Source organism: Manacus vitellinus, unplaced genomic scaffold, assembly GCF_001715985.3.
Source record: "Manacus vitellinus isolate BGI_N305 unplaced genomic scaffold, ASM171598v3 scaffold_66_pilon, whole genome shotgun sequence".
NCBI classification, from domain to species: Eukaryota; Metazoa; Chordata; class Aves; order Passeriformes; family Pipridae; genus Manacus; species Manacus vitellinus.
In genome coordinates this window covers 935014-1007102 of record NW_021940729.1, presented here as the reverse complement: position 1 = coordinate 1007102, position 72089 = coordinate 935014, and the positions used below count along the sequence as shown (strand labels likewise).

The following is a 72089-nucleotide window of genomic DNA, read 5'->3' as shown; positions in this document are numbered from 1 at the left end:
CCTTTGTAACCTGGGTGCCAATACCAGTGACTCAGGTTCCATGGAGGCTGGAGCTATGGCCTGCAGTGGTCACAGACATCAGTTCCTGATCCTCTGAGAATGTTCAAATCCAGCCCCTGAATAACGAGCTGCACTGATTCTACAGAGGATCACAAGCTTACTCTTCAGATGTCATCTAGAGGGCAAAACCCCAATTTCTGAACAATGCAGTGAGAGACATAGTCCTTGTAAAGTGAGCTCAACCATTTTTACCTGAAGCCTGGAGCCTTTGATGAATGATCCATGTGTGTTTGCTCTCCTGATGCAGGGCTTTGAGTGTTGTAAAATTTTGACTATATCTCTGCAAAATGAGAGATCAGCCGAGGACAGCACTCACCATTAGAAAAACAGCATGCATCCACAGTCTATTTGAAAAAGTCTCCTTTCTATACATATTTTTCTTTATATTAAACAGAAAATTGTCTCTAATAACAGTACCTTTCTGAAAGGTCTGTTTGCCTTTTTTCTTTTCTCTTTGTTGTTTTCCCTTTGATACATGTGAGCTGATACCATTTAAAGTCACCAGAAAGAAAGAACAGCATCTTTTAAGTTATCCAAAAGCATCTTGTAAAAGATTCTATCAGAAGAGTTACCCGTGTATTTATTGCATAACCTGGATAAAATAAGAATTTAAAATAATTTGGGAGGGTGAGAACAATACATAATACAAATGTCTTGAGGCAAAGACGATCAAAGTAATACATTTCTTTTTTATACACAGTTAAGGGCATTATTAAAAAGGCTTTCCTTATGCACTGGAAATTAGCCTTTTCAGGCTCCTTCTGTTGCCTAAAGAGAAAACAGGAGTCTAATTTAAGCACTGTATCATTACCTTGAAGAGCTCCATTGACTCTAGAAGGATCCTAGAATACAAGAGCCTCCCCTACCCACAGTTACCCTTTGGAATACCCTGCATAATTAACACTTGAATTATACAGTGGACACTTGGAAGAAACTTGGCTCACCCCACACTGACCTGTCAAATTCAGGTGCATTGGTGGAAAAAGGAGCTAAAATCACAGCCACTGTACAACTAAATCTGTCAGAAATCATGAATGAAAGCCCTTGTTTACCTTAGCTTCATGCCTGGCATATGAATATAAATTGAAATCACTGGCTGCCTAACCTCAGCAGCCCAGGAGCAGTCACACTGTTTGTTCATCCCCTTGTGTTATTCTGAGGGTAACTTCCAGCTGGTAGTTCCCTGGGCCTCTTAAATTACCCTCTTAAATCATTCCTGTGTAAACTAGGAGCACTCTGGAATCAGAGCTGTTGCCATCACTGTCACTGCCTTCCTGAGCTGTTTAACCTTCCAGGATTTCCTTCATGCTCATAAAGCTTTGGAGCGTTCCTGGTTGAAAGCAGAAGGCTCCTGTCCCTCCATGCTGGGGACACATGGCATTCTCTGCACTCCACTGATTCCAAGTGGAATACTCCACTTCTATTTAGAAGACACACGAAAAAAAATACCTGTGGTTAAAAACCCACTTGTAACTGAACATATCCACTGCCTCCTATGCCTATGAGAGGAGAAAAGAAATCAAAGCTTTCACTTCTTCTGAGAAATCCAACCCACACCATATCTACTGCAGGGGAGAAAGTGTCAGGGGGGTGAGAGGGAGGGGAAAGAGTCTCCATTTTCTAGTGACTGTGAAGCTCTGCTTTGCTAAAACAAGTGTAGCCTTCACACAGAAAATGGCTGTGAACGCTACAGAGCAACATCTGCTTTGTGAGCCTAATCCATAAAAGGCTTCCAAATGCCCTTAAAAATTGTTCCCTCTTTTCCCCAGCCTGAATGTCATCTCCCAGGAAGCCATCTGGGACAGGCATGCCAGCTATTCTGCTGCAGCGACAGCAGTATTGTCCTCGAGTGCCTCCGGATGAGTCACATCAATGCAAAAGTCCAATTACAGTAGAAGCCCCCCAAAGCAGAAGTATCATTTCAAATAAATAAGACTGATGTAGCTGAACCACTGGAATTCAGAGTGTAATTCAGTCTTTTCATCACCTTTTGCTCAAAAGCCCTGCATCCCTTAAAGCCCCTGTGCTAAATCCCCAATCTGGTTATGACACTCCCAGCACAGATGTGAGAGTCCTAAGCCAGTGTGTGTGCATTTAGAGGAGTCAATTACCTTTTCCTTTCCTTTTTTTTTTCTTCTTATTATTTTAAAATACAGCCTCTTTAAACCTGGCATTTCTTACCACTTTAGAGCAGCGAATGAACAGTGCCATCCACTGTTTCTCTACATCATCCACAACGTTTTCCTGAGATGGTTTAAATAGGATTTAATATAAAAATTAATGCCACATTTGTAACAAAGAAATATAGATTGATAAAAGGCACAATCACAGTCAGGCTAAACCACAGAGTGACAACTCTAAGATTTTAGGGAATGTCTCCCATGGTTAAGCCATTCTAACCTAATTACCTATACCAAATATTTCTCCAATCAAATAGGCCATCTACTGCATTGTTGAGTATAGATTCTTTCTTTAAATTATCGTATGAAATACATTTCTTCTCCGGTGGGGTTATCAACTCCCCAGACCATAACCCTGATGAGTGATATTGCTAAGAACAGGTGCCTTAAGAAATATTTGTTACAGAAGAATTAACATGGTGTGAATGAGACCCTGCTTTCTAAACATGTCCCTGATTGTCCTTGACAATAGAATGCCAACCTTGTCTTTCAGATGTATGTTTTAGATGATGTTCTTCCTACAAAAGATGACAAACTCACCCCAGCAGTGGTGTTGCACCTCTTGATTTGCTAAACACAGACACCTGAACTTTTCACCAATGCTACAGTTCACTAATGCAAATATGCAGGTGGGCTCCATGTTCTGAAAGAATCTCTCAAAGATTCCATTCTCTAAAAGAATCTTAAAATTATTGTACCCTCATCCTCCTGTGCTTTGCTAGAACACAACCTCCGTGTTCAGTGTTCTGATCTCACACAGTTTATCTTGCTTCCTTTTAAAACAAAAGCTAAACAGCCACAGTGATGAATGAATTGAACCATAACAGTTTGCCTCTCTATACCTTACCCTATATTATTTTCTTATAGGCAGTGTTTAGAATTCTAAGTAAAGGCCACTTTTCAATTCAAAGTGGCTGTAATTCCTGACTTCTCTTACAGTACAGATCTCTCATTGACACAAATAATGGTAGAAACATTATTTAGAAAATTGTATAACTGTCGAGTCCCAGGTAATTCAAAGGATAATTACTTGTTCATGATCAATGACTAATTATATACCACACAACACAGAGCCATAAAACTGACAAATGGTGAAAGCATACAGTTATAGCACACTGTGCTGGGAACATGACTTTCATGAACCCAGTGCATAACACCCAAAGTTTGCTCTTAAGACATTCATAGAGAGGAAAAATGCACACGGTAGAATTGGCTTCACTGATCACACTCGTGCTCCTTCGCATTTCAGGATCAAAGATTATTTTCCAAAAGCCATTTCCCATTGATGCTGTTGTGTTTGCCCCTCACACACACAATGATCAGCAGGACACTGGGGTGTGGGGGTCAGGCTGGAAATGATTTCTTTGATTTTCCTGTTATGTTTTCAAAGGCAGCAAAGAATTCCCCGTCTTTCTGAAAGTCACTGGCTGTAAGCAGAGAAAATGGGAGCTCCTGAGAGAGTAGATTATACCTGATTATAAACTGACTGAAATGTTATTGCAATAAAATGCTTAACACAATTCCCTCTTCTTGGGGCATAGATATTTTGACCCCTTGCTCCCCATGCTTGTAGCTCTTTTGACTCCTCACTTTGGGGAGCCTGCTCATATTGAAAATTAGATTCCATGTTGACAGCATTAAATTTCAATTCCTTGTTCTTTACAGCAACTGTCTACTGAAGAAAGACATTAATTAGTTTTGATTTTATTGTGTTTGGAAATACTAAACAATGCTCAATAATGTCTTGGATCTGCAGCACAGATCTCCTTTGTTGAAAAGGCTTGTCTCACCTTTGAAATGCTAAAATAATGTCAAACTCACAAGAGTTTCCAACATTCTGAAACTAAATAAGACATTTAAAAGCTGATCACATGAGGAATGGGGCATCTCTCTTCCACTGATTTTTCTATATGCTTAAGGCAAACCAAAATATTTAATGCCTCCAGCCACAGATGTCATATTAAAAGACAAGAATAAAGTTATGGTAAGAAAAAGAATTGCATCAAATGTGTTACAACTCACCATCATCATGAATTATTGATCTGACAAAGAGGGGCGAGACAGCTGTAGGATTTCTGTTGACAGTGCCAGTACACTCAGAACCATGGGAATGCAAAGCCTTATGAAAATCTTTCCAATTTTCCATGATTTTATCTGAATGGATTTCCTCCACTTAACAATTGAATTAATTAACAGTGCTGGAAAGAAAAAAAAAAAAAGCATTACTGTGGTTAAATTATGATAGTGTTACCACATGGAAAATGTGGAAAAATGACAACCCTAACACTAACTGAGACTGTGTTATCACTTACAGTGTTATAAGCTAGAACAACAAAAGGCATAATTTGAAGACAATGGGTTTGCACAAGGGAAAATAATGACAATCTGGCTCACTGAACCTGCTTCAGGATCTGTCTGTAGCACTAACACTTAAAAGTGCTTTTCTTTCATGAATTGAGTGTATTAAAAACAGAAGGTTCTGAGAAGAAACAAAACCAGGATCACATTTTGACCAAAAAAAAATCTGAGCATAATGGCAGATCTGACCAAAACCTGTGCTATGCAAAGTTTCAGGTGAAAGGGAGGAGGTCGAGATGCCCTTTGGGTTGTCTCTGCTGGCTCGGGGCCTAGGCTGGTTCCAGGTTCTGGTTCTGCCCACTGCTGCTTTTAAGATTCCTCTGACTGGATTATTTCCTGTAAGAATGGTAAAATTGAAGAACTCCCTTGAGGAAGTTGTCCTTTTTTATTGGTACCACCTGTAACCCCTTGGGTACGGGGTGAGCCGTATTGGTGGAGTTGGCATCACCACTCAAGGCACAAACCAAAAGGATTCCCAGACACTGAGGCTTCCTGGCAGCTGCTTCTCACCAAGAGCTGGGTACAAACAGAGTCCAGAACAACCTACTCCTCCAGGCACAACCACTGTCTAACTGTGAAACCACAACTGCCAGGGTAATGAGTGCCTACTGTGCCATCCCTGCTGGTGTTTCATCCCAGGTGGCAATGGTCTGTGATGTTCAACATTTCCTTCACCTGCCTTTCCTCACAGTAGCATTTACTTCACTTGGGATGCTTATTTTAAGTGACAAATATAGAATTAGTCAGTGGACATACTAGTGCAAACCTAAAAGAGGGTTAATACTGAAAATTATGAGCAGCTTCTGAATATTAAGAAGTAGATTTGAAAACTGGAGCTTAGGTTATTTCTTCAAATAATTCAGTAAGGAAAATTACTGACTTGTTTCTGTCAATGGAAACAGGCATAAGACACGAAACATTGATTGTTTCAGCATAGAACCTCTCTGTACCTTCAGTGAATGGTGCTAAAGGACCAAAGACATCTGCAAACTGATGTTTCCAAAATAGAATCTAGACATGTTGCTTATGATTATTCCATTGCTGGAATGAATGGGGACATATTAACTTAGACACAAACTGTGTGCAGAACATAACATTTTACCAAAACACAATCCAGCATTTTACCACAGTCATTATAAAAGGGGATATAATTGCAAAATTAAAAATAAACACTACTGATTCTTTTTCAAAAAGTCATAAAACTTGTGGTAGTCAAGGTATCCACTCTGTTTTGGTTGAGTTATCTCAGTTAACTCCTGGAAGTCTTTATCTTTCATTTGAAATACTAGGTTATGTAAAACCCGACAAAAGTAATTTCTTGTGATCTTTCCATCACAAACATAAACAAGAACAAACATTTACTAAAGTGATGCTGATTTCAGCATGTCATTTTACACTGCCAGATCATCCTGACCTACAATAACTGCAAATGTTTCAACAGCCTGCATATACTCCAGTCACCAGTCAACCTACAGTTGGAATATTCCCTGGATGGAAGACAAAAACTATGGGAATGAAGCTACAATGCCCTTTCCATTACCTTGGAGTAGATTATTTAGTTTGCTGTGCCACAGACTGACGGACAGGCAAACTTGCTTTGCACAAACCAGCTCCCATTTGGAGCAGTTTATCAACAGCATTTCACTCCTCACCTGGTCTGGAATCAGGAAACAGGTTTTCCTGGCTAAGAACTAGACAAATATCTTTCTGTTCATAAAATTCACCCTAAGAAAATTCTGTTTCCCTTTAGTCCTCCACAGAGAGCCAGGGTGGCAGTAATAATATAGAGGATGAGCAATTATTTACTTCATCAGTTGGTCTGGGAAATACTTTAAAGTTTGGCATTCACACAAAATTGTGTCTGACTGAATGTTGCTGGATTTGAGAGAACTTGACTCAGTTGAGCCAAGCTGAGTTTAAATTGCTATCAGCTATTGCCTTAAATTCACACAAAAATCCATCAAGTGATATCTGTTATTAGTTCCTAATAGAACTCTCAGCACATTCACAGGTAGCACATGAGCCTAAATTTATCAGTGCTCAGTTCCTCTCTGGTGGGATTTGCTTCATGATCAACTTCAGAACAGCAACCAAAAACTCAACTAAACGTTCCATGTTTGAACACAGCTTTGTCTAAGGCTGCAGTTTTCAGACGTTGTCCATGACAGTCCAAAAGACCAGAGCAAATGCAAACAGAGGTTTCAGTCAAAGATGTAACATGGCAAGCCTTGAGGAATTTTGGCTGTTGACAGTGGTGTGTTGATCTGAAACATCTGAGACCTGCTGTTGTTGAACCCCCTCTTTCTTTCTCACTCTTCCTTTGCATGTTTTTTGCACCCCCTCAGCCAGCTGTGCTGCCAGGCTGGGTCTGATTGCACTGCTGACCTGGCTGCTGAGGGTCAATCAGCTCTCAGGGAGGATGCTTACCCACAGTGTGATGCCCAGTTGCATTCTCATGCCAGTGGATATTCATTTGGACTGCAAGGTAACAGGCAATGGATAACTTCATGCAGAAGAACCAGGATACTGTTATTTTGCTACATTTAAAGCATAGTGTTTATCTCAGTTCCCATGGCAAGTAATATCCATAATTTATGTAGGTGAGTTTTACATATGGGTTTGTTACAACTCTTTTCTGTGACTGCCTATTGCATTTTATAGTTTTTAATTTGTTCCTGAACTTTCCCTGTTTTTTTTTAATTGTTTCTTTATTTTCTCTAAAGAAACCTGAGGAAAGATAATGGGCGGAAAGAAGAAAAAAGAAGAATAAAGGCTTTGGAACAATAACAGAAAAATTAGGAGTAAATAGTTCCTTCAATGATTCAGTTTTCCTGGCTAAGCACTAGACAAATATCTTTCTGTTCATAAAATTCACCCTAAGAAAATTCTGTTTCCCTTTAGTCCTCCACAGAGAGCCAGGGTGGCAGTAATAATATAGAGGATGAGCAATTATTTACTTCATCAGTTGGTCTGGGAAATACTTTAAAGTTTGGCAATCAAAAGATAATGGTCTTGTGAAACTACTATCTGGTATTTGAATTTTCTTTAGAGACTGTTGTCACTGCATTAAATCATATGGAAGCAGAACCTGATAATATACCTACCTCCCCCAGTAAATAACTGAGGGAATCTGGTGCTGAAGCTACAAAACCAGCTTGTACTTCACAGGAAACAATTGTACACAATGACTGGGTCTTACCCATGAAGATGAAATATCTCTTATGATAAAAGTAAATCACATTTTGTTCAAACCTTATATAATATGGGAACGTTAAGGCCTACTACTTCAGGTTTTATTAAACAGTTGGTATTTGGCTGCCTTGCAAGTTCAACTTTATTTAGTCAAAAGGATTTAATTCTATTGCCCAGATCATTATCTCCCCCAATCCAGCATCAGTGCTGTGACTAGGGATGTACTGATCTATTCCAACAAAAAAAAAATCATAATGTTATGTATAAATATAAACCATTTTACATATATTTCTTTCGCAGTGGGAGCCTCCAGATGCTGGGGATTAAATAGCTCTTTCTTCAGCCTGTCTTTCCACCATCTCCAATATCTTTGCCTTTGTTAACAATTGCATTCAGTAATGCTGCAGATCAGTAAATGAATTAAAATCATGTAGTAAAGTGCCTTACTGAATCATGGCCTGAATGTTACAAGCATTATTATTATTATTATCTACTGCAATGTAGGAAACTGATTTCTTTTCCTATAAATTGCTAAGTGAATTCTTTCTTTCTGTGGTCATATATATGTGTATACAGATGAAATACTGCAGAGCTAAAAAGACCAGTTTTAATGTAATTATATTAGAAAGGAATTGTGATATATCATCTATATAAAATGACCCAATAAAAAATGCCAGTAGTACTTCTGAAGATATACCCAGTGCTTCTTTTGCTTGTGTCAACCAGACTGAGAGCTTTAATTTTTTTTCAGTCTATTATTTGCTCTCTCGATTTAGAAACACAGAGCCTCCAAGTTAAGGAGAGCAATATGTAGCAAATCAAAGTAATAAAAAAAAAAAAAGAAAAAAAATCCAGCTTGTCCACTAAAGGGATGATCCCACAGTCCAGTGTGTGGGACATAGATATCATGGCAGTCCATCAAAGCTGACAGGCACCTTGGCACAGCCCTGTGCATGGTGAGGGCCGTGGAAATGGGAAGGACAGTTCTTATCCAAAGAGCTAAACACAAAAAGGAATCTGGAAAAAAGAGTCAGATGAAGGTACTTTGAAATCAGGTGGCAAATTGCAAACATAAATTGCAAATACACCACAGCGCTGTGTTTATATCATATAATATGATCTTACCATAATTACCACGCAGTTCTGACTCCCATTAACTTCACCTCTCACACTGATTTTATCTCTCCATCCAAAGAGACTCCCCATGTCTGTAGTCTCTCCTGTGTGCCCAGGGACCACGGGGATGTGCATTCCTTACTAAGCACTTGGACTGGGATGCACACACTCGTGACACCTCCCCTTCTTTTCCAGAACGTCTCCTATTAAGGTGCAGCTTTATCCTGCACATGTTAATGCTTATCTTTCACTTAAATGTCAATCACAACCAACTAGTCTCTTTCAGTGTGTAACATTACACAGGAATTCATGCTCTGTGGCATTAAGATATAATATTAAACCCACCACGTTCCTTGAAACATTTTAGAACTCTCTGAACACTCTTAAGTTGACTCGATGCTGTATTTGAGCACAGGAGATAAACCAGTTTTATTCCTCTTATGAACCTGATCCATTTAAGAACTAGAGGTAGGAGACTTTCCAACACCACTTGAATTCCTTGTCCTGAGGTGAAGTATCTCCTCCTAAAAGATAATTTAAAAAAACCCCTAATAACGCAGCTGAAAGGTTACAAACTTGATGCTGCAATTCTAAGTTTCTAAATTGCAGGAGATACAACAATATGACTCTGAAAATCATTAAAAAAATGATGTCTCATCTTCAAATGACACAAATACCAGTGACCGGGACACCACACATTATCAACACAAGAACTATCAGAAATTAACTTCATATAATGGAATGTATAAAAATAACAGATAAAGCAATAATATTTTTAATTTTAAAAAGCAGAACTGTCCACTCAAGTTATTATAATTTTTTAATTTTATTTGTAAATTTTAATTTTTGTTTGTGTCTATATAAGGAGAAACTTCCTGAGAATATCACAGGAGATTAGAGAGGTTGTTTATTGCTATTTCTTTGGTGTTGAAACACTTGCATAACAATTTTTTTACTAGGATCTGAGCTTTAAAGTAAATCACAATCTCACAAGACTCACAACAGAATATCAAAGGGTGTTTCACTCATCCTTTTATAAAACATCAATCTAATTCAACATTTTAAAGTCAAATTTGCAGTATAGTTGAAAGGAATATTATATTTCTAGCTTGCACATTAGAAAGGTTGGAATTTTGCTTTCAGAATATGGATTAAAAAGGTAGGGACCAGGAGCATTTTGGACTCCAACACACTCAGAACCATTTAGAAAAAAAACATCAGCTGGAAGAAAAAGGGAGAAAACCATTCCTTGTGGGTTGGGCAGTGATGTGATGAAAAATAAGAATGATGCTGCATGAACCTATTAAAAACTTTTAGATAAGAACGTGAGTGGATTTAAGTCCTGGAACAGAAGATATTCAAGTTCAATTCTACTTCTATCTCCTGAAAAAAAAAAGAGCAAGGAACTTAAAATGTCTTGGTTTACATGGGTTTTCCACAATAGCTGAAAACCCACTCAGAGCTACATAAATATTTAATAATGTTACAAATTCACACATGTTTAGACATCAATAACCTGCTCACTGGGGCTCTGTTGAACGATCACATCCGGCAGCTGAGCAGGAGAACAGTATTTGCTAAGAAATCAATGTATCTTAATATTTGCTAAATGTTACTGTGCAGACCTTAGTGTGAGAAAAAACCACCAGATCCCAGACGACTTTCCTTGTGTTGCTCACATGGGTCTGAATGCTTTTCATAGCATTCCCTCTTCATTAAGTGTCAAAGCATTAGGTATCACATCTCCTTTTACCAACAAATTAATCAGTTTTTCTGGGAGCTGCCACACTTTATGGTGGGCAGACGAGAGGAGCTGATCCATTTGGGCCCAGAATCTTTCCTGAGAAGCAGAAGAGTGGGGAGAGGGAACACAGAGGCAGGCTTGGATGTGAACCCGCTATACCAGGTTACACTGAGAAAATCAGTGGTGCCAGTCATCATAGGGGTGCCAAGAGCTGCAAATTAACACAGCTGGATCCCTCTGTTGGACACGTCCAGGACGGGGGCAGATGCAAACCAGGATTTGGGATGGTCCCCATTTAACCAGCAACTCAGCCCCACACAGCCCCTCACTCACTGCTTCCCCTGAGGGGATGGGGGAGAGAATCAGGAGGGTGGAAGTGAGAAAACTCATGGTTAAGATGAAGAATAGGTGAAGGAAAAGCCATGCACACATGGAAAGCAAAACAATGGATCCATCCCCCACTTCCCAAGGGCAGGCAGGTGCTCAGCCATCCCCCCAAAAGCTGGGCCCCATCACGTGTGACAGCAGCTTGGAAAGACAGCACCACTCCAAACGTGCCCTTTTCCTCCTTCTCCCCCAGCTCTGTGTGCTGGGCATGACCCCCCGTGGGCTGGGATGTCCCTGTGGCCAGCTGGGATCAGCTGTCCTGTCCTGTCCCCTCCCAAGCCCCTGTGCCCCCCAGCCCCTCGCTGGTGGGGCGGGTGGGGAGCAGAAAAGGCCTTGGCTCAGCAAGAACTAAAACACCCCTGAATTATCAGTGACGATTCCAGCACAACTCAAAGCACAGCCCCTACCACCCACTGGGAAGAAAATGAACTTTAGCCCAGCCAAAACCAGCACAGGGGCCTTGCCTGTGCTGTCCTGGGACAATCTGCTGCCTGACACCCTACTTATATTCTGTGATTTTGGCTAAGAAATGACAACACTACAATATATGCACATGGCAGATATGAAACACGTGTGACAGGCAACAGAACCAGACAACAAACCCTTAAAGAGAACTGTAGATAATAACCCATTCTCAAGTGGGTTTGTTTCTAATGAGGTCTTGCAGGGGCTGATTTTTGGCCCTGTGCTATACATATTTTTTATGCACATATATGTGTCTGTGTGCGTGTGTGAGTGTGTAGAAACAGAGTAAACACATCTCCTTCTCTGTGTCTATATAAATATATACATACACATCTACAAATAGCCTGGACAAAACCCTCTCCAAAACTTTAAAACGTCGGATGACTGAAAAATAAATGGAATTGCAAAATGATGGTGAGAACAAACCACTGACACAGCCCGAGTGGGAAGAACAAGCACAAGGAAAGAATAAGCTTTCTAATGAAGTCCTGCAATGAGAAATGGAGAAAATAAGCTAGAGGAGAAGAGGAAGCTTAATTATAAGGAGCAGTTACTCTAAAAGATTTGCAGTTCATAATATATAATCAAAGCATAAATAAATTGCCTGTATGATGGGAGGCACAAGGGACTCAGGCAGTCCTTGACTGTAGAGACAGGGGAACACTTAGCAGTGTCTGAGAAGTTATATTATTTATTTTTCTGGTACCAGTGCAACTACCCTGAAAGCACCAATTCTCATTTCTGTCATAACATTTCGTGAATTACACTGAAAAACTACCAGGAGTTCAAAGGCAGCCATAGGGATGTTTAAAGAACTGGCCAACATGACTTGAAATGAAATTGTAGGAGGTCAATAATTTTTGGTTATCAGGGAGGTTTGTTACAGATTATTTAGTCCCCAGTTGCATATATCCATGTTAAAGAAACTTGACAAACACCCTCTGTGTGCTGCTGTAACAAAAACCAAAGTCTGGCAACCACCAGATTACTTTGAAGAAGATATGAGACAAATGCTTAATTTTAATAGTAATTTACTGAGGCAGTACCCAAAAATAATTGCTCCTATTTCATCAAGCATAAAGATGCTTTAAAGAGGGATAAACATCTTGGGTGCATCTGTGCAGCTTCTGAAGAAAAGTGTCACTGGAGAAAGCTTCATCTCCTTTAGCTGGATTTACTCTGCAAGAGGAAAAAAGGTAGTCTGCAATGCTTTCATGTCTCACCCTTTTTTGCTCAGTATGTTCTTCGGGGAGCAGGAAGAATAAATCACCTCATTAAGGCTTAGGGTTTGATAGGATTCAAAATAAGAGTGCACTTGGAGAAAGCATTGCCAAGAGAGTTTTTTTTAAGTGAATTTAAACAAGGGTGACCATTGAGTGGATACCCTTTTTTTTTCAATAAACAGGTAACCACAGGTCACACACATTAAATAAAAAAAAACCAACTTACTACTTACCGTTTTGGGTTTTTTTTTCTCATAGGAATTGTCTGTTTGTTTTCAAAGGTGCTCCCAGGATCCTCAAATTTTTCTCAAAATTGTCACCAAGCAATTTTACCTGTGGCTTCCACTCCAAACCTGGTTTTTAAGAAAGAAAAGTCTTTTTTAAAGACTTCCTTATAAAAGCACGCCACGTTCCAAGAAAAATTTTGAATTAGAACCTCACATCATCATTATAATGCCAATGTGTGCAACTCTCATAATTAGAGGAAGCTTGCATAGCTTTTCTTTGTTGCTAAGTGTGTAAACTGAGCCAACCTCTTTTCTGCATTCCAAATGTCTGGCTGTGGAATTCATGTCACCAAAATGCACATGCCTGCACCTGAGTGAGTCACTGTGAGTTCCCTTTAGAGTCATTGGGGAGAAACAGGCACTTCCAGGACAGGATTCATCTCATCCTAAAGTAGACATCTATAAAGGATTAGATGAATCCTGCCCGTTGTTTCTCTCCAGTGACTATAAAACTGAGTCCAAGAGGAGCAGTTCAGGCATAGACACTCACATTACAGATGTCTACAATGAGATAGTATTTAATGCATCCCTTCTCATTATTTACACATAACAGTACAGAAGCTAACGAAGGGGAATAGTATATTGTGCTATTTTTTTAATGTTATGATGTTCATTGTATCCAAATTTGAAAACTTCAAAAGTGCTGGAAATGTTTAACTATGTTAAAAATTCTGAGAAGTTAACTAGTATTGTATTCCATGACTAACTACTTTAAAATCAGTAAGGAGCTGACCCCATGGCCTCCCCAAACCACTGATAAATCTGTGCAGTTTCAATGGTACTACAGAAAGCTCCAGTGGTTAAATGCACTCCTACTTCACAGGGTGCTTCGTAGGCAACTACATCCCTCTTGTATTATCAGGAATTTGCTGACTTGCTACAACAGACACCTCAGAAAAGCTTTTAAAACTCCTAATGCTCCTTAAAACGGTGGCAGATGGTGTTTAGAGCATTTGCTAATCCAGGACAAAGAGGACAAAGCTAAAAAATTACCAAATGCGGTCAGAGGGATGCAAAGCTTCCAGGATCTTTTACAGGTTTTGGACTACCCAGTCACTTAAGCTCAGCCAACAAAGCTGAACAGCATAAGTTGTGAGAATCAGAGCATTCAGGCTTTGCTCAACTGCAATCTGATGTCATGGGGTGGGGAGGGAACTCGATTTTCTGCAGTGATCCTGCCTGTGAGCAGCTCACACACATCAGGGGCTCAAGGCTGAGCATCCCCCACTGCCCAAGCAGCACAACTGCACCTGAGCCCAGGACAGGGGCTGGGAAGCACCAAACTCAAGATAAAGGAAGGCAGAGGCAGTGCTGGCATTCAAATCTCACCAGGGGAGTCGTTTTGCTCCCTGCAGGGAAGGGCTTTGCCAACAATACTACTGAGGAAGGGGGTATTAAAAAAAAAAACAACTGTGGGAAGGATAGATATTTCATATCTGATTATTGTCTTGGAATGAAACAAACAGTATGAAATAACAGATTATTTTTAAAACTAAGGCCAAGACAACTGTTATTTTGAGCCCCCAGCTGAGATCTCTTCACACACAAATGTCTACGGTCTCCTAAATCACTCACATCACAGAGTAGAGAGAAATCCTGCACCGAAAATGAGCGACCACAGCCAGAGCTGTGTCAGTCAGGCCTCTCCCCTTCCACCTCCTCGCTCTACAGTTGCCTCTCAGACTTCAGCAGCGAGGATTTCCAAGATCCTGGCAGCTGAAGGGAGCTTGGGGAGCAGCACTGATGTGGGGTGTGAAGGTCTGGCCCCACTCACTGTGCTTTGTGGTGCCCTTGATCAGCCCCGTGGCTTCCCCTGCTCTGCAGGCTGAGCAGTGGCTTGTGGAGCTCTTCCAGCTCTGCCTGTGTCTGGCCCACACAGCACTTTTCTCCTCCAGGTTTTGCCAAGGAAAGGGATGAATCCAGCCCTTACCAGGGCCAGGGTGGGGGACACAGGAGGAACTGTTCTAAATCAGTTAGAATAAAAACCAAGAGAGGATTTCGGAGCATTTCTTTTTAATTTCAAAACATTTCCTCTTCACAGTTATAAAACTGGCCCTCAGATTTTGTGCTCTGCTAGAAAGGCAGTAAGTACAATATTTAGATACCATAGGTAGAGTAACTGTGGAATAGAAATGTTGTCCCACTGCAGGGCCAGAAGAAAATGTGCATCTTTCATAAGGGATAATCCAGCATTTTATCTACTAAATTTTTAAAGTAATGAAAAAGTAATTCTGCATGGTACGGCTTTTTGGAAATATGCCTATGGATATGTCCAAGTTCAGGAGAGTGTATTTCCAAAAGAATTGACTGATTAGAGCCAGAACAACACGGATAGCTGGTAAAACCCTGTGATACATCATCTCACGCTGGTCCTTTACAAAATACCATGCATTAGGAAATGTTTAATAATCAGTGCCTTAGCATCTGATACTTTTATACAAATCATAAATCAAAGAAATGAAGCACGAGGGCAACACAAAAAGTTTAAAACTAACTCTGAGCCTGAAAACCATCCTTGTGGTTTTGACTGATATTGGGAGCACTGCAGTCCTGAGCAGCTGAGCATAAATATTTACCTCATATCACAAATAAAAATCACCAGTTACAAATCCTGGCAGCCACTAGAAAAGAGTCTTAGAAGTGAGACCCTCTGTAGGCAAATTCTTCACACTGATCATGTAGGATTTGCTCCCAGCCATCAACAAGGACACCCCTCACTCCCACCCCTCTCCTGTGAATGGACAAAATCCACAGCAAAGCTCTAAAACAGAACCAGAATATTTCTCACCTGGGAATGCTGAAACTAATTTCTTCAGTTTATGCAGCTCTTTACATAACCTCAGGTGACATGTTTTATTTCTAAATGAAAGATATTTCAATGAAAACAAGTTGAAATAAAAGAATTTAGAGAGTAGAAGTGATAGAATTCAGGGCTCGGATGGCTGATGTTCTTTGAATGATGGTCTGCCTCTGATGTACTTATCATGCTGCAGTGGGGACAGACACTGAGAGATAAATGTGTGGGTAATCTGGTCCTAAACCAGTCAAGGATAAAACTCTAGCTGAATTCTCCAGGAAAACCTGCATCAAATTCAACAGGCCCTGAATTTTATGTCATTTTTTTATCATAAATAATATGATATAAGCCATAAAATTCTGTTGTGTATTATTTCTTATAAACAAGGTTCCTGGCACATCACATCATATTATTTAAATAAAATCTGAAAAACCTCGAAATCATGTCCCTTGCCCATCAATTACTATTATATTTATTATCAACCACATTGAAGTTACTTCATTATTAGAATGAGATGACTACCAGGAGCTTTTGCTGTTGTTCCATTCACCTGGTGGAGCTTTTGAATTGCATTATCTGAGAAATATCACCTAATAGATATGGAATGCATAGGCTTGAACATTTCTGTTTACAGCATCATTAAAATGTCACTATATTTTCCAAATGTTAGGAACAGCTCCAGTGGAAAAATATATGCAGAATCTTCCCATTATGCAACTGCCCTTGAGAGCAAGATTTAAGATTTAAACTAACGAGTGACATTAATAGAAAAAAAATTATAATAGCAATTTTTTGACAAAGCAATAGTTGATCATTGTTATATCACACTGTGAATGATTAGAAGCAAATCAGATTAATCTGCTGAATTCACAAAGCAATATGGTTACTGCAGATGACACCCTCCTGCAGCACCTGCTGCTGCAAAATGTATATTGCACTGAGCTCTTCACATCTAACTAAAGAAAAAATAACTCAGCTGATTATTTAAATGGACGATTCTGTTCTCCCCAACACTTCAAATGGACAAACTCTGAATTACGGAACCCTTAACCAGCAATTCATGATCTGGTTACTGACCTCCTCACACTGCATGATTTGGGTGCCTCGTCTGCTGGGTAAACTTAAGCAACATTTTGGACTAAAAATGCTGTGTAAGAGTTAAGTTGTTCTCCCTTTCTCCTTGACTGGCCATATGCCCTCAGCACTGTTGCCAACAACTATATTCTCTGTCAGTTTTCTCCTCACAGATTTTTGGTTTTGAGTACAAAAAGATTAATCATGAGAGATCCTGGACTGTATTTAACCAAAAGCCACAGAAAAGCTTCATTCCTATGACATTTTGGCTTTAAAAAGGAAAAATGGATATAGGAAGCTAGTCAGAGCATGCTGAAGTGATCCTGTTCAGGAAATCACATTCTGGAAGATGTCCTGTGGCCTAAAATCTGTCTGTTGAGAAACTTGAGGCTGGGATGGAAAGTGTTTTCTATCCCTTTATATTCCATACACCGTAGTGTCCATAAGATGATTTGAGTTTTGGTCATCATACCACAAAGGTGCCTGGCTAAAGTAAAACAGCACACTGGCTTGGATTCAGTAGTTGGTATGATTTCTCAGGCTTCACAGAAGTCTCAACAAAAAATATTGACAACTTCAACCCCTAAGGTCAAAAGATTTTTGCCTCATTTTGGTTTAAATCTAAATTTCCAGGTACAAAATTGCTTTATGATGCAGCACAGAAGTGCCCCTTCAGGTATGTTTTTAGTGACTGACAAGGAGCGGTGCAGAGTGAAAATTCACACCATTAGTTCATTCACTGACTTTAGTTTCAATCCTTCCTTTCTTTTCCTTGCCACACCATCATATTTAAAATGGGGAGGCTGTCACCATGCAAATATGGTGCTAACAGTTGTGAAGCTCTTCCAGCAAATTCACACCATCCCACATCACCAGTCATTTGAATGCAAGAAAGTAATGCTTCCCTTAGGGAATTAAACACAAATTAGTGAGCAAACAGAATTAAGAAAGCAGTAACTCAAAGTTTCTACTCCATTAAACCTATACACCTTCCTGCACAAAAAAATGGGTTTTTTTTTACTCAGCTGTATCAGCTTTTGCATCCTGTGCCTACACACTGCAGCACAGGCACGAGGAAGATGAATTAATGATGGCAGTCACAGGAAGCAATAATAAAGTTATAAGACAGCAGTGCTAAAAAATGTCCCCTAAGAAAATAACGTGACTCTTACCTATTCATTAGCTCTTGAAAAGTTTCATTTGGCAAAGGAAATATAAAGCCATTTAGGACTGACTTCAAGTAATCCAAAGACACAAATCCACTCCGACTGACATCAATTGCTCTGAAGGCTTTTTCAATGTCCTGATAGGCTGAGCACAGCTGTAATGAATACATTTTATAGTGTTTTGCTCAGAAAAACCAAGTTCATGAAGCTTTTAAAACAATAATGCATTTTTTACGAGACCTTTTCACATGCTCTTCTCTGTGAACTGATCAAATAGGTTACCCTGGCATGCTCTGATGGTCAGATGTTTAATTAATAAGCTCCCTACAAAACACTATTCCCAATCACACGCCCTCAAATGACAAGCCAGGCAAGTTTCTCAGATAATAACTCTGCCTCAAAATTCACTGCTAAAAATACTTTGTGGCTCAGCCTGCTGGATAACACCTGTCTCAGTGTAACTTTAAAACCACCCATGGCATAACCTTGGATCAAAGTTCCCCCTGCTAAATTGGGTCGTTTGCACAATGAATACTGGAGAACATTAGAAGCTGTGGAATAGTTAATTTAGCTGTTGTGTAAACATATCACTCTTTCTTTGCGGGGTTTTTTGTGGTTTTTTTTTTCTTTTTTAATTCATGGGCTGTTGCAAAGGAGCTATAGGATGTGTTTTTGCTTATGGGACTTATAAAATGCCTGAAAGTTGCTTTTCTGCAGATTTTGATAAGGTTCATGAAACAATAGGAGTACTGGTTTGTTTTTCTGAAGCTGAGAGCATCCCCCAGGCTTTTCTCCCCACACCAGTTTTTGACAAGTACCCCATCTGCTTCTAAGTTGATTATTGTTCATTCAAAACTGCTGAAATCACAGGGTAAAGGACAGAGAGACTTCAGGAAGCCCAAATTAAACATCCAGGATTGAGAGGGCTTGTAAGGTGAGATACACTGTGTTTCCAGTCCAGGCCTTGACCTCCCTATCAAAGATGTCACAGAATATTCTGAGCTGGAAGGGACCCACAAGGATTAGAGTCCAAACCCACAACCTTGGTGTTATTAACACCCTGTAAACACCAAGATATAGGAGAAGAAAAAGGGTCAAGATGCTGAATGTCCACGTAACCCTGTTTTCCCCTCCTCTAAGGCTGAGAAAGCAGAGTTACAGATCTGTATAACTGACATTCTTGTACAAAGTCCAGTCCTTATGCAGACTATCAGCTTCTCTGTCTTCAGACAGCCAGAATTTTCACGACATAAAGGCAAAAGATTGAATTTTGGAACATTTTGTTTGTTTTCACCTTCCCAGTGAAGCAGGTGGAACACAGGTATGTTCCACCACCCCACTCCCCAACCACCTTCAGCTCAGTTCACATCTGAGGGCCTGTGGAGACATCATCTCCCACGTCTGCTCCAGCTCCACCCTTTATTCTGAGCCTGCCACCACGTCTTAAAAATGAGTTTCTGCAGTAGCACCTCTCTGCTGGTAATTTACTTTGTGCAGGTCAGAAAATAATTGTCAGACCATGACAGCTAGTCATTACTCAGTGTAAGTCATTACTTAATTTGGGCTGACAGAGGGATCCAGCAATTCACGTTGGGAAACTCCTCAGCCATCAAGATTCCATGCACTCCCATTTTGTTTTAGCCAAAGGAATCTGGAGTTCTGACACACGTGTTTTAATGCTGTGAATCTAAGCAAGATTGAAACACGAAATAAAACAGAACTGCTGCTCTGCTGAGGGGCTGTGAAAGCAAACAAGAAACCCTGTGCGTGGAATTTGTCCATAAAAGAAGTTGGTATAATTAACAGGCATCAAAGCTTGGCAGTTTTCTTTTCCTGTGGTGCCTGGCTCAGCTTTGCCACCTGCCAAAGTATTGCAAAGTATTAATGGCACTCCCTTACCTCTCCTCTGAATGCCCTCTTGGGTTAACCAGGCTGAACTCTGGCACAGAACAGTCACCTGGTGGGGACTGCAGGAAAAGTCTTTTCTACCTCTGCTCCTTCTCTTGCAAAGGTCATTCCAGTGGGGCTACACAGGAAAAAAATTGCTGTTCCAGATGGAAAAGGATCCCAAAGTGTGGCTACTCTATGCTTAGGGCATGTTCTCCACTCTTCCCCTGACCTCTTAGTGGCCTGCTGAACACAGATTTTCCTTCCTGTTAAAATACAGCTTAATACTTAAAAAAGAAGCAGTTTGTTACTCAGACTTTTCTTTTGTATGTGTGTGTGTGTGTGAATGCTCCATTCCATTTAGAACCGACCTTCAATATTTCAATTTTGGTTGGCAATTGATTTTTTTTTAAATTATTTTTGTAATTCTCCTCATGAAGTGCTAAAGTAGAAATGAGAGAGACAATGTTTAAAGCTAATGCTCTTTGTCCTGCAAAGTACAGCTAAGTCTTTACTGGCTTTCTTCTAGGTTTAAATGTTTCTTTCTAAACAAAAATAAATGAAAAGTAATTAGCAGTTGGCCTCACACTCATTAAAAATCCTACTGCTGAAATATCATATATGTACATATGTGATGAGCAAAATTTGTTAAACATGCTAAATTAAATTTCAAGCTATGCAAACAGATTTACATATTTTTTCATTGTACTGGAAGGGCCTTTCTCACTGTTTTAACTTGAGCACCTTCTTAAACTCACATCCCCACATCCCTCTCATCCTCATTAGGGGCAGATCTGGCAGATTTTTTGCTGTATAACCTCTCAAAACCAGATTTTTTTCTTCCATGTACAGGTCTAAATCTCCTCACTGCCTCCATTCATCCAACAACTGAATTACTGAAACACACTTTTTTTGTCTTTGAGGCAAACAACTGTACCCTGCTCTTGTTATCAATGACTTTTCCTTCCCTATACAACAAACATAAGCTACTTCAGGCCACTGTCACAACAACAAAAATGTCTTGGTGTCACCTTGACCTCCCCAGCCCATCCAACTTCACCCTTTTGACACAATTTTCCAGTGTAAGCTGTCACAAAGATTCTCTGCAAAGTTCAGATTCAACACTGGGTGAAAACTGAGATTCCCAAGTTTTACAAGATTCCAAGTGGCAGCAACAAATTCTTCATCTGGGGTTTGGGAGCTTGTAATCATTATTTAATTTTTCACCCCACGTAACACGACACATTTTGATTTTAAAGGAAGTTTTCACACAAAGTTGTTAGAATTTCCCATGCCAAAGGAAACTGGCTTTCTTTTCCTCCCTGTCCTCGTTGCATCTGTCAAGAATCAGAGCCTATCAATGCCCTACAAAACTGCAAACCAGTTTTGTCAAGGCCAACAGAAATACTTCTTTTGATACAACTGGAAAGAGGAAAACTACCTGAATTTCCACTCCTTTTCTGAGCACATACATGGAACTTATGTTTTCTGTTCTTTCCTAAACTGTGTCTGTACTTACACCAAAATTCTTCAGAAATTATTTATAATCCATCACAGAGTCTCCAACAATTCCACAGCCTAAAGAAACAGAACTATTTCAAAACACAAATATTCTAGATCATACTCGTAGTGAATTGAAGAAACAGGAAATTTTTAGAAACACAATACATAAAAGATCATGAAAAACAAATAAGCACTGCATTTTTCCCTGCTCTCTTCCTTCTGCTTGAGATTGTCTGTAGTATACAACTTGCCTGCCTAATTACATTCAAATCCTGCATACAGTGCTATTTTCTTGGCCATCTACCTGAACATGAATTTTAATATATCAGCACACTTCCAATAATATTAGAATATTATGATTTTCTTAAATTCCAGTGTAACTTATGCTAAGTCATGCCTAAACTCTGTGGCAAGTTGTCTGGATTTTTTAGCAGGCTGGAAAATTTGCAGCAGCTTCGTCTGGATTAAATGGAAAAACTCTCCTGGCAATTAGAACTCATTTCCACATGGTATTGACTTCTCCAGCTTGATTGCAGCATTTCCTTTTCAGCTGTTTCCCTTGGCTGGCACTGAAGTTGCTGTGCACACCTTTCAGAATGACAGATTGCTCATGTTCTATGTGCCTAAGCATGAAACCCAGAAAGACGTGGTTTTAAAAATGAAACTCAAAATTCTCTTGCAATAAAGAGGATCCATAAAGTCTAAAGCTGAAGTGGTGCTGTTACCACAAGTTGTGTATCACAGGCAACTAACTTTCTCTTGGCTTCTTTTGCACTGAGCCCCATAATTAGCCTCTAAATACAATAAATCTTGTGTTTGATTAAAGCATGTCTGACAAAAATGCATCTAGTTAGTCCTGATGAATTTGTTCCTGAAACCAATAACAGAAGAAGTGATTGCCTTACTTTCTAATTTAAATTTGTGTTTCTAGAAGATACTACACCATATGATTTAGTTACCTCTCAAACTCCCTTTTCAAAGGTTAAACAGATTGTCTGCTAACATTAAGCTCTAAAGCATTCACACCATCCCCTGAATCATGATTATGGTATTCGGGGTTTTTTTGCACAGTTTTCCAACATCCTGGGAATGAGAGTAGCTGAAGTGAGGCTGGGTTCTTATTTTGACTTCTAACAAGATAGGAAACTAAGAGTTCTGCTTCTGCTCAGACTTTTTCTGGACATCTTTGGGACATTAAGCCTTCAGAAGATCGTCATAGTAGAGGCCAAGATCTTAGGGGAAAAAAAAGACAAATACCACCCATTTACAACCCTCTACTTGCATCAACATGGGGGGCAAAGCAGGGGAATTCCACTTGCATTTTATGGGACCATTTAAGTGACAATGAGAAGAGAACCTGATCAGCCAGTTGTCAAATTCCATTTGGGCCAAGAAACGAGAGCTGCACTGTGACATCCCATGTTTCCCTCTCTACACTTTGGGTTGTTTGGCAAAGTGTGAAGGTGTATTTAGCTGCTGAAATCATCATAATTCATTGTGGGATACTGAAAAATGAGAATTCCTGTTCACAATATTAAATTTACTTAATAATCTTGAGAAGTTATTGACTTACCTCTTGCCTCAGTTTCCGATTTGTAACAAATTACAATCCTGCCCAACCCACAGGGTTATTCTGTTTATCACAGTAAACCACACACCTGTTTCTGATCCAAGTAAGACGTGGCTTTGTGTATTATTCATCGACAACTTGACTTTTTTTCCCCCCACAAATTCCCCCACATCATGTTTCCCCTTCAGACTTCTCTTTGTGTCTTACCAGGGGGGTGAGAATCATCTGTGAACTTTTTTTAAGGAAATTTCAAGGGGCTTAAGATGATGTCAGCTGGGAGCTGTGCACAAGGAAATGCAGAATGAACACACAGGCAGCATTCTGATGGATGTGAAGTCTGGTAGAAACATATATAATAAAATGGATAGATTCAGTTCCACTTTGAACAAACTTTTCATGCATACATTCAAAATTCAAGGCACACTTCAAAAACACCCGTGATTATTCAGGGACTGAGAGTTCTATTTGACAAAAATGTCACAGGAAACGTCAGGTTAATGGCAAATCTCAGCATCAGGAATGATACTTTGGCACATTTTAGGGGTGCCTGACACTCTCCCTTGTTTACAGCTTATTTTTTGATCTACTAAACAACACCCAAGCAACAACAAAAAGCAGATACACAGATTACCATGGCCTTGCTAGAGAACAGGAATGCTCAGTCATAATCCCACATCAGTGGCTGTTTTCAGCAATCCATGGGATACTCTGTTCTGCTGCATGAAAACAGCAGCATTCCTTCCACTAGGAACTTCATATTGTAACACTCCTACAATTTCTGCTGTTTTGAACCAAGTGGCTGGAAGGTCAATCCCACTCAACGAACAAACAGAAGCACTGAAGGAATTACCAGTTCAAAATTGTACTTTCTCCCCCTCTGTTCTTTATACTCCAGGTTGTTACACAGGGTCCCCACGGAGAGGCAAGGATCACCATCCTGCTTTGCACACCATTAACCTCATCCTACAGGAGGGCAGGATACAACCTGGACACGTAACAAATAAAAACTGAGTTGATTTTTTTAAGCAGCCATTAAAATCAGGCCTCTTTTCATGATAAAAATCCATAGGAGGCTTGTTATTACCATCATCTAGACATATGAAGGGAACATATTTATGTGGCATCATTCTTGATTGATATATGTTAATATGCCTTAAACCCCCAAATTTTTTATTCTAATCATAACAACTTTTTTTTTTTTTTTTTACTTTCATAGATTTAGTGACCAAGGAATGTATTCCCAAAGAGTAGCTTTAAACACAGCAGTCTTTTCCATCCTTCTCCACACGTTTGAAAGTCTGGGTTCACTTTTCATTTCAATATATATTCCTTAAGCAACACTTCATCTGAAATTATTTTTTTATTAGCAATTTTCGAAAAAATTGAAGCTGACAACGCACATTTAATAAGCTTAGAAATGGCTTCTGGTTTTCTAAGTATCAAAATATGCTAATTACAAGTACAACTATTCATTCTTTTCCCACTTCCTATTTTTACACGCACACGGATACTCCTAATTGTTAAAACTGGAAAACAAACAAATGTACCCATTATACTTTTTATGAATCCAGCCCATTGTTCAAGGAAAAGAAATCATTCTTCACACAAAGATTTGCTCTGAAATTGCTGCCAAAGAAAATAACCTTGAGTTATTTGCTGCATAACTGCCACACGAGAACATTAGAGGAGCCTGGGGACAGCTTTGTCTGGAGCATGTGACTTTTAAGAGAGAGCTTTTAAGTTCAATATTTAAAAATTGCTGCCATATCCCTTTTCTTACCCCTGATCTTTAAATTAAACCCAGTTATCACATACAGGATGAAGTTGGATGTTTTTTGTTTCTGTGTTTTCGGTCACTTATCTGACAATGAAGGTTTGTGTCACCTGGTTGCCATGAATTCAGGATATTATTGGGATGTTAAGGAACTAGGTGTGTATAGATATATTTCATGGTGGGTTTTCCCCACAAAGCTGGAGAATGAGGCCCTGATGTGAAACCTGAATAACTTTCCTCAAGACTAAATGATCAAACTCAACTCAAAGCCTGAAATTTGATTAGCTCTTAGGGAGAGTTATATTTTTCACGTAATCAAGTAAATCTTTAGATGGGAGGTTCATTCAACAAGAGTTCACTACTTCCTAGCCAAGGTTGGGTTTCAGAACTGTTAAATTTCTGGGTTTGGGGTTTTTTTTTTCCCCCCAGAAATTTTCTAATAACATTTTGTTGAGGTAAAACAATTGCTCCATCTCTCTGGAGTTGCTCTGACCTACCTCAAAGAAATGCTGTGAGTGCAAATCAGGCTCTCTGGCCAGGTCTGTGGACCAAAAACACACTTATGAACATAAATATTTTCCCACACTACATAATAAGTTGCCTCAGCCCAAAAGATATGTATGTCAGGATCTTGACAGAAAAAAACCCTCTTAATAATTACAGGGCTGGTCCAAAGTCCATAAAAGTTAATTGAGAGACTCGACCCTGCGTCCCAGAACAACCATAACAGGATTATGGGAAAAAATACTTGTTGATCCATCCAATGCAAATATTTAGGAGGCTCTGGCTTGAATCAGAAACAGCTGTAGAGTCCAAAAGCAGAAATCAATTCAGGACACCACTCTATGAAGGGGCAGCAGGAAGAAAGCTGGTGACAGAACTTGGACCAAAGAACAATATTAGGTTTAAATTTTTTTGTTTGGTGGGGATTTTTTAATAACAGATCAATGCAGAAATAAGCATTTGAAGTGGATTATATTACACTCTAATTCAAAACTAGAAATGTCAGGAACAGCAGGAGCCCAGGCCCCATCAAATAAGAAGCATTTTTTCTAAAAGTCACAGCCACAGGTCCATGCCATGAAAGGCACTGTCCAGAGAAATGGGATAGACAATCATAGCAAAGAAACATGGCCTGGCAGCCAAATGAGTACATATTTTCTGCTGTTCCCATTGGATTTTTCCAGTTTCTCAGCCATTATCAGCTACTGTCAGCAGGGCAGCTTTTTCAGAGCAGTCAAGTGACTCCGTAAGGTTCCCAAGATGCAAAAAAAAAGTATTGTCCTTCCCCAATTTATCAGGAATTCAGAGGGAGACATGGATGTACTTGAAACAGCAAAAGCCACTTAGATTTAAAGTTCTTGACTTGCCTGTGCCTCTCCATCTATGATACAGACAAAATAATTCCAGACAACATGACCTGAAGTGCTCACTTGGACAATGTTCCTTTAGGGCATGATGATTGCAGAAAAAAAGAGCTTTTGTGCATTGATAAATATGCAGACAGAGGAGTAGAGCACACTCATCTGTTTTATCTTGACCTCGAGATTCAACTGGACTCGTGCAAAATTAGCAGTACAAGGGTGAATTTGATCCACCATTTTAAACACACTTTGAAAAAAAAACCTCCAACCAAACAAGAACAGACAAAAAAACCCAAACCAAACCAAACCAGCAAAAAAACCCCCAAAACCCCAACAACCCCCCCACATATTACTCCTTTAACTTGGGCATTAATATCCTATTAACTGCCTTGCAACTTGTACTTTGACAAGAGAATACATTTTGAGTTGCTTTAAGGTTCGTCCATAAGAAGAAATTCAGGTATAATTTGGGTATATTTAAACATTCTCAAACTTATATGGAATATTGGACTTTTGAAGAAGCCTATCAGTAAGAAAATAAGATAAATATTACATTTTATCTCTATATTATTTCTCATATTCTCTTGTATCATACAAAGGTGACTCAGGACCATTATTTTTATCTGATAAGTTTCAGAATTTTTTTCTGGTAAAACTTCATTATTCTAGAGCTTTAAATCCCCCAAATGAAAATTTATGCTCTTTTTTATTATTCAGCACTTACGAGACGTAGTAACATTTTTATAGATTTATTGCCTCTCAGATTGCAGTGCCAAACACAAGGTTTATTGTCAAATAAAGCATCTTTTTGGTTTTTTGATTGCCTGCTTTAGAATAGTATTGCTTCTGCTCTATAATTGCCTGTACCAAATTATTTAACTGGTTTTGTTGATATCTAATTCTGGGAAGTATCCCAACCAGAAAAAAAACCACACAAAGTGAAATAGTGTAGCCAGGCAATATGAAATGAGAAAAAAATATTTTGGAAGTCGCTCACAACTAAATAAATATCCAAATTTTAAAAAAAAGAACAAAAAAAAATTAAAGCAATAAAGTACCATCCTAATTTGCTTCATTTTCTTTGAGGTCCCTATCCAGAAATACTATCTCCAGTGGTATTTCCTGATGGATTTCATAGATTCCAAACCCCACAGAAAGTCAAAATCATAAGATACTAAACTAAACTCATCTTAGTGGCCTCCTCTGGACTTGCTGCAACACAACACAGAATCACAGAATGGTTTGGGTTGGAAGGAGCTTTAAAGATCATCTCTTTCCCTGCCATGGGCAGGGACACCTTCCACTATCCCCAGGTTGCTCAGAGCCCCATCCAACCTGGCCTGGGACACTCCCAGGGATGGGGCAGCCACAGCTTCTCTGGGCAACCTGTGCCAGGGCCTCCCCACCCTCCCAGGGAGGAATTTTTTCTTAATATCCAACCTAAACCTACTTTCTTTTAATTTGAACCCATTCCCCCTTGTCCTGTCACTCCAGGCCCTTGGAAATAGTCTCTTTCCATCTTTCCTGTGGCTGCCTTCAGGTGCTGGAAAACCACAATTAGGTCACCCCAGAGCCTTCTCTTCTCCAGGCTGAACAACCCCAATCCTCTCAGCCTTTCCTCATAGCTGTTCCCCATCTCAAAGTTCACAGGGAGTGAAGATGTGCAGTGGTCCCATTTTATTCCAAATAACAGCATTCCTCTACCCCATGGGGAAAAAAACAGCCATATTCCAACCACCATTCAGGAAAAGCACGAAACACAGCTGATAAGAGATGTTTCTTTTTTTCCAAAGGCAAGATTTCACTAATCATCTGGTTATCAGGACCTTTTTTTCCATGGAGAAGCAGTGGCTCTTGGCTTTCTCCACTCACTGATCTCAGCAGGAATGGGGAGCCACTTCCTCATTCAGAAACCACCAACTTCAAATCAGCTGTGAAGGGGACAGGACCCTGGCTCCTGGAGGTCTGTCCTACACACTCTGTCCTCTTGATGTATTGATTCTGCTCAAGAATATTTAAAAAAACACATCTTTTGTACATCCTGTGTCAGACAAAGAAACCAAAGGAGTGAAGCAAAAGGCTCTCCTTACTCCTCCTACAAACAGAATAAGGAAACTTTTCTTCTTTTCACTACTTCTTCCTCTGGAAGAGCCTCTGGGGTTCTCACTATCTCTTCTGTGCAGCTTTCAGGGTGGAGTAGGCACCAGCATTGCCACACAGACTTCCCAACCCTGTCCTGGATCTGAGGCCAAGCATATCCACCCTCAGTGCCACTCTGAGACTGCAGGCAAAGGGAATCACACACTGTCTCTCCAGAATCTTCACCCCCATCCTGAAAAAAAATCAGGATTTTTGGGATTAAATCTGATGCAGGACTCGTGTCTTTGGAATGAATTACCAACATGTTTATCCTTGCATACTCTTGCATCCATTAGAGAAAGGCTGAAGGCTGCAACCTGTATACAGAAGATAAACTGGAAAATTATCCTGCTGCAAGCAGCCTGCAGCCACTGTCACTCAGAAGATCACAAAGGCCCCATCATTTAGTGTTATTTTTACTTGCACAGAAAAAAAACCCCACCAAACCTATGGCTGTTTCTTTATTTACTTTCAAATTCTAAGTCCTTCATCCTAAAACAGGTCATGTGCCTCTGTATCCATCTTGCCTGGCTCCAGTCAAAACTGCAGCACCTGACCATATTTTCCACATTCTGTGCAACCTACAAATTACAGGTGATTTCAACGAACAAAAAATCCATATCACAACTGACAAATGCAAGCACTGGAAAGATTTGCTAACATATAATACAAAATGCCATTTTATATCTATTTTGATAATATAGGACAACCTTCTCTGGCACAGTAGAAAGTGTTGCAAAAACATTCCATGGGAAATGAGTGTTTTTCACTTACTCAGCGTCTAAGGTAAATTCCTCTTCAAATGGCACTGGTAAACATCTAGACTTTTAGACAAAACAATATATTTTAAACAGCAGGCAGAGGATGATCTTCCTTCAGTACTGAAATCTACAGATTTGCTGGAAACTAAAGATCAAGGTAGGAGTACAAATTCAAATTCTGCAGTACATTTCCAAAGTATCAGTGAGATACTTTAATCTCTATTCTAATATCTCCAGAATATTAGTGAATTATTTGTTCTACATATACCAAGGCATTTTTTTTTGCACTTCTTCAAAAATTACCAAAATCAAGAAGATCTAGAGGTTGAAAGGAAATGCATACACGGGACAAAATAAAAAATGCATTAACAACTCTGCCTGGCAAAACAGGGTGGAAGAGGATAAAGTTTTTTATCTGGGTAAAGACATGAAGACAGAAAAACAGCTTTTATTCATTAAAAAAGTCTTTTCCTAGAATCCTATAGGAATCTGTATCTATAGCTCCTGTAATTCTCTAGGAATCTGTCTCTGTAGTTCCTATAGATATGGACAACAAAGGACATTCAAATTCAAAGGAAGGATTAAGCTTCACCAGAGCAGGCCAGGATTTCTCCTTGCCACGACTGGCAAGACATTTCCACCACAAATCCAAGCTTTTCATGGAGAAACAAACACGGCAATCTCGATTCCTTTCTCCCTGTAATCAGATTTACCCCAGATGTGCTGTTTAATGAGGGAGGCACAGGGTTGCCCTCTGGGGTGCCTGGCACCAGGGCTACATTTTTCCACCAGCTTGATGCAACCACTTGTCCTCACAGGTCAGAAAAGCCACGTACCCACCGGTTCCTGCTTTGAGCAGGGACACTGGGAGCAGCTTTCCTGCTTGTTCCCTGGAGTGCCAGTGATATCCCAGCACTTCTAGCAAGCACAAGGCCCTGCCTCAGTGCCTTTGGCACGGCGTGCTCTGTTGTCGCTGGCACTGCCAGCTTGGCTGCTGCTCCCCGCCCCAGCAGCGACTGCATTTCAGCAGCATTTATGCACAGAAAGCACTCAGGGATCCCTCGGGAAGGGGGGGAGACAATTAATATTTTAAGTATTTTCTTGTTCTTTGGGAGCACGTTGGATATCCATGGGGAACACAGCCCCTGCAGGCACCTCAGCAGGAGGAGCTTCCAGACGCTCCCTCATGCCCCATGCCCCACTGCAGCTGGATGGGAGGTGATTCCCTGCCACAAATCACTGAAGTTCATCTTGCTACCCACCCAGGTATTTCTAATCACTGTATGCCACGGCATTTTCCTTAGCAACTGTCTCTCCAGTGGATCTGGGTGTGTTGCTTCCCTCTCCCTGCTTCCATGGAACTTTCTTGATGGCTCGGGGCATTTGGCAAGGAGATCTGGAAAGGGGCTTTCATGCATTCCCATCACCCAAACTCCCCATTTCTGCCTCCAGTAACATACCCAGCATGGCCAAGTCCACCACTAAACCATGTCTGTAAGTGCCTCATCTACATGGCTTTTAAATAAGGGGTGGGGATTCCACCACTTACCTGGACAGCCTGTGCCAGTGCTCGACAACAACCCTTTCAGCAGGTTTTTCCTAATATCCAATCCAAACCTCCCCTGGTGCAACTTGAGGCCATTTTCTGTTATCCTATTTCTTGTTACCTGGGAGAAGAGACCAACCCCCACTTGGAGCATAAATAGCTTGGTTTTGTCAAGATTTTTACAACAAAACTTTTCAACATAACTTAAAAACAAATCTTTATCATCTCAGTGGCTGTCTAGTTCTTATTTCTAATGTTGGATGAGTCTGAAAGGACTCATTTTAAGGAACCTCTGGGACAAAAAGGCCTTTAGCATCCTAGTCAGGATGAGAACTGTGGTTTGCAGAGAAGGATGGAGAGGCAAAGAAGTTTTGCAGATGCTCTTGTGATGTGCAGAGAGGAGACAGGACAGACCCACTGTTTCTTCTGAAGGGAACAAAAGCTGCTTGCCCTTGACACCAGGATCAGGAGCAAAAATCTGTGTTCAAACTTGTGGTTGCTGCCCCTCATTAAAGCCATGCAGCCACCCTAATAAACAACATATGGGCAATCTGGGGTTATTATCTGCCAAGAAAGCAAAAATAGCAAAATTCCAATGGCAGCTTCAAGAAATATGCTGCAAGGAATGAGCTGGGGACAGAGTGGTGGAACATGCTGCCTTCCTCCATTCTCGGGAAAACGTGTCAAAAATGCATAAATTAGTAAAGAAAAGCCCATACTACAACACCTGGCACTCTCTCTGGCAAAAGGACTGATGCTCAGATGTGCTCTCAAGGCAGAGCCTGCAAACAGGACAGCTTGGAAGCTCAGCATCCCATGAGCTGCCCCAGAAGGGACCCTGCAGTGGATCCACAGTGTCCAAAACACTCTTCCTGAGTGCAGGAGCTGGCCAGGGCAAGAGAAGGAAGGCCCTCAGTCACTCCCAGGATGCTCTGAGAGCAGTTTGTGGCAGTCTGTGGCTGACTGTCCCCTTCCCTTCAGCCAGGGATGGACACTTAGATTTCCTGCCCTTCACAGCACCTTTCTCCACTGGGGGTAGAAAAGTCCCCACCTCCAAATGCAAGATTTCAATCTGCAGAGACCTATCAATCCAGCACATCACACACAGGGAGATACACACATCAGATTCTGTTTGTTTTGTTTAAAAAAAGAAAGGAAGAAAATAAACGCCTGAAAAATATTCCTCCCTTGCTATAAACACATCAGTGCTCATTTTCTCTGTATTCTACTTTGGGCCATTCTGTGTAAAATCTTTAATTAAAGTTTTTCTTTGAAATTGTCATCATCAAAGCAGAAGAAAGAAAGTAAAAAAAGGAAGGACACAGCTGTGCATATATGAAGTGCTATTCAGTACCAAATGAATTGGAACAAAATAAGTATCGTGACTGTTATGCTCTTAGTTTTGGCTCTGTATTCTCAGTAGCACAGTCTAACTTGTCACTTTATATTGATTCCATCTGTTTACACTCTGCAGAGTATTGGCTTCCTACAGTGAACATTTCCTATTTACCAGCTGGTAAAGATAGGCCCAAACCAGATAGAAAAGAATTAGACTATTTTCAGATCCTCATAAACATAAAATCAAAAATTAATGGGGGAGGGGAGATAGGAGCAGGGGGAGTGAACAGAGTATGTGGGTCTGATGCTTGTTCATATTGATAGTCCTTTAGAACCCATCAGCAATTTTTAGAGACCTTGAAGTTTGTGTGATGAGTACATAAAATAAATCAATTTTCAGTCCTTTCTACCTTCTGCTTTACATGAACAGCCTTGCTGTAAATGTGAATCAATCACAGTAGCCCAGTAATCTTTAAATAGGAACAGTTGGGGTCTGAACTTGGCCAATACAATATTCCCACTTCCTCCAGCCAGCTCTGAGAGAAGGACCTCCAGATTAAATGGATATGCACATGCAGTCCAGAGCCATCTTTGTGCTCTGACAAACTGAGGTTTAGTTGTTTCTTTTTTCATAATCGCTGGATTCTTTTCTCAAGGAGACTATCATTTGGAGGAACTGACTCACTTCAGGAGAGTCTCTTTACTGGCATTAAAAAAACACCCCAAACTGTTGCAAGTACCTTTTGAAAAGCAGGGGTTTTTTTAATATTCAGGAACACCATGTAATTGAAATTGAGGCTCCTTTCTATGATGTCCATATTTTATTGAGAATATTAGGAACCTTTCTTTTGGATTTTGGTTTTTTTGTAGGGTTTTGTTTTGTTTTTTTTCTTTTAAACATGCACATACAAATTAAAACCCCAACAAGAGTTACAGATGTAAGTGTATCCTTGACTGATGATGTGAATCCAAACAGAAGCAGAATAACCACTGTGATAAATACAGATAAATATTTAAGAGTATATTAACTCTTCAGTGTATCTGAATAGCTATCTGTGTACATCATTCATTTACATACCTTGCAGTACTTCTTCAGCTGAATTGTTCTTGGGATATATATGTGGCAGCAACCTTGCCTGAAGTCAATAATGCTTTCTGTTAATGTACTAAAATACACACAACACCTCCATTTCACAAGGCTTTAAAAAAAAAAACAACAAACACTGTAGAACCTTGTAAACTAAATCCAGCTCTAATTAGGACTTTGGAGGGTATTTTCAATTCATAAATTCTATAATAAGAAGGTATTTCAGCAGTTTCTTTTGTGGTAGGAGACGCTCCACATGAAAATGGAAACGTTGCTCCTCAGTCAGCTGCATACAGCCAAAGGAATAAAAGCTATGGCATTAATAACAACTATAGCCAGATATGATTGATAGGCTTTTCTACAGTGAGAAAAGATTGTCTTGGATACAATCTGTGCTACCAGCCCTGCGATATGTTAATATTTTATTCAGACTAGAGTGAGGATATATTCAGATGTCCCGCTCAGTGCAAGGCAAGCAAATGGGTTGCAAATACTGCTGCAGCCCTGAGGTGCAATAACAGCTGTGAAATCAGAAAGATTTTATTTCCTCCTCCCAAATTACAGGCCAAGTCCATGCCAAGCACAGCAGGAGGTTGGATTTTCCTTGGAATTTACATCAGGTTATGTTTAATGTATTTCTTCTTCTGTGAGCAGTCTTAGGGTAGAGCCAACAGACTGTCACACAGTGCTGTGGAAGGCATGGAATACTCTGCTGTGTCCCTGTAAATAATAACTATTATTAGGTGTGATATGTCACACTAGGTGAACTTGTAAATGCTCAAGTATACTAAATTATCATTATGTTTATCAACAAATTTTCGTGGCTCAGTTTGTGCAAAAATAAGACAATAAAGATGTAGCTTTCCCATAGTCACACCACCACCTCCTCCTCGACTTAAAACAGTGGGTTTATGCTGTTCCAATTTGTGTTGAGGTTTAAGTGGACTGAGCTCTCAGGTATCTGGATATCTAAAAAGAGAACAAAATGGCTAAAACACCATTCTTCTGATGTGACAGTCTGTTTTACACAAGCCCTGCAAAGGGCTGAGCAATTACAGAAATTGTACTGCTATGGAGAAGGCTGATCTCTTAAAAAATTCAAACATCTTTGCTCAAGCCACACAGTAACTAAGAAATAAATCACAGTGGGACTACACCAGTCCTACACCAGAGATTTGTAGCAAGACTGCTTGAAAGAGAAGAGTTCTTAGGGTTTTGATGCTAAAAAGGGATCCACAGTGTGGATTAGGGAGGCTTCTGAAATACTATTTAGTACTTCAGCATAATAAACCCCCCTCAAATAATAACAATAAGTATGACCAGCTCTTCATGATACAACAGGGCAACGTCTTTTTAAACATGTTGCTAAACTGATACCAGTACATCAACTTATCTGGAATGAATTACTACCCCAGAATGTGGTTTCTGTTATTACCCTGGTCAACAAACTTTCTCCTTGAGCAGGGATTCCAGCTGACTTCCTGTCACTGTTTGGCAGCTGGGGCTGGAAATAAATATAATAAAAACACTGGAACAACACAAACCATGAGTGCATCACAGCACTGTGGTGACCACTGTGAGGACATCGATGGGAGAATTCTGTTTTAAGATGTGAACAACTAAAAACGCAAGAGAGAGTGGCTTGGTCCTGCCTTTGTTGTGGCTGTTCTTCCCAGCTCTGCACTGCTTTGGGAGAAAAATCACCACAGCTCTGAATCCCTGAGAAAACAGAGGTGTGGGAGCTGCTCCTCTACCACAAGTGTGATGATTGTCAGTGTAAAATACTTTTTCTTCAGGGATTTTTTTTTTTTGGCTGCCATGGAGAACACAAAGGGGTATCTGCACCTTCATCTGACCTGTGGAATGACAGCACTCATGAGTCCTGAGGTCAAGAAAGTTACAGCACCAGTTCTCATCCCTCCTCAGCTCCCATCAGGTGTTCAGAGAACAACAAGTATGTCTTCTCCCAGCACATACTTCTATAATTCCTCTGAAATTCCTCTGAAATTCCTCTGAAATTCCTCTGAAATTCCTCTGAAATTCCTCTGAAATTCCTCTGAAATTCCTCTGAAATTCCTCTGAAATTCCTCTGAAATTCCTGGAAAATTCCTCTGAAATTCCTCTGAAATTCCTCTGAAATTCCTCTGAAATTCCTCTGAAATTCCTCTGAAATTCCTCTGAAATTCCTCTGAAATTCCTCTGAAATTCCTCTAAAATTCCTCTAAAATTCCTCTAAAATTCCTCTAAAATTCCTCTAAAATTCCTCTAAAATTCCTCTAAAATTCCTCTAAAATTCCTCTAAAATTCCTCTAAAATTCCCCTAAAATTCCCCTAAAATTCCTCAGTACATCATTTTACTTTTCCTCCTGTTTCCTCACCCTGCTGACTTGCATCAAGCACCGTAGCAGGTCATTTCCAGAGTCAACCACCAGCCAAGTTTGCTTTCACTAATGGGCTCTACACATGCCAAAGTGCACTCTCTGCCCTTCATTCTTTATTTCCAGCCTCAACTGCTCCTGAAAAGCCTTGTGCAGGTTTGCTCATACCGCTGTTTGTGGGGTGAAGCCCTGGAAGTCGAGCTTTGCCTTCAATTCAGCCCCTGAATTTATCAGAGTTGCTTGAGTTTTAAAGCAAAGGGAGAAAGCAGCTCCGAAAATTCCTCCTGGCCAAACTGCTGGAAAACAGCACCTGCACTGCCCTCCCGTGGAAATCCCACCCCTCTGTGCCCGACAGCTCAAACAAACCTCCCTAACCAGGGTTTTGGCTTCTGTACACTGCAGGCAGGCTCAGAGAAGTTCCCTAACAAACTAGCAGGCCAAAAGACCCAAGATGCAGGCACGATCCTTGCTTTCCACGTTTTAATGAGTTTAAAAGGAAGCCAAGAGTTGTATATATTCTCCTTGAACACTGGAAGAAAATCCAACCCCAAGTGCACAAAAAGCTTTACCATTTTATTATATTGCACGTAATAAAGAAAAGATTAACCTTTTATTCCAGGAAAGATCTGTGATTTGTTATTTAATTAGTTTTCACTAATTAATTAGAATTTTTTAAGCTCCCCTGTCTCTCTGGGAGAAAGTGGCTTAGGTCCCTCCCTTTTTCTTCTTTTCTTTTACTGCTCCTCTTCTTCCTCCTGCTTCCTTTCAAAGTCCTAATCCCATTTTTGTATCCTCAGTATTACACCCCCTCATTCTCTCTTTGTCTGAGACTTTCCTTAGCTTTGCACTCGCTGGGAACAAAGTTGGACTGGAATTTACAGAATATTTTGAGGCGACTCTTTATTGAAGGCCAGATCATAAAAACCCAGAGGACAAACTGAAGGAAAAGGAATTTCCCTGCAGCCCCCCTTTGCAGAATTTCACCCTTTATATTCCACTGGGGGAGGTGGGCTGAAAAATATTCAGTGCTCCACTAAGAAAGCTTCTGTGAGAGCACAGATTTGTTTGGGGGTTTTATTTTTACACAGAGTATGACTCCACTTTACATTTTACTTCATTGAAGGTAAGAATCAAGACTAAATCCCAGTTCACACACAGTTGGTGTCTTCTCAACTTTATTACTGGAAAATTACTTGCACTGGAAATTAGGATGCATGTTGAGTTATTTACTACTGAAGTCTTGAATCCTGAAACATTATAAACTTTCTCATTACTGGGTCCCTTGGCTTAACTTCCATGTTTCACCTAAAGACATGCCAAGCTGAGTGGCACATATTCAAATCACTATTAAACTGAACCAGTTCTAATTTCTTCCCTACACAACCCTAATTTACAGAACAGACAGATTGGTCTTAAAGGTTCATATTTTTATTTTCAAGGAACTTAGGAAGATATGGCACAATAACTTTGCTGTTATTTGGGATCTGTATTTTAATACACATGGATAAGACCTGCATTGATATCAGATTTTTTAAATACTTCATTTGTGTTACTTATTCCCTAAACAGCAACAATAAATTTATCTTATAGTTTGATTTTGTTTTGCACATCACACACTACTACTTCTCATCGACTTGTCTAGAATTAGGCAGAGCATTAATTTAATATCTGGTAAATCCCTATGAAAAACTTACAAGTCTTTCCATCATGTAAGATAAAGATTTCTCAATGCTTTATCTCTATGATCTTTCATATGCATATATGAAGGTATTTTCCTTCTCAGTCTCACTGAGTCTCTTGTCCCAGAATACTATTTCATGTGTTTCAGGAGTAGAGGTGTCCCCCTATTGATAATTTAGTATTAGCAAAGAAATCAACATCAACCTTAGATGAGATGGGCTCAACCCATTATATACTGAATAGTTTAAAATGAAAATGGAACAGATCAGTTCACCCAAATTAAATAAAAAAACAAAAGTACTTCAGGAAAAAAAATACACAAAACTTAGTCACCTCCACTTACAGGACAGAAATCTGAGTGTACAGCAATGCTGGTGCAGACTGTGCATCAGAATCCTCCTCTATTTTGATAAGCATCAGTTATGATATTATATAAACCCTCAGCGTTCCTTCAAGTCCAGTCTGGTGGTTTATAAGGTGATAAATTCCAAAGGTGAGCAGAGAAACTCTCTGTGCAGACACAAAACTCTGCCTCAGAGTTCACAATCTAACCTCTGCATATTCATAACACTGAATGTATATAAATTTAAGCTGTGAGATCTTTTAAATAAAAAAAAAAAAACTTGCTTGCAAACTGCAACCCTTTCAAATAGCGAGACACACTGTACAGACAAAACCTCCTGGAAACACAACAATTGTCAAATTCACATCACATTACTTTTGCAAGTTTTCCAAAACTTTCCCTTGAACAGGTCTTGAGCATGTCCAGCATCTTTTTGATAATATTGGTCTGGAACCTGCTCCCAGTTGAAATTTTGCTCTTGACACAAACGGGAACAGCCTCTAAATAATTGCCAACAGCAAAGCTCTGCCAGCACAGCCTCACATTGAACTTCTGTTGGACAGGAAGGTTCCAACCACCCTCCTGAATTCCCCCTTTGTGACTGTCAGTCTGACCAACATCAAGCATCTGAAATGCTTTTCTTTCCCAGTTCATCTTCTTTGTCAGCTTTCTTTTGAAGTAAGATCTGCCCCATGTCCCAGGAGAGTAATGTGGGATCTGGGACACAGCTCACAGGTGTAGCTGTAAAATATATTAGGCTGTCATCCAGATACTCCTAAATTTGGCAAAAATCACATATTTCTTTTCTGAGAATTCAATATCAATCAGTTCACTTCTATAATTCTGTAAGTAAATCAGTTATTGCTTGTCCACTGCTTTGAAAGCAATAAATAGCCAAACACAACTGTAAGCATTTAAAGAAAAAGGTTCTAGGGTTTCTCTTTCTGATGCTACACACAAGTGTATGTTTCAACTTACTGTTTTAAGTTTTAAAAGTTAAAAAATTTTAAGGAGAGTGCATAGCTGTGTTCCATTAGAGCAGAACTCCCACTTCAAACTACAGAGAGGAGCTCTATGCCCTGTAAAATTTAGAGACTTTATTCAGTTGTTGAGCTTTGGGTAGAGATATCATGTAATAATTATAAATTCATTACCTGTATATGGGGTCTGTGGCTGGCACATATTTGAGCAAATTCCAGCTCCTTTCCCCTCTAAAAACACAACCAGCAATGGAGAGTGAAAGTACCTGCACAGGGACATTTTATGCTACTTGAGACACCTCTGGCTCTTGTTGGACTTGAACAAGAACTAAAGGACCAAAGGATTTGGTCTGATATTTCTTCTGGATTTATAATGAGCCAAATTCAGATGAGCTGTGAGTATTTATTTACCTTCTACTTGAATCAAAGGAAGTTTTGTACACAAATCAGAACACTGGGACTACTTCATAGCTATTTATGTTTTTTCCAGGCTTAGGATCTGCTCTTAAACAAAACATAACTGCCTTCAGAAGAAGCTTTGTTTACAAAGAGCAAGATGGCAAAATACAGCTTTTTTCTGTTATTTACAGCTTTGCTGCAGTTTTATGAGAGCCAATTTTTTTCTTATGCTCATCCCTTCCTTAAAATGCAGGTGTACAATCATGGAAACCTTGCACATTTCATTTCGACTTCCAGCCATTCTGACAAAAGGAAGAATTCAAACTCCAGCTCCAGTGAAATCAATAGAGCTGTCACAGCTTACTCCTACAACAAATTCTCACCCTAAATCTAAAGCTACATGGCAAGGAGAGGAGGAAAAGTGACACGAACTGTGATGGAGGGAGCCTTGCGAGATAATAATTAAAAATTACTTGCAAGCGAAAAGTCCACATTGGGATTAACAGCAAATTCATACTTGATTGGAGCCAACTATAAATCTTCCTTCTCCAGAAAATGAGCTTTCTGTGGTAAGTGTGCAGCCATTCCAAATGAGTTCCCAAAGGAAGGGGTGTATATCAGATCTGGGAACACGTTATAATTGGAACCAGGGAACCTGGGGCGATGTCAGAGCAGAAGTGGGACAGTGCTCCAAAGGAGGCCTCTCCCAAGTTTCAGTGGACTCCAGAGAAGGGAAGAAAATAGAGACCTTGCTCTTCACATACAAGCAGGAGCAATGAGAGTTGGGTGAAAGGAGTCCCTTCCACCCTCTTTTCCAGAGGCTAGAGTGGTACTCCTTTACCCAATGACACAGAACTACACCTAGAAATGTTCTGGCCATTATCTTGAAGGCTATGCACATTAAAGCACTCTAAAAATATTTTAAAACACCCCCTTTTAGCCAAGAAATCCTCCTATTTAATTAAGCAACACAGTTGCTTAGATGTTTATCTTGACTTTCAAGGTTTTGCAGGAGAAAAATGCACATACCAGACACAAGCTCATCACACTAATTATTGTTTTATCAAGAGCTATTGTTAATTTTCCTCAGCAAGAAATCTGAGGCAAACTACACTAAGCACAAACAGAAACTGGGAAAATAACAATCAGACATAGCCCTGCCACCCTGGAGCTTATTCAGGTACAATGAGGCATTTGTCTTGGCCTGTGTGGAATGGGTTTCAAGTGCCAATAAAATAAGGGTGAGCCAGGTGATGGTGCCATCACCCAGTCTCTTCCACACTGTTTTATTGTCATTAGTCACAAAAATGTTTTCAAATATTGACAGTCTTATGCACTGGATCACAGGTTAGTTCTCTTAATGCTTATGAAGGTAACCAAATCAGACTTCAAAGGAAATAATGTAAGACCCTGTTCCCTCTATTACAAGTGTAATTTAAAGAAATCAGGAACTTGGGGTTTCCCTGAACTGAGTGGCAGTGAGAGACTGGCATATATCAGAGAGAGGAGGAGATATGTTGTAATCAACTGCCCCTTGCTCCTGCCATTCAACTACCACCAGACTCAGTCAATTCTCTGAAAAGGGAGATGAGAGGTGGGAAAAAAAGCAGATGTTGCACAGCCAAGGTAAAAACTGCAGGACAAGAGCAAGACTCACTAGTCATCTAGCAAAAATACAGCATTTTACATGGGTAGAAAAGCCCTTCTGCCTCCCACCCTGCCCAAAAGAAAGGCATCAAAAATGAATAAACCAACAAAACCAGGACATTTAAGTTGTCATTATCTAGCTCAGTACTTTGGACTATTAGGGAGAATGAAATGGGAAGGAAGAGAAGATAACAGCTGGCAATTTAAGCAATCTTCATGTTATCAAACAGATCAAGTAGCTGTGATTAGAGCACCCCCACTGCTCAACATGCACAGGTGAGGGGTGTGCTGGGTGCTGCACCTTCACCCTCTGCACGCTCAAAGCGGTGCAATCATCTCCCACTGCATTTTGGCCCAAGTTTGGGTCACACAGCTTCCTGGGCACGTTTCAGGAGTTAATTGGATAAGGAACCATCCCCAAGAGGCAGCCATCCTGTTTCAGAGGGTCAGAAGTGTTTGACAGCCTGGAAAGGGCCCTGTTGTGCCAGTTCCCCTCAGTGCCCAGAGACAGCCACGAGCACACCCAACCTCCCAGCTCAGCCCATCTACAGCAGCAGCCCCTGGCAGATGTCCTGGCTCTGCAGACATTCATTAAGAGAAATCAACCTCCAAGCATTCTTCCTCCACCATTGAGGTGGAAAGCAACATTTTCTTCTTCACACCATTCATGGTTAAGTGCCATCATCTCCACAGTCACTTGGCTCATGCACTTGCAGTAAGTGGGCTCTCTAAAAAATATGAGCAGGGAAGGTCCAAGAACTCTAAGGAACAGGTTCTGCCTGCAAGATCTACCCCATCATAAACTCAGGCACACAATAACAAATATCTGAAGCAAACAAACACCAGATTATTCTGCTGTTGCCACAAGAAAACTATCTGGGGTACTGGGGGGCTGACACTGGAGAGGCTGAACCAGCCCGAGCCAGAGGGAAAATCACAGGCCTTTCAATACTACTCAGCCCTTTTTACAACATCAACAGACACATTTTAACCAATCTGTGTACAAAAGGATGCTCAAACAACTAAGGCAGCAATGTAGCTCGGTAATTAGGCTACAACAAGAACATCCTGCTGGGGATCAAGTCATTAGCAAAGCTTTCTTTGACTTCAGAAAAATCAGAATGGAGCTCCAAAACACTCCTGTAAAAATCAACTGGCATTTTTCTGGACTCTACACGTTTTCTGGTGGAAGTATATGTGCTTTTCTCACAGTTTGCCTTTCTCACAGAGCCTTCAGAAATAGTCCATATTCCACAAGAAGTCAAACTTTACTGGTACAGAGCAAACAAATTTAAAGTTTCACCAAATACCCAGCCTGGTTCTCTTCTCACTTAGATTGCTTCTATACCTGCAAAATATCAGTGCATGCATTAGGAATAACTCACCTGCACTGAACAGCTCTTGATTTATATGTCACCTGGAATTCACACCATTGCATAAAGAGTCACAAATCAGATCCATTGCTTATATTTTTGAGTACATTCCTACTAGTATTAGGGCAAGATCCTCAGTTATCATAAATCAGAATAGCTCTGCTTGCTTTCCTATCTTAAGAAGAATTACAGCATTTATAGGCACTGAGGGATTTGACTCTCATTTCAATAATTTAATTGATAAGAGTTTCCCCAGTGCCCATATAGCAAGTACCTGCAGCTGAGGCAGGTTTCACTACAGTTACAAGATGGATGGATCTTGCAAATGTTGTATTTCTGATCAGTTTAGATAAAAAGGTAGAAGACAGTTTCTAACTAACAGAATAATGAGGAACTGTTACAGTGTCCCAGTTAGAACCATGGGACTTAGAAGAATAAACAAAGCTTTAGAATAGAAAACCTTTTCTATTTGTTCCTGAAAGTTTCACTATTTTTTATTCTGTTAAGCAAGACAGATAGAAAGTTCCATCTTCATTTTCTTTCTATTTTTTTAAGCCTAACACATTTTATTTTATGCAACCTAGAGTAAAAGGATCACTGCAACCCTGTCCTTTTTTTTAATTTTATTTCCCTTGAAAGACTGTTAGCCTCTGAAATTGTTGGAGAACAATTAAGGCTGTGAAATCCCCATACAGATTGAGTTTGTGGCTCTAGCAGGATTTGTTGTTCCCATGATGAGGTTGTAGCAAGCAGAGCCACATCAGACTAAGTTCCTGTGTGATCTGAAACGGGCTACCAGAAGCTTCCATGGTGGGTGGGTGGACCTAGACTGGCTGCCAGCTGATCTCCCACCCTCTCCTCAACAGGATGGAGGAAAAAATTACGTGGAAAAGCTCAGGGATTGAGATAAAGACAAGAAAAATCGCTCTCCAATTACCATCACAGGCAAGATAAAATCAATAGGGGGAAAATTAATTTGACTGCCAATAAGAGATTGAATAGAATGGCAAAAAATAGAGACAAAACCCTTAAAAAACTCCTCAGTAGTCCTCCCTGACTCCACTTCAATTCCCAACTCTTTTACTCCCTCCTCCAGAGCAGAGCAGGGGGAAGTTGCAGTCAGCCCATAATAGTTCCTCTGACAGTCCTTCATCCTCACACTTTTCCCCTTCCCACCAGCTACGACCTTCTCAGACAGCTCCTGCCAGGAGCTGCCCCAGCCTGGGGCCTCCAGAGGCTGCAGCTCCTGGTTACCTGCTCTGAGGTGAGGTCCCTGGGGGCTGCAGGGGGGATATATGGTCCTCTTCATGGTGGGACATCTGCTTTGCTACAATCTCAGTGTCCTCCAGGGGAATCTCTGCTTCAGTGCCCAGAGCACCACCACCTCTTCCTCTCTGACTTTGGTGCCTGCAGGACAGTTTCTCACACAGCTTTATTTCCCTTCCTTCCTTCCTTCCCCTCTCTCTCTCTCAACACAGCTGTGCTGCTTGCCTGCTTTTTTTTTTTTATTTTTTTCCCCTAAATATGCTTTCACAGGTGTTCCAGAACTACTGGGCTCACCTGTGCCCTGCAGTGGAGCCCTGGAAGCAGCTGGGTCTGGTCTGCCCTCTCCTCACAGAGGCTGTCCCTGCAGCCCACCACTATAGGAACACCCACAAACACACAGGGCAGGTCACCCTGAAACCCAAAGGATGGGGAAAGCAGAGGTTCCCTCCTGGAGCTCTGTCTCCCAGGCCTGCAGCACCTTTGCTCATGTTTATCAGCCAGGGAAAAAATTCTGGCGTGCAAAAAAACAATCACAGACCACCCACTGTAAAAACAGTGTCTGCTCATTGCCTTCCTTTTGTCACCTCCCTGACTCCAGCTGTGAAATCTTTAATCAGTATGCTCTCAGTCTGCTACTTTTCCCTCTTTCCAGGCTCATTCTAGAATTACTGACTACTTCCAGCCAGCCTTTGCCCCGCTCAGAGCATGGCCAAGGAAGTTTTCTCCTCACTTCACACAATCCAGGGAAAACAGTAGTAGCACTTGCTTTGTGGAACACCCAAAGTGGAAGCAAATAAACATGAAAGCTCTCCCTAGAAAGAATGAACAATCCCACAGATCCCAGGTTCCCTCTGTCCCTGTGTGACAGAGCTTTCTGGATTCCAGCACAGGACAAAACTCCTCCAAGAGCCCTGCCCACTAAAAGGTCTGATGTCATATAAGTGGCTGTGTTCCTCTGTTTACCAAATAAGGGGGTACAGCTGGAAATAAACCTCCAACCAACCAGGCAGGGCCCTGGCACCCCTCTAATAATGGCAATAACCTTCTTGCTCCAGCAGATGATTCAGCAAACATGGAAATTTCTACTCCAAGACCCAATTCCGATGAGTAATGCAAAAGACTGAAATAACCTACAGCATGTGTGGTTTATATTCAAGAAAAATAAAATTTTGTATATTATGAACTCAGGGACTGTGTCCCAAAGGCAGAAATTCTCCCAAAGTTAAAGCCAACCTACAACACATCAAATAAAGGAGTTCAATAACAAAAAGGCTGCCTTCTATACTGCCCTGAACTTCCAGTCATTCAAGTGGGGAACTGGGATCACCCAAAGCCCAGCACTGGTGGCCTTTTTGTTAATTCCAAAGGACTACATAAATTACTGCAGTCCAACGTGAAAAAAGGGCCTTATTCTATGTCTGCCCCTAAGCTTTGATGCATTTTTTTTTAATAAATTGAAGATTTGTTGGAAATTATAGGCATTTTCTGGGAAAAAATACAGTGTCTTGCAGGATCCAGACCCCCCAGCACACATCCAATAATGCTGTTTTCAAACATCCTTGAACAAGTTCAGTATTTCAGTAGTTCCTGACACAGATTAATGACCCACAGGGCACATCAAAACTTTGATTGCCACAAATGTTTGCTTGTGTAACTTACCTTTCATGTGGTCCCTTTGAATTCAGAGATGGTGTTCATTCAGAGACAATGACTTGGGCAGAAATATGTAGTAGGACTGTAGGGATGTAATGGCTGCACACAGCAACATAGTTATTGCTAGAAAAAGAATAGTTTGGAAATGACTTCTTCATGTAAAGGCTTCATGTAAATTGCTGCAGATTACTGAGTAAAAAAGAGTGACCAAATGATCCATAGTTGGTTAAAAACCAAATGTTTACAGCTTGAATTCACCTACATCATATATTTGTTTATATTCCTTTTTCATCCTGTTTAGAGTACATAGGCTTACACGGATCTTTAATACTAAAAACAAAGTCAGAACCAGTTTTAGTCTCTAATCTCACTGGTATTTACTGAGGGAACATGTCCAAAAGGGTCTGGCTGTCAAGAGAGACCAACCCCTAAGCTGAAGCAGGGTGGTTAAAGAACTGGATCTGGAAACTCACTGTGGATCTCCCTTTGTGGGCTTAAATCCTACCAGCTATGGATTGGTGGCAATCCCAGGTACTGAAAGTCTCCTGCAGCATTTCCAGGATTATCTCAGTAGAGTTAGAGCTGCCTGTTGGGGGGGAATTGCAGCACCAGAAACAATTAGGGGACACAAGCAAACAAGAATGGTACCTGGCAAAAGTTGTTGTTGTTGTTTTCTTTTGAAATAAAAGAGTGTCTTCCCCGTGGAGCTTGAAATCTAAACGTTTTCCCTGTTCCAATTGGTTCTGAGACCTCGGATCTCTCACATATTTTGTGGGAGACTCTTTCCCAAAGCCTGGGAGGGCTGAAGTCACAACACACTCTTACAGCAGCTGTGCTACTGTTATCTGCATGTGAGGATTAAATTGTCATCTTGCCTTCAGTGCTGGCAAAAGCTGGGTGTGTGACAGAGATGGTGACAGTGGATTTAACTGTCTGGGTGGCAGTCATTTGGAATATCACTCGTACCACACACATCAAGCAAGTCAGGCATATTAGTGGTTGTGATTGGGATCAGTGTGAGCACTCAGCTGCCATTGCTTCACCATTCCTTCTGCATCCTGCTTGCTGTCACACAGCGTGTCTCACTGCAGCACTGCCTCCTGCAGCACAAGATTCCTCCCAAAGGCAGGTTTTAGTTAACACACTCCATGTGGCAGCATGGAGCTCTCTCTCCTTCTTGCTGAAGGACACGGTTCCACCTTTACAGACAATCTTTCACAGGTGAAATCTGTGAAAGAAAATCCATAGAGGAGCTCTGACAAGGAGCTGGGAGGACACCTCCACGCCTGAGGACGTGCTTTGGCTCTTTGCAGCTGCAGTTCACAAACCAGCCTGTTTTCTGAAGCCACCACCCCTGTCAGTGTGAGTCAGTGTGGCAGCCTGTGAACCACAGCAGCTGGGGAGCCAGCACACGTTGCCCTTTGCTGCCTCTCTTCCACAGTGGCCATTCCTGGCACAGGGGCAGTGTGGACAGCTGGAGGTGGCAGCTCCTAAAACTGCTCCAGTGTGCACTGCCAGGGCTTGTCACCTGTGCACAGCCAGGGCTCCAGCAGAGGTTGTTGTGTGGCTTTACAATTCTGCCCGTTGATGAAGTGGCAAAATCCAGAATAATGGTGCTGGCACAGCACAGCTCACCAAAACAACCTCGTGGAGGTTCCTGCATCAGCAGGGACTACAAAGGCTTCTCCTTTCTGTTCTCTGTTCAGTTGGTGCAAACAGCTTCACTCTTCCTGAAACCAGTTTATGGTCCTGAGCTGCTAATAGGAATTCCCACGTGTAATAGGAATTCCCACGTGTAACAGTGATTCCCACACGTTGGAGTTCTAAAGCACAAAGACTTACCCAGTGTTTTTGTGAACTTCCCTCACATTCAGTTTGGAAGCCCACACAGCTCAGATGCTTCCAGAAGGACACTGGATGTTACATGCACCCAAGCATGACTCAAGCCTGAGAGCTGTAAGGGGTTGTTGTTCCACTCTGCTTGCAGGATTTGCCATCACTCTCCCATCTTTTAAAGGGCTGGGTTTTAGGCTGATAGACCAGAGCTGAGTGGCATCAGTGTTCTTGACTTCCTTACCACCCTCTGAAGATAAACCAGCAGTTTCTACTAGGCTATGACTTGGCACTTGAGGTCTAAGCCTCATTATGCCAAAATCTGGGTATGCTTTATTTTTAAAAGAAGACGCTCATTTTCCACTCTCTTTCCACTGCCAGAATGAAGCTGATTATTGGTTGCACTTATTTCTGTTCTGTGTGATACGCACCACGACTCATCTGCTTATGAGAAAATACTCATCTGCATATGTTTTATGATTCAAACACTAGAGGACACCAGTCTGCAGATCCTGTAGTAAAGAAATCAGATGGATTTTGGAGTGAGACTACACATCATCATTGCTGTGCTGTGTCCTTCCTACAAATGTGGTCACTGGGCTTGGGAGTTTTTTTTTGTTAATATTATTTGATTCAGCTGAATCTCTGTTTAGCCTTTTTCTTTTGACTGAAGCAGCAAATGTGGTTCCTTAATCCTCCCTTTAAACCTTTGCTGGTAGCTACTAAGTGCTGTTATTTATAGCCCAGGCATGACTGAATGGCCTATAATAATGGTGACTCAAGCCTATAAATCTTTATAATTATTGCCAGAACTACTGGAGCCATGTTGTGTCGTGAAGCTTGTACAAAATGCAGAGAATCTTTAGTGGTTACTCATTAGCCTTCTTGTCTTTCCTCTTTCCTGCCCAGCTTCACTGCTTTTGTGTACAAAACCTTTTGTGTACAAAACTCTGCAAAGATTTCTTGCCTAGATTAGTTGAGGGGAGGAAAAAAAGATAATTCTCTTGGTTTTCTGCCATTTTTGTTCTTCACTTGCAGTGCATTTGTACCAAAGAGGATTTCTCTCCAGAGACAATTTGGGGCACGGGGCCAAGGGGTGTCTGTGTTTGGTGACATTTGGCCAAGTCCTGAAAGTCCAAGTTGTCAAAAGAGGGAGGGACTTACCACCTATGGATTTAAATAGAAAAACTGAAATCCAGGGACCAGAGACCCAGAGGTGGAATTTCAGCACGGCTTACGTGGGAACGGGCTTTGACCAGACTTTGTTAGGTTGTCACACCAACTACTGCTCTTTAGGACTAGAAAACAGGGGTTTGGCCAAACCAGCTGTGCCCCCTCCAGCCTGGTAGCTGGTGGCCCTCTGCAGAGGCTCAGCTTGGAAACAACCTGTGAAGAGACCTGGCTGTTAAAAACGTGGCTGTGGAACATTCCTGGCTTTGGAGGCTGGGGCTGGACATCAGCCATAGCAAAGGAGAGTGGCTGTGCCTGGGAACCAGAGCAGGATTCCCTGGTCTCTCCAGAAATGTGAGAAGCCCTTTAGCCAGTCAGTAAGGTTGTGTTGCTCATGCATCTCCAGGATTAAGTGATTTAAGTAGACTCTTGGTGCTAATGAAATTTTCTTCTGACTCTAATCCGCAGGAATGGTGAAGGGATTTTTTCTTCCCCTGTAGCAAGAGGGAATTCTCCTACTCCTGTGTTCTTGCAGCTCGTTGGAGTTTGTGGGTATTTGTCTCTTGCACAGGGGTTTGTTTTGAGGTGCTGTCAGACACAGCTCATGGGTCAGGTGCTTATCTGACCCAATTTCTGTGGTTCTTCTGCCTCCAGGGAGGAGTTGTGGGTAGGAGAGAGGATCCAAGGCTCTCACAAAGACCACCTGGCCCTGAGCAGGTCTAGAAAATGAGCAACCACAAGGCATGGAACACATCTTTTATTCAGTAAGCAAGCAAGCACAGAAGTATAATGTGTAGTGCTTAATATTCATACAGTACTAAAAATATAAAAATAGAAATAAAATTTCACTGAAAGCATTTTCACTCACAAATATACAAGGAAAAGTGCTGTCAAGCCACATCATGCTACACCACTTGCCAGTTGCTGAACTGACAGTTTCCCAACAGAACTGAAACACTAAAAGCTAGTCCTTTCCTCACGGTTTTTTGGTGAGCCTGAACATTTGACTAGCAAAAACGGGCCTCCTGCAGCTGAGAACCTAAAAAGCATGGATGTCATTACATAATGGAACAAAGAAAATAATTTGGGAGATTCTATAGTGATAGTAGCCTGCTTCAGGCCGTTTGAGTACCTGTCGTGGAGATCGAAAAGAAAAGATACAGAAAGAAACTTGAATCCTGATTATAATCCAGACCAGTCATGGCTAACAATTCCTGGAACTGTGTTCTGCACGGATATTTGTGCAATACTCCCACCTGCTGGCACATCCACCAACTCTCTTCCTCGGATGCTGCGGTTCCCTCTGCCTGCTTTACACTGGCACGGAGACTCACCTTCCCCTTAGGGCTGCTGGAGTCCAGGAGCACCAGCCATAAACACAGCTAAGTGCCCTCACCTTTTAGTGGAACCAGAGGCTACCCAGCACCTCAGCTTCTCTCTTCCAGCAGCAGAAATTCCCTGCTCCTAATGGGAGAAATCCAGATCTACACAGGAAAGCGATACGGGTCAGAGACTGATCCTTCCAGAAAGCCCCTGCCCCAGATGCCTTGACTTTAAGCCCAGTTTTGTGGGACTGAACTGGACTTGAGGGCTTAAGGATCTTCTGTTTGCTGCCCCTCCCCGTGGAGCTGAACTGCTCAGCTGTGAGCTGCCATCCCTGAAAGCAGGGGTGGGTTCTGGGATCAGGCTGACAGGCACAGCCGCACATCACAACAAGCCCTGTCCTGCAGAATATGCCAGTGCACAGAAAACCTACTCAGATCACACAGATAAGGGTGTGCAGAACCTAATGTGAACCCCACTTGGATCAGTTCCTGTTTTGGGATGGGATTTATTTATACTTGCTATACCTGCTATAAAAATAAATGTGACGATTAACCCCTGAGATCGTTCTAACAGAATATTTTGGCCTGTTACTTGTTTCCCTCAGAAATCATTAATTTTTTTTTTTATTATTTGGTCTATGGACATTTATTTAGGTTCTAGTGACAAGCTTTTATAAAACACATTAAATAATCAATGTGGGGCTGAAAAGGTGTACATTCTAGTTGCATATATGGTACATACCTTATACGTATATAATACATTCCATAACAGCTGAATGTTCTAGTATTGCCTGGGAAGTTCTTGCATGTGGACGCAGGATTTAAATACCAGAAGATAAACAGCTGCTTAGGATCAAAGATAAATTGTATCTGATATGGTTTACTTGGATTGGTTTTTCCTTTCTTTAAATTTTATTACACATAATAGCTACAGTAGTTTGTCCAGCAGGTAATAAACGAATGCATAAAGCACTTCTAGCTATATCTGGATATCATAGGCATGCATTTTTTATAAATAAAAATCGAATGTGAGGTCACATTTTCCCATCTTCTGTTTATAAACTAAATCAAATTTCTCATTCATTGAAACGGTGAAGATGTCTTTCCATAGCCCAACTCGTCCTGAAACACAGAGAAGGAACACAAGTCAGAGAGTGGATGTAACAGGACACTGAATATCTACAGTCTAATTGTGCACCAAGTATCATCTGGGAGATTCTAATCAATCTTGGCCTTGGCTTTCACTGAAAGCTTAATGAGACCAAAGGCTGTTCATTGTCTTACCCAATTATCCTGCTACAACTCTTTAAATAAATGCCATACCCCTCATCATCTGCACCAGCCCAGCATTATACAGGAATAATTCAGTTCTGTGTGAGACAATCAGAAACGAACAGAGTTGGGGCTGCGTATTCATTTAAAGGTGGATTTCTGGTGCAAACTGTGCCTGTTGAATAATTCCAACAGCTAATAATACATTTCTAAATCACTGTGCCTCCAGCACACACTGGTTAGGGAAGTATCCAAAAGGTACACAGAATGTGGAGTATTAAACTGATTACTGAAGTGTGGTATTTTCATTGCTAATTTCTATCATTTTGTGTCTAGAGGTAAGTTCAACAGATGAATTTACATTCCTCCATATGGAGAGGTTTGTTTGTTAAATATCAGTGCCTTGTTCCTATCTATGAAAGACAACAAGTGCCACACACCAAGTCTGTGCCACTTAAATTTTAATTTTGAACAACAGGAAGCTTTGGGTGGGTGCAACATGGACACTGAACTCCTTCCTTGTACAAAGTATTTATCCACTCTGCTGGACCCAAACAGTAACATAACCAGGTGACACTGCTGACCCCTCAACAACTGTTCCAGTGCAGTCCAAAATTTATTTAACTCAAAGTCAGCCAGGGTTACGTATGGCTGAATAAGCCCCCATGGAGTAACCAGACTGAGAGGCCCAATTCTTGTCTCATTTATGTTGGATATAAAGACAAAATCCAGGCTTGTTCGACTGGAATAAATGAAAGGAGAATTGGGACTGTGCTACCAGAGAGTTTAATCATAACAGCAAGAACAAAGCTACATGCAGGGAGCTTAATTATGCACTTGATGCATAAGAAGAATACCCATTTAATTCAATTACCATTGCTTTTATGCAGCAACTTTATAATTGAGTCCAGAGACAAAACATCTACATATCACATGTTAACATGACATGTGGCAAGGGTTGTTTTATGAAACCAGGACTTTTCTATAACTCCTGTAGGTATGATAATATCCTGGTTTTGTTTCAGGATCCAAAGATCAAAATAACCTGAAACTGCAAATGCTATTTACTGTTTTCACCAAATTTCTCCTGTATTTAAAAAAAAGAAAAATATTAAGAAAATGTTTGCAAGCATAGACATCTCATTCTGACTTAAATTTTGCTCTGGCCACTATAACTGCATAAAGTACAGCATGAAAAATGAAACTTCAAACAACTATAACAATAAAATACTTTCTTCCTCTGCTGGGTAAAGAAACACCTTTTATTTCTGAATCTCCCTAACAACACGTACAGACAAACGACAAGTTTTACAAAGGACACACACAGTGGATTATTTGCATCATCTTTTGTTTTGGTTTGGTTTTTTTTGCCATATGAAGTGATAGCTTGTCAAAAAGTCACCCACCTGGTTTCTGATTTGAACCATGCAACTGCGTAAATTAGGATGTGATAAGAGTCAAATACAAGTAACATATCTAATCACTGCTCTGCTTTCACAGCAGTTCAGGGTTATCTTCAGAGTAAAGATCAATGTGCTAAAAGAAAAAAAAATATGAAGAACTAAAATAAAGCAAAATAATAAAGTAAATGTAACTAATGACAAATCAAAAATATCTGAAACAAATTACAATAAGCTGTCATGTTATTGCCACCATTCTTTGCCACAGAAACAAACAGAGAGGGAACAAAGCACTGCTAATGAAGCTACATTCTGAAGTAACAAAATATTGTAAAAGCCAGAGACAGCAAAGAAAAGAAATTCAAAATAAGGATATTTTTACTGAAAAGCACACAGTGAACAAATGACAAAATATCACATTAACTGCTGTAGCTCCCTTCCTCCTCTATGGCAAAATGAAGCCTCCTCAGATAAAAGCAGGGAGGTGTGAGGAATGGCTTTTGTCCAAGTATGGCACTGGGAAATGTTTGTGCCAACACACAAACGGGACAAGTTACTCTGGCAAAGAGTCTGAGCTGAGTAACTGCTGAAGGACTCTACAAGAAAAACACAAAGGTAGGACAGAATCCCAGAGAACCTGCTTTCATGGCAAAGCAAACCTACCCTCAGACAAACCTGAGTGTTGGTAAAATTACAATTTGGCTTTTGTAAGGTGTGTGATTTCAGTGGGTTTTTAACAGAACTACACAATGTGAATGAAATGCACGATTAAGGGACAAATAACTGGCTAATGCAGGGTCAGCAGTCAAGAGGGGCTGAGGATACTTGGTATTTTTTATGAGAGTTTTGAAAATAAGCATAAAAATGACAGCTGATAAGATCTGCAGGTCACACGAAGGTTGGCTGAGGGAGGTGGTGTGGAAATGGCTCCTACAGGCAGAAATCTGAGAGCAAAGCCCTGGGTAAGGGATAATAACCTGGACATTAATTCCTCTGAAAGACTCTGTGGTCAGGATAGACACATGGTGTCTGATGCTGATGCAAAAAGTGCTAACATGGCTATGGATGGACAAAGAAGGGAGAGTTCCAAATAAAACTGGGTTAAACTAGTGTATGAAGTGATTTTATGTTTGGACAAGGTAGATGTGAGGCTGACATAGGAACTGACCATCTTGATCTTATTCCCTCACTTCTAAAAAAAGCCCTTGAGTGCTATAAAACAACCTACAGAAAATAATTAGAGGGAACCTAAGTTCACCCTTTCATACTTCTCAAAGACAATTGAGGAAGGACTTGATTTCTTGACACTATCAAAGGCCAGATGTATCAACAGATCAAATGGCACCTTCAGGTTCCCAAAGAAAGGTCTCACCAAAATGAACACCTGGAAGCTGAACAAACCTTAAACAGCTGAGGTAGGCACTGAAAAGGAAAAGCTCGTAAGGGAAGGGAATCTACAGCTCCCTGTGACTTTAGAAACTAAAATTAGGAATATCTGCTATTCTAGAAAACCTGATATACTTAAAAAACAAGGGTTTAGGCCAGGATAAACTGTATGGAATTGTGTGGGCTTTGGTATGGTAAAGGTCAGAAGGAGCAGTGCATATTCACATCACAGTGTGAATATACAGTTAACCTTGGATTTTTTCACCCTTTTCAGTCACTCCCACTTCACTTTATTTCCAACCAAACTAACCCCCAAGTTGCACCCAGAGGCAGTTACCTCCCACCATTTTCACAGCAATATTTACAGCATCATTTCTATCATTTACAGCAATATTTCACCAACACCTTAACCCACCCTGGAGGTCACTAAGTTGTGCAGCTGCTTCTTGCAACTTCTCCAGGGAGGGTTTTACTGTGGGTTTGGAACATACCCCTGCCCACAGGAAGAGCTTCTGCGTTACAGCACTGGTCAATGAGCTGGTGGCAGTGTTCCACCATGGATTCCAGCTGGGCTTTGTCATAAGAAACTCCTAAGAACCTCACCAGCTGCTCAACCATCGTTGCAAGGTCCTGTAAGAGAATATTTAAACCCCAGTTTACTAAAAATATTTTAAATTTTTTTTTTCCTCAGTGAGTTTAAATATTTCAAGGTGAGTTTTATCCCGACGAGCGTGAAAAACACGAGTGCAGAAGTTGCAGAAACAGCACTGCCTCGAAATTTTTGCCACCTTCACATTTGCTGGACACAAACACATTCCAAGGAATGAGGGTGAAACAGGTTGGCAGAGACCACAGCCTTCAAATATGGAACTTCTTCAAATATTAGAAAGGGGAATTCAAAGTAACTGCGACGCTTCCCACTTCAGGGAACCACACCCTTAACTGATCACTTTGGAATTCCAAAGTGCTTTTTGGAGGAATTACAAGCTACTCTGACTTTGATCTCAGTAAAATAAATGATCACAGAGGTTAGAACATTCCTTCTGTCACTGCCAGCTTCTGGGGCTGCACTCATGTAGATGGAAAGGATCTAGTGGGGTGGCCTCTGAGAATTAATTTGCATTAATCAGTCATTCATTTGCACCTCTAGAATTCCAGGGTTCCTTAGTATGAGTAAGACCTCTGGAGCTGCAAGGACAAACCAGTAATATTTATCAGGAAGCAGAAAGACACCAGCTTCCAGCAGCATCCAGCAGTAAGCACAGCCAGGAATATACAATCATTAAAAACCACGGATTTGAAATAATTCTGACTCAACTTTACATACTCTGATTTTATTAGTTTATTTATTTATTTCAGCACCCCACTCCATCAGAAGTATAATTTACCCAGCTTTCTTGAGTTCTGCCCTGACTTTGCCTCTTTACAGCGTGGGTTTTCCCCACATTTCCATTAGTTTTCCAGCCAAATAAACATCTTGAAATATTTTCATTAATCCTCAAAAATATCACACTGCAATAAGAAATGGAAATCAACATTCTGTGTGGTATTTCCACTAGATTTCTGATTAAATTGGATTTATTAGCCAGCACACTGTAAGGACCCAATAATTATGTTCACCTTATGCTACGTGATCACATCTAATTGTTTTCAACAGTTTCACATAAAGCAGTAAGAACAAAATAATCTGAATAAACGCCAAATATACAGGAAAAAATACAGATTATATAATTTTCTTTCCCCCCACTTATACAGCACATACAGCAAGACATTTCTTCTAATGAATGCTCAGGGCTGAGTGTAGCAAGTGCTGAACAGTTTCACTCCACTGCCTTCTCTGCAAGTAGTTTGGTGCCTGTGGGTGAGTCAGACTCCTGAGTAAATTAATATGTATATGAAGAAGCTACTGAATGCCAGTGCTTTAAAAATGGCATCAGACTTAGAGAGTCCCAGTTATGGACAGAAGAAGCAGATTTTGTGCTTTATATATTTTAAACACTGGGGTGCTAAATGTAATTAAAACATCATTTTGTTACATCTAACCTACCTTGTGCATATCTTCATACTTGAGAAAAAGTACATTGGCATCCATGTGATGTTCCCAAAACTCTTGCACGTGTTCAAACCACGACCCATATCCTACTACAAAGACATTATGATTGGCATGAGGAAAATTAACACTTTTGTCATTAAGAATTTTCAAAAAGGAAAAAAAAAAAACAAAAGGAGAAAAATAAATCAACCGGAGTGGTTCAGAGCAGTGGCCAGTTTTGACCCATTGCCATGTACAGCAAGGAACTTCATTTAAAAAGAGTTTTTCTATCAGTTTGGAATTTTCAAAAGCACTGACTTAGTGTGAGGATAAAACATTCAGCTGGAAATGCCACCATATTTTGTGATGAACCTCTTGGAGCTCAGTATTAATAACAGAAATTGAGCCAAAATAAGGATTACACAGATAGCCTTGCAGAAGGCAAACTTCCAGTGGCTCCAAGCTGCATGAATTCCTGCAGTGAACATATCCCACTGGTAAGCTTGACACAGCACTCATGGCAAGTTCCACAGGGCACCCACTAATTGCTAACAACCACTTAGACTTTCTTAAACAAGCACTGAGGACACAGACCCATCAAAATGCTTTGTGATCACTCCCAAAAACACAGGAGGGACTGACAGAATTATTTATCACTACGTGTTCTGACCCTCCACTACAGCCTGGGACTTATTCTCCTCTACTGTTATTTTCTGAACACTTCCACACAACTTCTGTAGAACAGTTTTATTTACAGTGTTACTGGTTCTCTCAATTACACAATAAATTCAGATTACTGATGCCCATGAGGTGCTGAGTGCTCCCTAAAATCTGGGAGGGCTCCTGCTCCCAGCACTGCTGAGGTTACTGGAAGCCTTGACCCTCACCCCAACATTTTACCCGGGTTTTTTTCCACTTCTCTGATTAACTCCACACTTGCACTGATTTGAGCCAATTTTTGTGTGCCTTCCAGAGGTTCAGTCACTGGTGGTTGGTGCTTACAACCTAGAGAATGCCTTTGTTGCCAATATTATTAGAAAGACAACCCATTCTACGTATTTCTTTGTTACCAGTGATAAATTCCTGCAAAGCACCTCATATAATCAAGGCAGGAGTTAAGCAAATATGATAAGCAGTCTTTCACATTCTTTCCCAGTATTTTTTTTTTTTTGGTCAATTTTATCTTTTCAGCAGATAGAAAAAAATATTAAAAAACCCCCAACTTCTTAGGCTTGTATTTTCAAGCCAACTTTCTCCCTTTTAAAAAGAATTGTTTAACTCTGGTCACTGGAACACTGGTGTGTTGACTTCACATGTGAATTTCTTAACTGGAAGAACAAAAATGGAATTTTTCCAGTGCCTTCATAAAAATTGAAAATGAGTCAGCTGATAAAAATTCTTTCCCTAGGAAACTGAACCTCTTTGCCCATTGAAAGTGTTCCAGTCACCAGAATTCTGCTGCATTGCTTCCACGAGATGCAAACATTTAGTTAAATGCTAAATTTACTGTATTACAAGCCCTCCATTTGCACAATCATGGCCACAGAACACGCTGTGATGTTTTATTGGCTCTGGGAGGTTGTGATAAATCAGCTGCTACAGGATGAAGGTATAAATAACTCCTGGGATTCTTACATGCAAAAGAGCACCCAACCTTTCCCCTGTCTTAGAAGACCTTCTAATGCTTGTTTTCTTATGTCTCTGGTCTAGAAGTTCCTGATCATGGGCTACAGGGAATCACTGCATTTTTAGGGATTGTAAAGGAAAAAAAATGAAGGTGGGCTGGAATGGGAGGAGAACATTAATCCTCCCTTGCAGGAGAAAGGTTTCTAAGGCCTGTTAAATACCCTCCAGGCTTGACTTTTTTCTCCCCTTTACTATTATAAAGCTCCTTCAGCATTAACTCCTCCAAACTGCAGGCTGAAGAACAGCTTGCTGCTCTGGACCTGGAGGAGACCCTGCTCTCAGTGCACAGGGTGAATTCTTAGTGTCACATTAAGAAGGTTTTGCAGAGAAATAAAAGGCAGCAGAATTTTGGTCATTGCCCCACTTTCCAGCTGGGAAATCCACTGGCAAAAAGCCAAAGCCCTACTCAAGGCAGTGCAGCCTGAGTGGGACCACAGTGCACTGAGTAAACTTTACAGGGAGTTCTTGTAAAGCAGGTTGTTGTATTCTCTCCCCAGAGCTGCATTTTTCAGAATTCTCTCCCCAGAGCTGCATTTTTCAGAATTCTCTCCCCAGAGCTGCATTTTTCAGAATTCAGAATTCTCTCCCCAGAGCTGCATTTGTCAGAATTCTCTCCCCAGAGCTGCATTTGTCAGAATTCTCTCCCCAGAGCTGCATTTTTCAGAATTCTCTCCCCAGAGCTGCATTTTTCAGAATTCTCTCCCCAGAGCTGCATTTTTCAGAATTCTCTCCCCAGAGCTGCATTTTTCAGAATTCTCCCCACAGAGCTGCATTTTTCAGAATTCTCCCCACAGAGCTGCATTTTTCAGAATTCTCACCCCAGAGCTGCATTTTTCAGAATTCTCCCCACAGAGCTGCATTTTTCAGAATTCTCATTATAGAGCTTCATTTTTCAGAATTCTCCCCACAGAGCTGCATTTTTTCAGAATTCCCACTACAGAGCTGCATTTTTCAGGCAGTAGCAGCCTGCACCCACCTCCTGACAGGGTCTCACTTGAGCTCACTGATGCACTCCACATCAGCCTTGTGCAAATCAGGAATTTCTGTGTGTTAACTGGTGTCTTGCAAGGGACAAACCTTGAGTTTCTGCACGAAATTTAAATATTAAAGGAATTACCAGAGAAATAACCCCCGAACTTGAGGAACAGAAAGACTCCTGAGAAGCAGCGAGGTAGAACTGAAATCAAGTGGTGTTGGCAGTATTCACCATTTTTCACAAGGTACACCTGGTGCCTTGCAACCTGAATTTTACAAGAGCAGACCAGAGTTCTGCCTGACCTAAGTGGAACACTGCTGAGCCCCTGGGGTCAAACACTGCAAGGTAATTATTTACAAAAGGCATGGCCATGGTTTGCATGGACAAATCTGAAGTCCCTGTGAGGCAACCTCCTTGCTGTATATGCAAAACAAATGCACCTTTATCCAGTTCACTTCTGGACTCGCAGAAGGAACGCAGAGATGAAAATAAATGTGTGCAGAGAGAACAGCTCCTTACACTTGTCATTCATAAACCTCCTGCAGAACTCCTGGAACGTCCCCCTGTAGCTCATGGTCCTTAGGGAGCGGTGGAACTGGTAATAAGACACCACCAGGTCTTTGGGGTTGCGAGCCATGTATATGACCTGTGATTTAGGGGGGAAAAAAAAGACCTTATTGAGTGATTTTTTTTTTTCCCCCAAAGCACTTAAACAACAGAGTTAAACCAAGAGGATTTAATTCAATTTTCACCTTTGAGTTGCCGTTGTGGAGGTCTGAAGGCAAGAACCTGTATGGCAGGTGGCTTTTTATGAGGCGAGGAGATGTCAGCTCCTGAAACAAAGCAGAGGGAACAGTTCCTCACTGAGCACCAATTTGGCACATCTGCCCTGAACTGTCACACTTGAAGCCCTTTACTCCACTGAGTCCCATTCACAAATTCACTCCTGCAATTAATAAGAGTCTGGGACTAGAAATTAGGTCAGGGAGATACACCTGGTTTTTAAACATAAAAAAGCTGGATAACATGTTGGGGTTTTTGCTGTTTGGGGTTTTTGTTGTTTGGGGTTTTTAATCCCCTTTGTTTTCAAAGTGCTTCCATTTGTAGCACCTTCTCAGAAACAATATAAAATAGTTGAATATTCTTGGTGTCAAACCTTGTTTCCAGTGATGCTTCCACTAAAATCCCTTGAAAACTATTGGAAGTTCTGAAAACACTACTCCTAACTTCTTCAAGATGTTTCCCTTGCAGTTTATTTTATCCTCAGAATTGGGCCCAAAAGTTTATCTGAGTATGTGAATGTGTTTCAAACAGAATATTCTTAATAGTGTGGAAGTAATTTCACGCAGGATATTCCAAACTCTTCAAATTACACCTCCAGAGTCTGTAGAGATCCAGGATTTGTGGATCTAAAGATTTAGATGTATAAATTTGGAGCAGTGGAAATACAAATCCATAGATCTCCGTGTTTGTAGTTCCTCTTTCACAAATTCGGGGAAGGAATCAAAGCAAATTGGCCTCCTTTGGGCAGCTTCTCTTTTTACATAAGCAAGAGAGGCCTGGAACTTTTATTCAGAAAACCCAGTGCCAAGATACTTAGGACATGAAGAAACACCTAAAGCATTAAACCGAGTACAATAAAGCTGAATAAAAGCAATTTTAAAACAACCTAATAATGCTCTGAATCATTCCAAAAAACGGAGCGAGTCCAGCGATGAAAAGGACAAGGACACAGGATGAAATGAAGTGATAAAAGATGGAACTGAGGAAAACAGACATCCAAATGCTGAAAGGCTTTTCTTTGCAATAAATTGTACCTTGATGATGTCCAGACCAGGCTGAGGGTACTCTAGGACTGGAAGTTGTTCATCTATATTCATTAGTCCAATCTCATCTGGATCAGCTCCCTGACTCACTAGATAAACCACTTCCTGCAGCAACCCTGTGCCTGCACGAAGCAAAAATGGGAGAGAACAGATTGTATTACAGTTCTTATCAAAACAGAACCACAGGAAGGGAGACCTAAACAGGGAAATAATGGTAACTCTTGTCCTCAACAGTCAGCTGTGAGCTAGGTCTGGAACTACTGTTTTAACATAGGATGTCAGCTCAATAAAATTTAAGGACATTTCTGTCTCCAAACCGTTTAACCTGGGAATTGGAAAGCGTTTAACGAAAAGTTGTTTCCCCCCCTGTAAATGTTACCAAGGCAACATACTATTATTTCCATTTTAGAAATTGGAAAAAAAAAAAAAAAAAAAAAAAAAAAAGAAAAGAGGCAAACTGAGGTCATCCAAGCTCACAAAATGCATTAGTGGCTGCACTGAGGCAGTGTCCTTTCTTCTAAATTGTAGGCAATGCCCCTGTTATGCAATGATTTGAGAGTCTATTTATGCCCCCACGTTATGGACTGGATAAACCACTGAAAGCATCAACAGTGAGTCAGTCATAAGCCTCAGAGGCCCCAGCTACATCTCCCTCCCCAGTCTGAGGGCATATACAAAGCAGCCATCAGATATTATGGCCTTAATGACTGCACTCTGGAAAATTAATAGCTACTCCAGCAGGAAGTTTGGACAAGGAAACTCTTTCAAATGGCTTTACCTTCAGGCAGGGAGGAAACCCCCCAACACAACAAAGGTATAGAGTTACTTGGCAGAGGTTTATGAAGAGAAAGGCACAAGCTCTTGGTGAGATGGAGGAACAGAGCAGGGAGAGATCACAAAGAGAACTAGAGGATCGTTATTCTGATGGTTTTAATCTGACACAGAAACAGTTAAAGGAGGCTGATGGTTAGGGTGAGCACAGCCTGGATACCATGTGAAACAGCACATGCCTCCAAGAACTGCTTTGGAGAGTAGGCACTTTAAAATTCCTCCGTTACCTGACTGATTGGTGGGTAAATTAAAAAGGTTTGGGGGGGGAAATAAAAAGACACTTTTACATTATCATCACCCACAGAGACTGTCACAGACTTAATACACTCTTGCCCCTGAGGCTGTTCACTCTGCATTTTTAAGTTCAAGCATATATTTTATACATTAAAATTAACATTCATGCAGTTCTTCAGTATGGGTCCTTGTGACTCTGAATGAGCACAACCCTTGTTCTCATTAAATATTTCTTCTGACAGGAGACACCCTGGTTCTCCATAATTTATTTCTGTATTTCCAATTCCACCTGCAAAGAAAAATGCTATTACAGCAACTCTGCTCCAAGAAAGGAAAAGAAATGGTTGTGTGGGGCCAAGCAACACCACCAGGACTTTATTTTTGTTCATTGCTCAGCTGGTGTCCAGGCAAAAAGCAGCCATGTCCACATTACCTAGTTCTGCTCAACCTTACTGCTAGCAGATCCATGGAGCACAGCAGAGATGGGAAATGACATATTTTCCCATGCAAAGTGGGCCTTTGGAAGCTCAAAAGTCTTCACCTGAATGAGTTTCCACCAAAAACAATGACACATTGGAAGAGTAATGCTGGGCACCCAAGGCAGCAAAATAAAAACCTCCATCAACTCTATGTTCTTTAAAACAGTGTTTAAATCTGGTTCTTTGTATTAATCAGCATGCACATATACAAATTCCCATGGTATGTTTGTAGAGCTGCACATATTCCAGCATCCTATTACAATTCACACAGCAAAGAGAATTTCTGCAGTATTTCTTCTACAAAGGAGAGGACTGACAGTTTAGAATCCTGGCCATCCAGCAGGTTAGAATTTCTCCTCCCTACACTGATCCTGATTTCTCTCCCCCTTGAAATCTGTGCTAGTTCTCACTTTTGCCACTCACTGTATTAGCCTGACTTTTTTCCACATTAGCACTTGAGTTACTCTGCTTAGGACTTCCAGGGTCCCAATAAAAATGAAAACTAGAGAATTAACTTTTGAGGGAACCGTTATTTTTCTTTTTTAACTTGTCATCCTTAATCAATTATCACTTATCACACACAAACATTCCAAGACCTCATCTTCTTATTAAAACATCACATGCTTATTAAAAAAAAAAAAAAAGCTAAAAGCCTTTATACATATAATTACATATGTATGACCTCCTCACATTTGACCCAATTCACTTAGTGATCTCTGGAGATGTGCAAGAACTACCATTTTATATGTGGAAGGTAAATTGCTGAAACTGAGATTTTCAATATGTGAATAAACTCCAGTAATCCCAGTCTATCACAAAACCTGGCCAGATCAAAATGCCACAGAAATTTTCTCAGTAAAAGGGAAAATTATGATACTTGTTGGACAGAAGAAGAAGGTGGAGGAAGCTATAGAAAAAGATGCAGAGCTCCTCTTTATACTCTCAAGATTTCTGGGTTTTCCTGGAGAAAACAGATGTTGTGCATCTCCAGTATATTCCACTGTTCTCCCCTTGTGTTGCTGAACACATGGACATGTACACCTCACTTGGGATGGCACAGGAGAGTAAGCAGTCCCTGACAAACAGGATTCATCTGTTAGCCTTTGGACACGAGGCACCAGATGCAACATGGATAAGTCCCCAGAAATTCTACCCTTCCTTCTCCCACCTGCAGCAGATCCATATTTCATCCTGCAGGAAAAAAACTGCTGACCCTCCAAGGTCATATTGCCAAAACAGACGTAGGATTCATTTCCATCTATCCAATTCCAACTAAAATTGAGCCAGTCAGCATCTGAGGGGCTCCAGTACCTGAGAAACGCTCTCCCCTGACAAGCCCTTCTGTTATGTCAATAAAACGCCCTGGGAGAAAACAGAGTGTTCCAGTTTATCACACACTGTCTGGGAAGAGAGGGGATGGGAAACAGCTGGGATGAGCTACTGCCAGAAGCTGCAGGGATTTAGGAGATCCTTTTAAATTATCTGTGAACCTGCATTTCTACTTGGCATGGCAGCAGGGTGAAAGTGTTCCAGTTGGGATGCACCGTCCTTTCCCTGTGACACCTGCCTACTGACGCACAAAAATCAGGACTCATTAAAATTCCCTTTGCACCTCTGATGGCTGGGAACTCTTCCTGTGTCCCCTTCTCGTGGCCAAAGCCTCAGCAGCAACAGCAAAGTCAGTTCATGGCCACGCTGCCTCTGCTTCTGCAGGAGCTGCTGCAGCAGCAACCAGACAGCACAGCAGGGCAGCCAAAATTTGGAAACTCTGCAGCCATTCCTTCCTGATCCTGTGCATTAGGTGTCTCTCAATGTCAAACTCAGCCACTCTAGGAGGGAGAAATATTCTCTAGTGCAGCTGTTCTTTGCCTCCTCTCAGTGTTTTCTGGCCACTGGCCTTTATGGTCCCATAAAGCCACTGAACATCACAGATTTCTTCAAAGTGAAGTGGCAGACATAAAACCATAAGATTTCCTGTGAAATTTTGCTTCCCCACATCATTTCTTTCACTTTCTCCTCTCCTATCATCTAAGATGGGATAAACCTGCAGCCCAAGGATGCCAAGGCCTTTGGTATATTCCTTCCACTCACCCCTTGTTTGCAAACCACATGGAAAAATAAACTAAATACTAATATTAGTATTAATAACCTCACAATCCCAATTAGCTGTACTTTGATCTGCTGTTGTTTGATCAAGTTGCAGCTAATACAGCACAACAGATCCATTATGACTCATAATTTTTTTATAGCACTGGTAGATGCAAGAGCTCATTAAAAATGAGGGCTGCTAAAGCTGTCAGATTGGTCTAGCAAGGGCTGTACAGCAAAACCCCACATTTTTGTTTTAATTCCCTGCAAACTCCTTCCCCCCTCGCTAATTTAAGTGTAAATCTGCAGGGAAGCATGACAGATTCATCTTCACACTACAAGAGTGGAGGGAAAAATCAGATTTTTCCATGAGAAGACAACCATTTCCAAACCACAAAAATACCCCCTCTTGAGGTCTGTCTGTTGAAGTTCTCCCACATGTTCAAATTCCACCTGGCTTAAGAATAGGGATTTTCATTAACAATGAGGGTTTTAAAAATAAAAGTAATGTATACACCTTGATGCCATATTTTCTGATTCTTCTGTTCCTAAATAAGACTTGGGATTCAGAAGAAAGACTGAAATTGTGATGTTATATTGACGTTATTTTTGTCTGACAGTTAAATATGTATTAGAGGGCCCGATTTTCCGAAATCCTCTTAGATTGATGTCCCTTTTTACATGGTTTAAATGCCCCTCAGTCAATAGTGACCTGTCAAGGGAATCTGTGGTACATGAGGAAATTGAATCCAGATCTTCCAAAAGTGAAGGCAACAACCTAAGACTGGATCTAAAACAAGCATTAAATGCACAGTTTATAGCAACATTCTGTAAGCTCAGTCTTAGATTTTTAGACTTATTAACCAGTTTATTTTTCCACTTGCAGCTACCAGCTTTGAAACCAAAACCAACAGGCTAAATTCTGCTTGTCTTTCACCAGACTCACATCAGAGGGTGCAGACATGGGTCCATTAATTCTCTGTTACGTTCTGAAGGTGTTTTGCCAGAAGCTACAAACAGCAAACTAGGAGAACTATTTCGGGGTAAAAATCTACTTTCTGTTTGGTAAAAATGCTGTCACTGAAGTGTTTACACACATGTATTATCCAGAGAATTAGTGCTATGTATAACAGAGCATCCTAAAGCACTGCTGTAATGAGCTGGCTACAAAGCAGAGCTATTTTTGGCTGATGCATTAGTACTATCTTTTAAAAAATGGCCTGAGTCCTAATTCCCCCTTACATTAGCACGATAACTGCTCAGTAGAGGACAGGATAGAAAGTGCAGACTTGACCACAGTGCATCTCCATGCTGGGGCATCTCCACTTCCACAGGGCAAGGCAGGAGATGAGGATTTTCCACACCTACCACCAGCCTGGAGGAAAACACCTCCTGACACCTGGGATCCTAAAACTGGAGCAACACCAGTAAATAAAGCACACCAGGCCCTGCCCTCTGGGAGGGTTTGTGGGACAGCCAAACCCACACTCCCAGAGATGATTCCCAAAAGGACAGCTCCATCCATCGCTTCCTGGGAACAGCCCCGGGCTCCAGCTGTGTCCCACACCATGCTGGGGGAGCACACTGCCTGTGCAAGTGCAACTCTGTCAGGGAATGTGCTCCCAGGAAACAGCAGGGATGACAGCTTGACAGAGCCTCTGCCTAGACTTTACCAGTGGATTGTCTACGTTTCCTACTTTATATTTTATAAAAGCACGAGAAAAATAGCTCAAGAGTCACATACTCACTAACCACTGCATCTAACCCACGGCTGCCCCAACCTGCCCCAGCAGACAGAGGTCCAAAAGGCAGCTGGGTCCTCTTGTTGAGGGCAGATGAGGCAAAAAGTGTTCCTTTTCTATCCTTGTTAACAAGCCAGAACATCCTCACATGCTCTGCAGCAAGGGCCATGTAAGTACTGCACAAACAGCCCCAAGAACTGGGAGTCAGATCCACAGACTGCTCAGGATCTAGGTATTAAAAACAACAACAAGCCACAAGTTTTTCCTTCTGATTGAAGAGTCATGACTTGTGTCTCCAAGATTTCATCACATCCCAGATTTTGTCACAGGTCCTTCCCAGGCAGCTGCTATTGGTTGACAACTGACACCTCATGTCATCAGATATTCCAAGGGAAAAGTACTTTCCTCTTTAAGCTTTGGCTGGGCTGTCCATGTCTATGGATGCTCACCAGGTGTCATCACTACTGGAGTAACTTCACACAAACTGCTCCAATTCACTCCAAATTAGATCAGCCAAATTAGCTCGAGGAGTTTCTATTTTGGGCATCAGCTCACCTTGCAAATTTTGCCTGGGAAAAACTAGAATCCATCCACACAAAATCCTCTGCAGGTTGTCTTTCTAAGACAAATGACAAACAGGAGGCTGAGGACACCAACACTGATGCTTTTAAAGGAGGACATCTACCCATACCCTTAAATTAATTCTCTTTCAGTTTCTACCCACCAGTGAAACACGGTCCCATGGTATAGGAGAGCACAACACCTGTCATGCTAAAACAAAAAATGTCATGTATAACATGCAGGAACATAAAAAGAACAGATTTCTGCTTGTTCCCTCACCAACTATCTGAGAGAATGACATCTCTTCTCACCCTTCCCACACCTATTCAAGACTGATCAGGTCTAAAGGCAACCCAGTACATTAAGTTGTTGCCTTCTTTGCCCAGGCTCAATGGAACACCCCCATAACCCAGTTCCCAGACCATGCCTTTCATGACAGTAGTGCAAGCACATAGGATCATACCAAAGGGTTGGCCAACAGGACAGTAATCCACAGGGGAAGAGGGGGTTTTATTTGTTAATATATGCTACAGGGCAGATTCTGTCTCAAACATCTAAAATTACCTGGCAAACTTCACCCACGTAAACTGGTGCCTCCTCACAGCAATGGGCAAAAGCTGCATTAGCAAACTTTCATGTCTCACCTCCTCTGCAGAGTACACACATAAGGTACATGCCCTCATGCCAGCCTTACCTCACTGTGTCCTGCCCTCCTCCATCCCCTGGTAGCCCCATTCTCCCAACTTTGTAGAGCCCCCATCAAACAGCATGCCTAAATTGCACCAAACACCACCCAGCAGGAGCTCACAGTCTCCAGCACAATGTCTCCCCACTGTGGCTAATTCCCCTTCATTTTCAAACACTGTACCAAGGACAACAACACAGAAAAGAACTTTGCTGCAATGCCAAGTTTTTAAAAATCACTCTCAAGGACTTCATTGTGCAGAAAAGAACTGTACAGTTGCCCTTAGCACCACTGATTTCCAGGACAACTATATCACTTCTGTTCTCCAGAGTCAGAATATGGTCTGTGGGTAAACACAGCTCTGCTGATTGACAAAGGATCAGAAATCAGGAGACAACAGGGCATCTCTATTAGAAACTTGTGTTGAGGTAGCTCCCATCCCCTGTGCTGTGAACATGCTCCCCTCCCCATTATATATATATAATTATATATTTCACAAGATGTCTGTCACTGTTCAAAATGCAATTCTCTGCTTCAGTTTCAAACCCTTCCAGGAAAATTGTTAGGCAAAACCTGCCTACACATTAATATGCATTTGCATATATTAGGTGGTTAAATCTCAAGAAGGCAACACACCAACAGTATAATGTGAAACAACTGCAGGTAAGAGTTATACAATAAAAAAAAAAAGGCAGCACATTTGCTTCATAATTTCCAGAATTATCATTTAATTTCTACACAACCTGTTCAGTCAGCTATTGCTTGTCTAAGGTCAAGGAGTAAAGCATTTTGCCTCACACAGAATCCCCCTCAAATTATAGCTGCACTGAGCAAAACCATTCTCCACAAGGTACCTACACCCCCAGTCATATTCAGCACAGTCATTCCCTCTGTCTGATGGACTGCAGTTTTAAGCAAACTACGACCATTTCCATTGCTGCTCTTCAGAATTAGAAATGAAAATAGATCTAACTGGGAGCAGAAAAGGGGATCAGCCAATCTATATCACCACGAATTTACATTATTGCAGCAAAATCACTGAAGAGACCACATTCTTTCTGAGAGAAAGAAAGCACTGGTGGCCCTGACATTGATCACCATTAATGTGCACTTCAGCTGTACCTGTCCAGAGCCATCCAACTGCAGCAATGCCTGGAGCTGTACTGTGCTACTCTAGCAACCCTGAGCAGCATAAACAGGCTTTGAACTGGAGCTTAACCTGTGGTTATGATTGCCTTGCACCAACAGGTGGGCAAGAAGGCCAAGGACATCTCGACCTGGATCGGGAATAGTGTGGCAGCAGGACCAGGGCAGGGATTGTCCCCCTGTGCTGGGCACTGGTGAGGTCACACCTCAAACCCTGGGGTCAGCTTTGGGCCCTTCACTACAAGACAGACATTGAGGGGCTGGAGTGAGTCCAGAGAAGGGAACAGAGCTGGGGAAGGGTCTGGAGCACAAGTCCCATGAGGAGCAGCTGAGGGAGCTCTAGGGGGGCTCAGCCTGGAGAAAAGGAGGCTCAGGAGGGACCTTCTCACTCTCTGCAACTCCCTGGCAGGAAGGTGGAGGTCAGACTCTCCTGCCATGTCTCAAGAGACAGGATGAGAGGAAATGGCCTCAGGGAAGGTCCAGATTAGAGAATAATTTTTCACTGGAAGAGTGGTCAGGTGCTGAAATAAGTTGCCCAGGTAGGTGGTGGAGTCACTGTCTCTGGAAGTGTTCAAGAAGCATCTGAGGGGTGATTATGGTTCAGGGGTGATCATGGTTGGTGGGTGGACTTGACCTTGGAGGCCTCTTCCAACTCTGGTGACCCTGTGGTTCTGTCACACTGGCCCTGTCACAGGGACCCTGCTGAGCAGCCCATGAGGTGACAGACCTGGACTGCTCCATGTACAGCCTGTGGTGCCCTCTGGAACCAGTTCTCATCCCACCTGTGTCACACCCAGCTCATTTTGCTGCCGTGGAGGGATTTATTACTCATGCAGTGGATGCAGGGAAGGGCTAATTTAGCACCACTGTCTGCATCCCATATGGTGATCTAATGTCACTGCACATCATCTAGAACTTGCAGCCCTATAAAGGATGATGGCCTTCACATCCTGGTGGATAAAAGCTGATGAAATTAGCTTTCATTTTTTAATTTGCAGATTGATTTTGGCATTTAGTGACAAAAAACCCCCTCAGTTGTTCCTCCAGTACCCTTCCTTTAAATTTTTACCCTTCACTAGCTCAGCAGCACTCTGACTTAACCTCTCCTACCCACCTACACCTCCAGGACATGCATCCTTCCTGATGTTCCTCAGTACCCCCTCACAGCAGCTCCCCTACCCCCTACAGCCCCATTTGGCTGAGACATTGGAATGATGGACCATTTCCTCTGCGTGTCTGCCACACACATCTCTTGCTTCTGAATCTGCAAGATATTACAGGATTAACACAGGACATAAATAGATTATTTCTTTTGTCAGAGCCTGTGAAAGACTTTTGTTTATAGAACCATGACTATTTCAGCTCTGGTGCTCCACCTTCCTGGACTCTCCAAGCTGTTGCAGCACCTCTGATTAAGGTCAAAGTGTTGAGACAGTGGGTGCTTCATGTCATTAATCCCCTGTTCGTTCATTGCTCCCTCCCACTGAGGGAGGCACTATTGTATGCTCAGTTTTAATACCCAGACACTTAATTCAATTTCAGAGCTGTAATTTGCTGGTTTCTCTACAAAAAATATTGATGAGAGGTGACATCTTTGTCCAAGGGAATTGCTTTTCACGATATCTATAGATAGATAGATAGATAGATATATAGATACATATGAAAAATTCTGGTAGAGAAGAAATACAGCCACGTGCCTCCAGTGGAAAATGCAGGCAAGAAGATGATATGACTTACCCAAGGTCACAGAATCTGTAGCCACAAAGTCCAGTCACATGCCCAGTGTACCAAACCTCACACCACTTCTAAAACAATAGAAGGGGTAGTTCCTTCCCCTCAGCACAGGGTGTATGAATCCCTAATGCACCCAACAAGAGAACAGCTTCATTTAATAAGACTGCATAATAAGAATTAAAAAAATATTCAAGCATTTTGCTTCCTTTCATTAATGCCTTCCCTGTGACAAACGAACACTAACCTGAAATGAGAACCCCTGGCTGTTGGGTTTGGCTGATTTACATCATTTTCTAATTCTTTAGTCTTTGAGGTCATTATCATTTAATCCAGTCAGCAGTGATTTCACATGTCCAGAATACACTTTCTACCCAGAGCAAAGCCTTTTTTTTTTCCTCTCCCCCCCCCCCCCCCGAACCTGTTTACAAAAAAAGCAAGTTCTGGAGTTTTGCACTACTTAACAGCAGGGAAGCAATTATGCTACATTTGCAAGAGACCCAGCAAAACCCACGAGGTAGCTGGAGAATTCTTCCTCTTCTGAACCATTTGTTATACCTCTAGTAACATCTCTCCTCTGGTTTGACAAAAAGCTCATGAGAGAAACACTGCCAGCTAGATAATGAAAATCAGTTTCCCTTAACAACAGATTTTTTCCTCTCCACCTTGATTTCCTGTTAAAGGCACATAAGGACCTATTCAGCCCTACCTGCATTGAAATCAAATCAAATGCATCAGTGGCAAACTTTACATTGTCTTCAATTACTTCATATTTGATAGCTTTATTTATAATGTCTTTGCCTAGCAATAGGTAAGACTGAGTCAATACCTGAAGGTATTTTGAGCTGTATATGAATAAAACAAAAGACCCTGTACACCAGCCCCTAAATGGACAGCTCACAAAACATATCTCCATCACAATGCAATTTTCTGATCCCTTTCTGTTTGAAGAAAAATTCCACCCTTTCTGCTATGAGAACTGATGCACATTCATGCAGCATCAAAACAGAACAACATCTGAGCTTTATAAATTGCTTAAAGAAACCAAATAACTGTGCTGGCTACTGTAAAAGAGAAAAAGTTAAATACTATATTCTGATTTTAAGGAGATTAAGTTGTTCATCCCTGTTCATGAGACTAACAGGTTTCCTATCATTCCATAGGGGAGGGTGTGCATAATACTCTCTCAAAAACCAGAGGTGGAAGGAAAAGAATCCCAAACATACCTTGTGTAAAAATGTCCTGATTTTTAAGCCAACCTCATGATTTCTTGAGGCATGCCTCTGGGCCAGTAAGATTTGCATTAATTCTTTAAATGAAAATGGTTTAAGCTTGAGGCACCAAAATCCTGCAGAGAGAACAGGACTATAAATCCAGCATAGCAGAATCTGCCTCTTTTGCAACTGCAAAACTCTTGTGACAAAATAATACTGACAAAAGGCCATGTGCAGCCACCTAATCTTAGTCAAGCAATAATACTCTTTACATTGAGTAATAAAAGTATTACTGTGAAGCACAAGGACACCAATCTTACCTGTAAATATAACCCCACTGCCAAGAGATTTTTATGGTCTGGGGGAAACAGGAAGGGTAAAATTGCACAAGACTGCCAAAATCCTGCTTTGTTTTACTCAACTGGTACATTTTCTTTATAATGTGTTTCTTAAATCAAGATTTTGCCAGTGTGTTTTTATAGCATGGTCCCACAGCTAGGACTGATTGGAAGGGGAAGGAACAAGAGGCCACAGATAATAAATCCTTAAACCAACCTCAGAGCCACATCCCTGGTGTTTCAAGCCTCCCTTTGCCTGAAGTGTATTAACTTGTGTGATCAATAAATATTTTAGGTATTGATGAGCTGAAGTCTATCAATTTTAGTGGGGAATCAGAGAAAGAAGAAAGCTGGGGTTTACACTGTACCCCCTGCATCTGGTTCACAGCCCAGCAGTTGTCACTGTCATGGCTCTGATGGTCAATGGATCAAATAACTTTTTCCTCATAATAGAAGAAAACCCTGGGGCACATAAATGCCCCAGGCTTGGAAGGATTAACAGGGATTACAGTAAAGGGAAATGGAAGAATTCAGACAGAGCCCCTGTCAGGTAGCAGAGGAAAGAGGAAGAACAGAGCTCCTCCATCAGCCAAAGGGACTGGTGAGCCAGCAAGTGTTGGATTCAGGAGTGGCAGGAATAAAAGGAGGATAAAAGAGTGGTATGCATGGAGTGGGAGAGGCTCACAGAACAGGGGCAGCCAGGGAACACACAGTGCATGCAAGGCACTGCACTGACAGAGGCAACGAGAGGCACAACCTTTTGCACACACAGAATCTTTTAAACAAACAAGGGACAACTCAAATTCACTTTTTCCGTGGTTCATTTCACCTAACACCACAGGTAGGTGGGAAAGAACTTGAAAGAGGAGAACTCTGTGAATGTACACACACAAAAGCTGCCCTTGAACTCATCTGCAAATTCCCTGTTGGCACCTCATTAAGCCAAAGGCCTGCAGTCAGCCATCCTGTTCCCTACCAGCCAATGGGCAGTTACAAGAATCCAGTTCTGTGAGGAAAATTGAAAATCTATGAAAAATGACACCAGACAGGTAAAGGTCACATGCAACACTTGCTCTTTTGACCCATTGTCTGGCACCAAATGCAAGTTCTTACGAACTGCTGGACTTGAAGCTGATATTTGCCCAACAACTGACGTCTTCCCACACAGAACTCCGTGAAATTACTTGGCAAAATAACCAACACGGGGGAGGGAGCTTCATTATTAATGCAAATAGCTCGCCTTCTCCAATTACCAGTTTTTCAAAAGGCGTTAATTTGTGGGCTTTGACCCAAGAATGCAAAGCACATGTTCATTTAGAACACATGCATGTTAAGAGAGCTGCTGTTACACCACGTGTGTGAGCAAAGCAAATGGACAGATCAGGCACAGTCAGGGC

General features: G+C 41.2%; 1 protein-coding gene across 1 annotated transcript; it reads right to left on the bottom strand.

Annotated features, from left to right (window-relative positions):
• Positions 1 to 48481: 48481 nt before the first annotated feature.
• On the bottom strand, positions 48482 to 66313 carry SULT4A1 (sulfotransferase family 4A member 1). The gene is made up of 8 exons (XM_029963963.1): positions 66273 to 66313; positions 65057 to 65193; positions 59635 to 59765; positions 58570 to 58650; positions 58337 to 58463; positions 55171 to 55265; positions 53615 to 53753; positions 48482 to 50187 (listed from the first exon to the last, which is right to left on the bottom strand). Exons 1-8 carry the CDS (start codon positions 66311 to 66313, stop codon positions 50075 to 50077), a joined length of 864 nt encoding a protein of 287 aa, XP_029819823.1. The 3' UTR covers positions 48482 to 50074.
• Between the last annotated feature and the right edge of the window lie 5776 nt (positions 66314 to 72089).

What these genes read in the sequence shown, in the direction of transcription:
- SULT4A1 (XM_029963963.1), bottom strand. Translation starts at nt 66,313, where the DNA reads ATGGGGCTACCAGGGGATGGAGGAGGGCAGGACACAGTGAG. An exon ending in ACCTCTGTCTGCTGGGGCAG is followed by an intron (nt 59,766 to 65,056) that starts GTTGGGGCAGCC and finishes TGCTTCGTGCAG; the next exon opens with GCACAGGGTTGCTGCAGGAA. An exon ending in AGTATGAAGATATGCACAAG is followed by an intron (nt 53,754 to 55,170) that starts GTAGGTTAGATG and finishes ATTCTCTTACAG; the next exon opens with GACCTTGCAACGATGGTTGA.